Here is a 70999-nt window from a genome sequence, read left to right as displayed (position 1 = left end):
AAGCCCTTGCCAGGATGGCACTGGCAGCTCTGTGTGCTCCTTATAGTTTTATAGCATTGCCTGAAAGACTGCACATAGTCCAAGTCCACTTTGCCTGGTGCCAATAGAACAGCAAACTGGAATTCTTTACTTCCAGATTTCTGTTGTGGCTTCTTTTCTTCAGTAGCTGTTCATCTAACGTGAAGTGTTAAGGTTATCATAGCAGAATTTGCCAGTTTTGGGAGAATGAGGAAAATAAACAGCGCCAGGTCAAATCCAAATAGGGAACAGGAACAGGGGAGAAGGGTGTTTAGGGGGTTCCTAAGCTGCCCCTGTACCCTGTTGCAGCAATGAGAGCACAATCAGCAGCACCCACTTCTTTGCTTTTCAGGGCAGCAGCTCTTTGTGCTACTGCTTTGAATGCTCTTAGGCAAACTGAGAGGGTGATACCCTACCCTTGCTCCCCTCTTCTGCTGTAACTGCTTTCTGAGCTGGGGTTTGCGTGCAGCACCAGGGGGCTCACCAAATCTAATTGTATCTTCTTTTCTCTCCCTTCCCATGTGCACCAATGCAAGCTTCTTGAAGGTGAGTTGATGTTTTCCAGTAGGTAATGGACTTTTATCTAAAATGTGATCATTAGTTTTGTTGTACTTTCCCAAAAAAGTCAAGCAGCAGGGATTGAAACTGCTTTTAGCAAAAAGCAAGGGGCAGGGCTAAAGCCTCTGGCCAGTGTCTTAGAGAACGGATGCAATGTGTGTGTGGTGGCCTCTGTCAGTCACAGTGGGAAATGCCTGCAATAAAAGTAGCAGAATACTTACGCAGAAGGAACTTTAATTTGGTAACACTTTCTGCAGTTTTGATTGATTAGTGATTGATTAGTGTTACATGGACCCTGGAGTTGCAGAGGTCATCTCTGCCTGCGGTTTCTGAGAGTTAAAAAACATTTCTTGACCCTTTTGCTGTTACAGAGCAGGCCCTTTAAAAATGGCTCTCCCTGTGACTTGGTCAATATGTTGTCCACAAAAATTTGATTTGTTACTGGGGTGTGACAGGTAAATAATCCTACACTTGAGAGAGACATTGGTTATTTATTTCAGTGTTTCACCAGTCTGGGTGCTCAGTGGTATTTCACAAATCGGACACACGCACTCTCAAAATAATTTCTGTTATTTATAGATTTTATCAAACAAAGAAATTAGCATTACAAGTGACATGGTTATCTCCTTAGCTCGTATTCTGTCTTCTTTTGGGTAATGATTGCTTATTTCTCACTTTAATTAGTCCACTTGGTCCATTGCTCAGTTTCCCTCTTCTTTTGGGCTGGGGAGTTTCTTGAGTTGCTGCTCCATGAGTTGTGGGTTGCAATCTCCCCCTGCAGGAATTATTGTCTACCAGTCAGAGCTGCTTTCAGGAGTGCTGGGTTTCTTAGTCTCTTCCTGGTCTTGGGAGTTATGCCAGATGTTCTTTTGGCTCCTCAATTCTGCATTTTTTGTGTCCACTCTCAGTGGGCATCCTTCTCCCCAAGCTTTGTTAACCCTTCCCCAAATCTGAGATCCTTCAAGCATGTCAATCCCGGAACCTTTACAAGGCAATTCTACCAAGAAGGAATTTGTTTTTCTTCCCCACTTAGAAGCATGTTTGTTAGTTGCTGTCTATTTAATGGAATAAATCTCCCTTCCAGGTGATTTGGTTTGAAAGTATAGAATGATCAAATATAGCAATACAAAGTGCATCCTTCCTTAAGAAATCTTTCACATAGTCTACATTTTGCATAACATATAACTCCATTTTCAAATTATCTTAATTCAGGAGGATGATGATGGCAATTTTTAAAGGGGATACTGCTCCGAGTAATTTTATAGTATCCAGGGACTTTCCTTGAGAATCTCTTGGGTCATCTTTTTTAGCTGTGTGGAGGCTGAACAGAGCAAATATTTTATGTTGTTTTGTAGCAGAGTAGTCACAATGTATGGAAGGGTCCAGTCCTAGTATTTGGGAAAGTTTTTGAAATTGTTTTTAACCCAGCTGAATAGTGTCCATTTAAAATAGGAACCATTGCTGACTACTTATATCATTTGTTTCAAAGGTAGCTCTGGGGAGAGAGAGAATAATAGATCTAACTTCTGAAAATTAAATTACAGTGCATGGAGAGGAAAGGAGAAATGTTACACTGAGCAGCCAGGAACAGGTGGATGGCTCTGGTAATGGAACAGGAGCTGATGATGCACCTGTGGCTGACTCAGGCCCTGCAGAACAGGGAGCAGAGGAGGAGGACTCTCAAAGTTCAGAGTATGTATGCCTCATGCCCCACCACACACAGAATTCTGTGCCTTTCTGTCTTTTCTGTGCAGGACTTAGTAATACTGCTATGCCTGATTTATCTTTGATGCCTTCCCTACTCTACTTATTTCCCTCCTTCTCCCATGTTGCAGGATGATCACATGATACCATTTGAATTTTGGGAGAAAAAAGCAGCCCAAAGCAGATGTACATCTTTGCGTAGAGCCTTAGAGAAGAGTGTGGGAGTATGGCAAGGAATGGGGATTTGTCACAGGCCATAGCTCAGTATTGCATTTGCTTTTTCTGACAAGCTGTAGTAGTGATGTTCGGTATGGAAATGCTTCCATTGTAATTACTGGGGCTCGGCATCACGGGGCCAGCAGGCAGCAGCTGGGCGAATTCCAACAAAAATTCCCTGCTGGAAAGGTGCTAGGTGGTTGCCTTTCTCCTGGAGCTGGATCCCTTCTTCCCAAGGTAGACTTGCACACAGGCAGTTGTGGAGGTCCTGCTTTTATGGCCAGTGCTGGATGTCACAAGCCCTGATTTGCTTGCTTCTGTGATGGAAATCTTGCAGTTCAAGTTGGGTGCCTGTGCAGTAAAATTCCCATTCTGCAGAGGAACAGGAAAGTCCTGCTGTAGGAGCACTCCATCAGGATAAGAAAGACACAGTTCATCAGACTGATTAATTTTAACCAAGTGTCTTTGTCACTAGGGACAACAAAGAACATTAGAATTATGATATAAGGTTTTCAAAGTGTCTTTTTGGGGTGGGGGAAAGACACAGGTTTTAATAAAGCTGGTGTGCTTTGAGCCTTTTGGAAAGGCAATGTAGGAGACTACCTGAGTATGGAACTTTTAGGTGTCAGGCCTTAACTATGCCACCTAAAGGGCTTCTACGATTCTAAACCATAATGCATTTTACCAATGAATTTGTAGATGCTTAAGTTTTGGTTGTTAAGTCTGTAGGTGACGAAATCCCAACCCCTGGTTAATATAAAACAGGAATACTTTTTCCCTCCAGTCTCAAGCTTCTCAGTTACTGAATGTAGCTGCTCTGTTTAGTTAAGGCTGAAATAGCTCAGTGCTGCAGCATTTAAAATTGACCAAAGGCTCCTTCCTAGGGCTAGATCTTGCCAGAACTGTGTTACTCTGCAGTTTAAAATTGGGTCCTGGAATGAATATTCTGGGGTGAATAATTCCCAGAGGACAGCTGATGCTGTAGTTACAAAGCTGTTACTGATGACCTGCTGGAAGTCAAAGTTGCCATACACAAACTGGCCTGTGCTAGAGACTGCTGCTACTTCAAAGCCCAGAGCAGGGTGACTGACTGCACCTTTCTCCTAGGGAAAGCCAGGACACCCTTTCCCTCAGGGCAGGGGAAACCCCAAATCCTCATTAAATGCACAGCAAACAGAGTCTTAAAGACAGCAGGGTTCTTCAAAGGAAATGTGTCATGGCTAGTCAGCGCAGTTGTATGAATATGTGAGATTTTATATATCAATAACCACTGAAGCGTGGTTATATTAACAGCTGCGTGTTCTTTCTAGTTCTGTTTCCTCTAGTGCTGAGCAAGGAGTTGTTATCAGGTGTCCGCTTTGCATGGAATTTTACTCAGAGGTAAGGATCCACCTGTTGTTGTCCTTTCTGCTTTGTGGGAGGTGAAAGCCAGAATGGGGGAGCTGCACAAGTCACTTGGATGATGTGGGATGCTGTGGGCAGCTGGCTGGAAGCACAGCCCTTGCTGTGAAGCTCCACAAGTCACTTCTTGGTGAATGTAGAGGCAGAAGCCCTTGCCAAGATGGCACTGGCAGATGTGTGGGTCCCTCATAATCCTAATTCTAGGTGCTCTAAATAGAGCCTGGTGCCAGTTGAGCAGCAAAATCAAATTCTTTCCTCCCAATACATGTTGTGGTTTTCTTTCCTCCAGATTGTGCAGCACGGACGACAGCTTGTGGCAACCCTATGTGGCCATGTCTTCTGCAGCAGATGCCTCCCTATTGCCCTTGGGGTTGCTCACATATGCCCAACCTGCGAGGTGAAACTCAATGCAGCAGTATATTTTCCCATTTATTTATGAGTGCTTCTGAGGACAGACTGAGATGGATCTTGGCCAATAGACAGTGTAGAGACTTGTTTCTTTATGTATATAGTTCTTCCTGTATAAACTTTCATTTCTGCTGAATTCAATTATAAATGAAGTTTTGATTGATTTAAATATAGCCTGTCTGCTCTTCTGTGCTGGACTGTACTGATTGTAGTTCTTGTGGCCGGTGTGTGTTGTACAGGGAAAAAGAAGCACAGCCTGCTTGGGGTGAGAGGGATTCAATTTCTCAGGCCAGACTCTGGTGGATGCTGTGGTGAAAATGTTATGACTTCATTGCTCAGAAGATGAAAAGAGTAGCAGGTTGTGCACGCAGCCAAAGAAAGCAATGTTCTTTGACAATGACTGGTATATTAACAAACTGCTGCATTTAGTGCTGTGAGGTTTCATTAGAATTAGAATCTGGAGGCTTCTGAAGGAATGTGTTTTTGAATGTCTGCAGTTGGTTACCACCTTTGAGCTGTTGGCAGTACAACTGTGTTGTAGCTTCCTTCAATCACAGCAGTATAATCCTATGTTACACTGAAGAGAAATGCAACTGTCCAGAGATTTAAAAAGTGGACATAAGAGAGGAAAGACAATTACTTCTGTTATACACAAGTAATAAAGAGGCACAGGCAGATCTCAGGTAAACAGTGGGAGAGTAAATTCATTGTGCCATGAAACAGAAAACTCAGATGACCAAACTGAACTGAGGTCCTCTGTGTGTTAAAAGTTGGTTGTCTGTGTGGACATGAATCCTTAGTTTTGGTTTTTCATTTTTGTCTTTATCGTATTATTTATCTGCTTCCTCAGTCATATTTCAAGATGTCCTAATATTGCCATATTTAGGTAGAGGTAGTAATAGACAAGGTTCAATGTACCCTCTAATTTTTATGTGGCTTGGTCTTAATGAAAAAAATGAAAACATTAGTATTAGCCTGATAAAGTGACTTTTTGATTTTTGTTTTTAATGAAGACTACTTGAGTTGTCAAGAAGACTACTTGAGTTGTCAAAATTAAACTCAAAGGTAATTTTTCAACAGACACAAATAAAATTATTTAATTACAAGATGGCCATAAATTTTAGACCGATGTTTTTTGTTTCTCATTTTTTGGTAGACTTTTAGCTACTTGGTAGATGCAATGACAGTACGTAGAAATGTCTTACTAAATTATCTAAATGTCTTTCTAAAAGCTATATTCCTAGGTGACATGCAATGCCACGTATTCTCATTAAAAGGAGCACTTAAGGAAATGATTTATGGTCAAGTAAATTTAAGTAATGAAATGGCACTCAGCTGATATTATAATAGGTTTAAACAGATGTTAGTATGGTTCAACACTATCGGCTGAGGCAATTTTCTTTAAAAATGTTGGTATAGGGTTAGGAATTAAAGCATTCTCTGTGTGTATATATATATATATATATAATTTTTTAGAAAGTATTGATCTAGGGAAGCACTGATTAGCAAAAAGTAACTGAAGAGTTAAAGCATTGGTTTCAGTTGTGGTGCATAGCTGTCAGCATAAGGAAAAGCACATTTTCAGCTCATTTCATCATTGGTCTGTAGGCATAGGAGAAGTGGGGCTTTTTGAGCTTTGAAGGCCAGACCAGAAAGACAGCATATTTGCATTGTTCATTTCTCATAATCGGTGCTTTCAGATAAATACAAGGTGCTTAAATATTCGTCTATTAAATGTATATTTGGAATTGCTTTAGTGTCTTTGCATTTTTATATAAAGTATTAAATCTCCTTTTGGATTTTTCAAAAAATGGAAAAGTCATCCCTACCCATTCTTCAACACCCAGCATGTTGTCAAATACCCAAAAGGATGAATTGTAATAACAGAGAAACTTTTTTAAGAAATGAGCTTCCTCATGCAGAGCAGGAGCTGAACATATCCTTGTGCTCTCCAGAGCCCTGGATCAATTCCCACCATTCTCCCCACAGCCCAGAGCACCCAACGGGACCAGGGGCGGAGGAGCAGCCCTGAACCTGGCAGGGCTGAGATGGGTTCCCTGCTGCTCTCAGGAGCCACAGCCCTTCCTTCTGAACACAGGTCCCGTGGCAGAGTGGCTAGAAGGAAAAGTGAATACTGATTCTGCTCCTTCTGCTCTGTTCACCTTCCGGAGCAGAGCAGGGCCTAAGGAGAAAGGTGCTGTCCCTGGTGTTACGAACAAAAAAAATAAAGTTTAAACTTTTGGAGAATGTTGTTAACAAGGTATGTATAAAAGGGATGTTGTTGATACAAGTAACAAGTTATAATTGGATCTGTAGTTAACAGGGCGAGGTGCAGGGTTGGGTGTTGTGGGCGCAAAGCAAGGTGATTAGTTGTATTAAAACTCAATACTGCTGTGTATAGCTAAAAGGGGACTGGACCCAGGGAGGAGATGCCAATCTTTGTGGAGGGGGGCAGAGAAGCTTCCAGAAGTATTGCACCGTGGAACACGGCCACAGCTCGGATCAGGACTGGAGGAGAGGCCAACCAATAGGAGGCGAGAATCTCAAAATGATTGGCCAAGACTGCACCAACTTATGGGCCAATCAGCAACAGGAAAAGAGACCTATCACAGCACGGATCCTGAGCGGCCAATCAGGAGAGGAGAGAGACTTTAAAAGGCCTGGGGGGTGTGACGCCCGGGTCTTTCATGGGAGCAGGTGTGCTTGGAAATGCTCCTAGGTATACAGTTACTAAGTAGTTGAAACAGTCTCTGGACTAGCTGGAAGCTTTGGCTTCCAGTTGTTCTGTCTATAATAAACAGGCTTACTTTTTTTTAATTAAATGGCCTTCTTTTTTTGTCAAAGTTTTAAGCCTGTCCATAACAACTGGGGCCTCGCCCGGGAAAGCCACACCCAGAGGCGGGTCCGGCGTAGGACTTGGATTTGGGAGGTGCACCCAGCTGATTTCAGCTGCCCGGATTACTGAGGACTAGGTCGGATGCACAGAGGGGCTGCTGGCTTGATCCCGAGGAACGGCTGGAAGCCTCAACAACTTAGAATCGCCTTCCAGGCAGCAGGAGAGGTCCTCGCAGCACTTGGGTGAGCGGCACTTGGGTGAGTGTGCGAGGGGGACGGAGGGTACGGAAGGGTACGGCCCGAATGGAGGGAGTGTGTGTGAGTGAGACGGGGCCGGCAGGCCAGACCCCCGGAGCGATAGTGGAAGGAAGCGAGAGGGCAGAGGACTGAGTGTGGTACCCTCGGGGCTCAGCCATCCCCAAGACCACCGGGCTGGGCTGGATTGAGGGATTCGGTCCCAAGAGCACCCAGGGAACGCCTCGGAGTGAGGGGATACCCCTAACAGGGCCACGGAGGGCTGAGTGCCCAGAGCTTCCCAGGGGTGGGTCTGGGAAGACCGTCCAAAGGCATTAAAGGTGACTCCCGTGGGTTCCCAGAAACCCAGTGCCTGGAAAGGTCCTTCCTACGTGGAAGGAGGACCTCAGCGTCGGTGGTAGTAAATACTCCTACCTGGAGACCGACGACAGGGAGCCACCGTTGAGAGGAGTGTCCTCCTTTTTGGTGGGGGGGATCGGAGTCCCGGCTGAGGGGGGTAGGACCCCAATTCTCGGCAGGGCCGGGCGCTCGGGGCGGGGAACGCACCTGGTCCTGCGCGGGGTGGGCTGGGCAGGTGGACGCACTTGGTTTCGGCTGGCGAGGGGAGTTAGGGGGATCCTCCTGGCCTGGTGACTCGAGGTGAGAGTGGCCGGCTCGGGGCGGCCGTTCAGCTCATCGGGAGCTGGAGACGGAGCTGGGATCTCGTCCCAGCGCGGCGAGCCAGGGTCAGGGAGAGTAGAACCTGCCTCCCATAGGGAATTTATTGTTTCCTTTGGCATGGTACTTCAGTTACATAGTTTTTACTTTTGAGTCCAGGACTACCTAGTACACCTAATTGTTGGTATAATTGCTTTCTAGGTGCTGATTATTTGGGGATACAAATGGTTATTGTTTAACTGTTTCCCACTGAGTTCATTGTGTGTGTGTAGAAGGTCGGAGCACCGGTATAGTGAGGTTCTGGGGAGAGGTGGTAGCCAAGAGTCCCCAGACCACTTACCGGACAGGGAGAATGAACTTAAAAGCATTTAGTTAGAGAGAGAGTATTTCTGTTTAGTGTACTGTTAGTTTGAAGGTAGAAGCATTAAAAATTATAAGTTGCTAAATTTTTATGTTTGAGTTCAAGACTACTTGAACGCATTTAATTGGTACAAATTTCCAATTTTTGGCATAAGTAGAAAGTTCAGTCTTCATTTTGGAGTGAGTGGTGCTGCGGGCTCCGAGGTGCCATTTGGGGGCGAGGCAGTGGTGGCTCAGAGGAGCCACTTTGTGGCGGGGCTGGGCCCTCCTGGAAGGGGCAGTGGTGACAGGCAGGCATTGATTGATGCAGAAGGAGGCGGCCGAGGGGGCCTAAGGTGGACAGAGGGCTTGGGGGCCTTCTTGTTAGTTGTGCTCAAGTTTGTGATCCTGATCACCAAGCTATAAGAAACATAATCTATTTCTATGTGTGACTTACTTGTGATTGGAATCTTGTGGTCAGTTATAGTGAGTTCTTTTATTCTTTTTGTTTCTATAGATTGTTTTATTGGATTATTCCATTACTTTTGTTCATTGTGTTCATTTCAATTATGAGAATTGTAATTTGGTATTTTGGATCATTACTAGTAATATTTAGATTGATCTTTTTATTGTAATCTATTCACATTGTTTTATTTCGTTGTTTCTGTTAGATTCATTTTGTACTTTAATAGTATAGTTTTATTTTGATTTTACATTTTAATTGTTTTCTTTCCGTTTATGAGTTCTTTTATTCAATTGTTTTACTAGACAAAATTTGTCCATCTTAATTATTTAATTCCAATAATTCCATTTAATTATTTTATTTAAATTTGACAGTTGTGACTTCAGTTATTCTAATTCAATTATTCAGTTTCTATTCTACTAATTATTTTATCCTATTTCAATTATCTGATTTTTAACTATTCTCATTTAAATCTAAACTAGGTTAAAGTTGCTATTTCAATTCCAGTTGTTTTATTTTATTTGTTTTATTCTGAATGGTTTATTTCAATTGTTTTATTTAAATTGATTAATTATTTTATTCAATTGTTCATATATTTAAAAAAATAAAAGTAAAAAGTATTCCAAAAATTTTATTTTAATTGTTTTTTTCTGACTATTTTTTTAATTGTTTTGTTTCAATTCATTAATTATAATTTGATTGTTTATAAATAAAAAAATTATATATTCTAATTGTTTTATTTCAAATATATAGTTTAAAGGATTAGATAAAATAAAGGTGATACAATATTGCATGGAAATATGGCCAAAAGAAGCTCTCCAAGAAGGATCAGTTTACTGGCCTTGGTATGGTTCAAAGGACAGGTGGCTGTGTTTAGCTTCAAACAAATGTGTGAATTGGAGGGAGAGTGTGAGTGAGGAAGAAAATAAGTATGCAAGTTGCTGGTTAGAAAGTAATAGCCTGGAGGAAAAAGCTAAAGTGTACAAAGTGTCAAAGGACATTAAGGGCGTTAAAGACGCAAGGGAAGAACCCACAAGAAAGTGGGATCCTTTGGATTATCTTCCACCCTCTTCACCTCCTGTTCCTCCAATACCTCCTCCCGTCCAACCTGCTCCTTCAATACCTCCTCCCGTCCAACCTGCTCCTTCAATACCTCCTCCCGTCCAACCTGCTCCTTCAATACCTCCTCCCGTCCAACCTGCTCTTTCAATACCTCCTCCTGTCCAACCTGCTCCTTCAATACCTCCTCCTGTCCAACCTACCCCTTCAGCCTCTCAGACTCCTCCCCATATTCTCTCCACACCATCAATAGGAAGTACATTAACAACCCCAAGTCAGGTGGCTATAACCCCTGACTCCAGGATTAATGTTTCGTCACACCCTCCAAACCTCCTCAGATCCAGTGCTAATCAACCTCCTTTACACAGTGTTGTCTTAACACCTCCAAGACACATAAATGAAACAAAGATTGAAGGGAGAGAGGGATCAGTAGTGAATAGTGATTGGCAGAATAGTGTGCAAGGAAATAGAGTTCAAGGTTGTAATTGTGGTAAAGCTGAAACAGCAAGTCCAATAGCCCACCATTAGAACTTGGTTTAAAATGAAAGAGTGTTGCTCAGGAGCCAAAAGGGCAGAAAGTCTGTGTTCCCCTAAGGGAAGTTCCCATGGGAGGAGCCAATGAGGGAATAGGATTTGTGAATGCCCCATTGACAGCTTCAGAGGTCAGAAATTTTAAGAAAGAAATAAAGACCTTGGTAGAGGATCCCCTTGGAATTGCAGACCAGCTAGATCAATTCTAGGCCCTAATATCTATACCTGTGAAGAATTAAATGCAATAATTGGGATTTTATTTTCTCCTGAGGAGATGCAGCTAATACAAATTGCAGGAATAAAAGTGTGGGAGAAAGAAAATAGAACGGGCAACCCTGCAGATGTTCCCCCAGGGGAGGTTAAAATGCCCCTAACACCAGCGGATTGGGACCCAAATAATGAAGCAGGGAGGAAAAGTATGAGAGAGTATAGATCTTTGAACATAAAAGGAATCAGGAACGCAGTTCTGAGAGCAAACAATGTAAAGCTAGCATTTGATAGCCATCAGGAAAAGGATGAAGCTCTAAGGGCGTGTTTAGCCTGGTTAAAAAGAAATTTTCAACTTTATTCCAGTGTGGATCCAGAAAGCCAGGAGGTAAAGGCACTCATTTGTTGTGGTCGCTGCCATGTCCCTGAGGGCTGGTGGGACAGGGCTGGAACCTTCCTTAGCCCCAAGATGGGTGTCTGTGAGCTCAGCCTGCTCATGAAGGGTGAGGGTCCCGATGCTGAAAGCACTGTCGACATTGGTTATAGCATGAGCTGCTCTGGATTACAATTGGAAAGGCATTGTTTGGGCAATGTTTTGGCTGAAAGCTGGAGAAGATGTGCTCCTCTCCTGGGAATGCATCTCCCTGTGCTTTGTTTCCTGTCAAGAGAATTCTTCCAAGGGCTCTACACAATCAGTCTCTGTGCCAGCCATCTGCACTGCAGGGCTGCCTGTCCTGTTGATGTTGTTGCTGTTGTTGTAACTAGCTGACTGCCTCCAGACACTGGGGCTGCCTTTTGTATCTCCTGGAAGCTGGGATCTCTGCTTTAAAGTGAGCATCTTGCATTTTGTTTCCCTCAGGGAAAATGGTGAACGTGGAAAATCCCAAGATGAAATACACTGAAATGGAATATATTGGCAAGGGGTGAGTCCAGCCACACTTACTTCTACACAACCATGGGCCAGGGGTTCTTCTGCTATATCACTGGTATATCAGGAGTTCCACTGGAATATCTATCCAGTGTGAAGTCAGGTCAGCTGCAAACATGTTCAGACACTGGAGATTGTCCCATCTCTTCAGTGCTCCTCAGAACTTGTGAGGGTGCTCAGAAGGCATTGTCAGAGACACCTCCATGCTGCCAAAGTCTGCCTACATCAAGGAGCAGGACCTGGAAGATCTCCTTCTCTCTCAAGTGTGGGACAGCTCTGTGTTAATTTCTTCAGTATTTTTGTATGTCTCAAAACCACACTGCCACACTAATGAATAAAGAAGAATCTTGCTTGCCTGAAAGGGCAACCTAGCCCCTCTCAAAGCTGTGAGATAACAGTTACCAGGAACATTTCTTTCACATGGTCTGTGGAAGGAAATACTCCATGCTCAGAATAGGAACCACAGAGTTTAGAAACTAAAACCTAAGATGAAAGAATAAATTCCCTTTAGGAGCTGAGTCAGTAAACCCCAGCGCTTCTGCAACCAGCCCAGGCACTGCCCATGCACTTGAGAGGAAAATGCATCATCTGTCTTCTGGCAGAGCCCTCCTGCATCCTGCAGGTTTTAGGCATTTACAGCAGAGATCTCCTGTGTGGGCCGGCTTTCACTCTAAGAAATAAACAGCTTCTCCTTTCTCTGCTTCTGTTTTGTTTCTAGGCATTTTGGATCTGTGGTTAGAGCACTCAACCAAGCCACAGGAGGAGAGGTAAATGCCAACATCCCCCACAGACTCTGCTGCACTCAAGGGCTTTCCCCTCTGGTGTGAGCAGCTGTGGCCGGAGCTTTGGGTCGAGCTGTGCTGAAGAGGCACAAGAAACACAGACTGGTACCAGCCTGAAAAATACATTGGAGACAGTCTTTGTCCTTTTCAGCTGCCAGAAGGAAATCACGCAGGGCAGCAGTTCATTTCAGAGAAGGATGTGCTCACTTTCTCTCAATTGCTAAAACAAAGGTGGTGCCTTAGAGCATCTCACTGCTCTTTGGGGCTACAGCTTCAGAGTCCTGAATTCTCACTTCTGGTTGCCAGCAAATACATCTGAAAGTTACTGGTAGTTCTTTAGCCACCTGCAGTGCTGCACTTGGGAACTGCACATAGGGAGAGATCTGCAAGGCATCCCTAGAAACTCGAAGCCCTGCCCATAGCCCAAGATGTAGCCACAGAGTATTAAGGCATGGATTACTTCTTCTGAATCCCATACAAAGCAGCAGGGAGTGGGCTCAGAGGTTTGTGGGTGATAGTTGAGACACCAGTGTCACCAAGTGTTCACAGCAAAACCTCAGTGGCCACATGTCCTGTAACTGGCCCCCAAGGGAGTGGAGAAATGGGCTATTGCAATGTCATTTCCTAATTACTGCAATGCCTAATCACAAGGCAGTTTGGCACAGCTCAACTGTGTCATTGCAAAATCACTTGCTCCATGTGCCTTGTGGTCTCATGACACCAACTTCTCAAGTTACTGATTTTCAGTGTCATTTTAGGTGACCATAAAGAAAATAAGCCTTAAGGGACGGCAGAGGAAGCAACTAACTGTTAATGAAATCACAATCATGAAGAAGCATAGGAGTCCCAGTGTTGTGAATTATTTAGACAGGTGAGTGGTCATGGTCCTATCCTGTGAATATGCATGTACATACTGCAAACATGAGAGGTTAAAAATCCACTTTGGACACTTCTAGAAAGTAGAGCTGTTAATTATAATGTATTAATATTTCTCTACTCATCTGCAATGGATGAGAAGAGAGTGCATCTTGTCTGCATGAGTCTTCCCTGACACACGTAGTTTGAAAATTATTCAAACCTTGGATCAGCTGTATTTTATATGTTAATACCTTTTAAGTTCACTGCCTCCACATTTTTTTGCATTGATTTTTTAAAGTTTCTTCAATGCTGAATGATGAACCATCCTAAAGTGGATTTCCTTTGGATTGTTGCCCCACTTTTCTGTTGCTATGCATGCCAGGAAGATAGGTGCTTATTTCCAGAAACACCACGCGTGACAGGCTTTTGATCTGGGCTCTTACTAAACCACACTTTTCACTTGCTGGCCATCTAAGACATCTCCTTTTTCACAGCTGTGCCTTTCTCCCTGAGACTGCACAGATTGCAAACAAAGCACAGCCAGGAGGGAATGTCTATTCCTTTTATTTTGTCCTTGTCACAAAGGGCCTTGGAAACAAGAAGCCCGGAAGCAAAAAATCAACCTAGCCATGCATGTTTATCTTCACGCCCTTGTTTCTTTCCTTCAGCCACCTTCTGGGTGAGGAACTCTGGCTGGTCATGGAGTACATGGATGGAGGCGCTCTGAGCGATGTCATCAGGAAGACCTTCCTGACTGAAATCGAGATAGCAGTCATCAGTCGGGAGGTCAGCAAGCCCACCTGTGCTTCTAAGGGTTTGGGTAGGATTATCTGGGAAACAGGGGCTCAGAACAGGAGAGGTTTCATGTGCCAAACTTTGCTTCTGCGTTGCTGGTATGCTATGGGCATGTAAAAGCATCTCCAGTGAAATGCCTGGAGTGCCCCTGCACTCACTCTACTCAGTTCTTGTACTCTTATCTCCTGCTGTTGTATTCTCACTCTGCCTCTTGTATCTGCTGTTCTCCATCTTGCCTCCCTAAATTTTTGCCTGTCTTCACTGCATTCCTCACTTGTAGAAGCAAGGTGCTGGTAGCAGGATTTGAAATGAACAGCAAAGGAAAAAAGAGAGACTCATTTCTCTCAGTCCTCAGCTAAAAAGGATACTAGTGCAGCTAAAATGCTCTTTGCTTCTGAGCACATCCACTGCAGCAGCAGTCATCCTGGCTGGTTTGCAGGGGACAGTCTACAACAGCAGGTGCTGTTGCTCTTTCAAAAGGTGACATGCCTTTCCTTAGAAAGGTCCTGCTCTGCAAGTGTTGGAGCAGCAGCTCTTCCTCTCAATGGCACTGTGTTCTGCCATTACTCGCCATTCTCCTGGGGAATGGGAACCTTTTAGAGTCTCTGTTTCTTTTCTGGTGTGATGAAATCCCTGTGTTTTGCCCTCCTGGTTCTGTTGACTCTCTCAGTGCTTGCAAGGATTGGCTTTTCTTCACTCAAACCAAGTGATCCACAGAGATGTGAAGAGCGACAACATCCTTCTCAGAACCGACGGCTCTGTCAAGCTGGGTCAGTATATTCCTGGTCAGGTGCAGCGTTCAGGGATGTGGGGTGAGGGGCTGCTTTGAGTGGCTGCCAGCTCCCCAGGAATGGTGCTGGTGGCAGTGCAGGGACCCCCCGCTCTGAGCTGATGACATGGTTGCAAGGTGCACAGAGGTATGACAAGGAACAAGCAGTCAAAAGGGGTGTTGCTCTGTGTGTGTCCATTGCAGAGGGAGGGAGCAACAAGTCTAAAGCTTCCATAGAACAAAAGCCACTGCTGAAGGCAGTGTACAAAATGTGGGGATTTGGCTAAAATCCTGAGGAAACAGAGCAGGGACAGTTGTCCAGGAGATTCAACAGCACATTCTCAAAGTTCTACTGGGCAATTCTTTTGCTTGGTTTCCTAATTGCACAGAATTCAAATAAAAGCAGTATTTTGCTTTCCCCTTAGCTGATTTTGGCATCTCTGTTGAGCTCAGCCCTGGGAAGAATAGACCGTCCTCGGTAGCCGGGACTCCTTGGTGGATGGCACCTGAAGTGGTGATGGGTCAACCATATGGCCCCAAAGTGGACATATGGTCTTTTGGAATTGTGGGAATCGAAATGATAGAACGGAAAGTTCCCTACTGGAGCCGAAGTCCTGCCACGGTAAGGGGCAAATACTCACTGATCCCGCTTGTCTTTCTCACCTGCCCTGTGTTCTGCATGCCATTGGACAAAATCCCATTGCCATCTGCTGGAACTACTGCCACCAAGGTCCCGTCCTTAAAATGTCCCTGCAACACATCAGCATCTGCTGTAGTTGTGGTTGCATCAGTGTGGAACTCAAGCTATACCACATGCAAACAAACCCCATGCTCAGGCAATATTTTCCTTTGGGTTGTAAGTGGTTCCAGTTCTTTGGTCTGTGTAGATGGCCACAATAAAAGGAAACAAGCATCTTAGAATTGGTGCTGTCCTTCCAGAAATTAAGGAAAGAAAGCCAAACCTAACAGAGCTTCTAAAAGAGTGGTTTTAGTGAGGAACTGCATCCCCTGTGCAGTTTCTGCCCACTGAGAAACATGCCTGGAACATGGACATGAGGCTGCAAGGGCCACAGAGTCTCTTCTCCTTCTTGTGCAGTGTTGCTGAAACACTTAGTGACTGTGTTTCTCTCATAGCCCAAGCCACCTTCTCCACATCACCAAGCCGGAGCCTGGTGAGAGGGAGAGCCTGCAAAAACCTCCTGTTTGTTTCCTGGCATTTTCTGGGATAGGCCTTCCATTCATGCATTGACTTGTGTAGCTAAATGAGCAGAGGGTGTCCACAGGGATGGCACCTCTCCACCTTCGGAGCAGGAAAAGTTTTTCTGTTGCTGCATAAGGGAAGCTGAAATTTTCAGACTGCTGACAGAAAGAGATGCAGGTGGCTCCTGTGTGTCCAAGCAGGCATTTTCATCCCCATACATTTGTGCATGCACCTTAATGTGTCTGTGTGGAATATGAGATTATAAATATTTGTTTCCTTACCTGGGGATTAACTGATGGATTTCCTTTCTTTTTGTTCAATTACCATTGTTTTCAATAACAGACAAAAAACCTGATGAATCTTGTTGTATGGCAACCGGGCTGAAGGGACCCACAAGCACTGCAGAGATGCCTTTCATGTCCTAATCCTTGGAATTAGTTAGTATTACAAAGTCACCCTTCCAAAAAGGCTGCCAAACTGGTGTGAATCTTCAGAGAAGCAAATGTGCTTTTGCTGATGTAGTTCCCAACTAACTAGGTCAATCAATGAAATTGGCTGCCAAGGCAAGATCTGCGGGATGATGGCAAAGCTGTGGCTGCATCAGAGTTTGGTTTTTTGTTGGTAAAGGAAAGTCATCTCTGGGTCTCTGCCAGGGCAGAAACTGCCACTGAAGAAGAGAGGTTAAACAATGGGTTCTGGGAGGGCAGTTACAGATGGGAAAGAAGCAGGTGGAGCCTTGTGTTTCCTGTTTCTCCAGACTAAATTCCTGATAGCAACAGCAGGGACGCCACAGCTGCGGCAGCCCAAGCTCCTCTCGGCTTGGCTGCGTGACTTCCTGAGCTGCTGCCTGCAGAGAGACGAGGAGCGGCGCTGGTCTGCCAACGAGCTGCTGCAGGTAAAATGCCAAGGGGCTGAGGTGAAACAGTGTGCGAGGGATGGGCTCCTCCTCCACCAAGGTCCGAGGCCTCAGATGAGCCCCCTTCCTCCTCACCTCCACTCTTGGTGCTCTTCAAATGAAAATGCTGACGAGTGCTAGACTGGGCTGGGCTGGCAGGGCTCTGTAATGTCCTGTTTTACCTAACAGCAAAAGAATTGACGTAGAGCATTGTAGAGAGACATGAAATGGTGGTGGAGGAAGCCACGGCTGCCAGTCCTGGCAGAGCACTCTGGAGAGATTTGGCTGTGGGCAGGAGGGGCTGTGAGGGACTCACTGTGAGCCTCTGAGGGGTCCTGGTTTGTGCCCCCCACCCCACCCTTAGAGGTTTCTGGCACACAAACAGGGAGAGCTGAGAGGGACTTGTCCCAGCCCCATCTGCTGCCTGGCACGCTCAGGCAGAGGGGAACTGGCCCAGGCTGACTGCCAGGTTGTGTGGCAGAGAGGGAACTGCAGGACCCAGCGCCACTCGGCTGGCCCTGCTGGGAAGGAAGGTGCCATGCAGCACAGGAGGGGCAGGGCATGGAAAGGCAGACACTGCTCTGTGTGCCTGTGGAAACTAGCACAAGACAGGGACCTATGGGAGTCATTGGAGCTTCTTGAAAGGAAGAAACTCCAGGGACAGAAAGCACCATTTCTAGAGCACTGGCAGGGCAAAAACCCCAGCAAGATGGAGAAACCAGAATAAATGGATGAGTGGGATTCTGGGCCGGGTTTGCCTGTGATGGCAAGATCCTGCACATGAGAATTGAGCAGCTGATGGTCCCATTGTTTTACTTTTCAGGTCTTTCTAGGAACCAGAGGAATCGTGATTGAGTATTTGAAGCACTAAACTTGGAAGGAGATGGTTCACTGTTCTTTGTTTGTTTTTTTTTTTTTTCCTCTTGGCCAGCATCCATTTGTAACATCAGCCAAGCCAGTGTCCATCCTGGCACCACTCATCACTGTCCTGAAGAGGATGCAGGAGGGAAGAATGTATAACCAAGACAAGGTGTCATCTCCACAACCAGTTTTGAGTAGGATTGTAGAATAGTTTTGTAGAAGAGTCTTGTAGAATAGGATTGTAGAGGATTGTGGTGTAGGGGTGTTAAAGAGTTTTGTAGAATAGGATTCTGGAGTAGTATTGTAGAGTAGGATTGTTGAAGAGTTTTGTAGAATAGTATTGTAGAGTAGGATTTTAGAGTAGGATTGTTAAAGAGTTTTGTATAATATGATTGTATGGGCAGACTGTGGAGTAGCATTGTAAAGTAGGATTGTTGAAGAGTTTTGTAGAATAGTATTGTAGAGTAGGGTTGTTGAAAAGCTTTGTAGAATAGGATTGTAGAGTAGGATTGTGGAGTAGGAATTTTGAGTTTTGTAGAATATGATTGTATGGGCAGACTGTGGAGTAGCATTGTAAAGTAGGATTGTTGAAGAGTTTTGTAGAATAGTATTGTAGAGTAGGGTTGTTGAAAAGTTTTGTAGAATAGGATTGTAGAGTAGGATTGTGGAGTAGGAATTTTGAGTTTTGTAGAATATGATTGTATGGGCAGATTGTGGAGTAGCATTGTAAAGTAGGATTGTTGAAGAGTTTTGTAGAATAGTATTGTAGAGTAGGATTTTAGAGTAGGATTGTTAAAGAGTTTTGTATAATATGATTGTATGGGCGGACTGTGGAGTAGCATTGTAAAGTAGGATTGTTGAAGAGTTTTGTAGAATAGTATTGTAGAGTAGGGTTGTTGAAGAGTTTTGTAGAATAGGATTGTAGAGTAGGATTGTGGAGTAGGAATTTTGAGTTTTGTAGAATATGATTGTATGGGCAGATTGTGGAGTAGCATTGTAAAGTAGGATTGTTGAAGAGTTTTGTAGAATAGGATTGTAGAGTAGGATTGTAGAGTAGAAATATTGAGTTTTGTAGAATATGATTGTATGGGAGAATTGTGGAGTAGCATTGTAACATAGGATTATTTAAGAGTTCTGTTGAATAGAATTGTAGAGACAGCTTGTAGAGTAGGATTGTTGAAGAGTTTTGTAGATTACGATTGTAGAGTATGATTGTGGAGTAGGAATGTTGAGTTTTGTAGAATAGGATTGTAGAGGAGGGTTGTGGAGTGGCATTGTAAAGTATAGTTGTTGAAGAGTTTCGTAGAATAGCATTGTAGAGTAGGGTTGTTGAAGAGTTGTAGAATAGCATTGTAGAGTAGGATTATGGAGTAGGATTGTTGATGAGTTTCCTAGAATGGATTATAGAGGAGGATTTTCAATAAACAAAGTTTCTGAAACATCAGCCCATTTTGAAGATTACCCTCCTTCTGACTCCTTCAGGGGCTCTGTCCTCACCAGGCTTGTGGGAATTGTTCCAGCAGCTCTGGGTGCCAGGCAAAGCTCCCTCTGCTGCAGCTCTGTCCACAGGCTCCTCTCCTGAACACTCAGGGGCAACAATAACACTCCCCTTGAAACAGAAACAGAAAGAAAGAAACCCTTCTCAGCAGTTACACAGAACACCTGGTCCAAAAACTCTGTGGCTCACACTCTTAATCCCTTGCTCCTAACAAGAAGTCTGGGCACCAAAGCCCTTCAATAGTCAAAAAGATTTGACTCCTCAAACACAGTCCAAAAACTGTCAAAGCTGACAGTGTTGGACATGGGTGTGACACTGAACACATGGGATGGTGTAGTAGATAGGGACAGGCGAACGGAAGATTTCGGGATGTGACGGAAAGAAAGACCCCCATCCCCCTCTCACCCTGCAACATGTTATCCATTACCCCAAAGAATGTAACCACACCTAACCAAGTAGTTTTCCACTCCTGACTAACCCTAGAGACCCTGCCAACCCCCCCTGACGTAGCAGAGTCCCCCAAGACTATTTAAACCCATGAGATAAGATAATAAATGCTTTTCGACCGTCCACCACATTGGTGTCCTGCGTATGTCGTTAGCCCGAGTGGCCCAGGGGAGACTGGGCTGCCGTGCTGTTCCTTGCAACCAGGTCGCCGTTGTCTCCCATGAAGGCAACAGATGGCTTCTAAGGAAGGAGTCCTGCCAGCTCCTGGCACAGGGATGTGCTCCTCCCTCCACAGCCCTGAGCACAGCAGTCTCATCCAGGCTACAGCTTGGCAGGGACTGCATGGGAACATACATCTCTTCCCACAGAGATGCCCAAGAGCAAGGCGACTGAGCTCTGCAACATGGACAGCAAGACGGGCCAGTTTGCCCAGCTGAGGATTTCCCAGATGGAAACTGGACTGCAGGCACCAGGTTACTGAGAGGACAGGAAAGCTGCAGCTCCAGCCCAGCCCCACCCATGGCTCTGGGAGCACCTACAGGTACAGCAGAGCTCTCACAGCAGCAGCAGCTGCAGCCCATCCCTGCTTTGCCTTGGCCTTCCCACCCAAAAGAGGCAGAGCCCACATCTCCACATCTGCTTCTGGAACAGAGGCACCTCTCGCATGCCCCTCCCTGCACAGGACACTTTGCCTTCAGTGGCAATTCTCCAGGCACTCTTCTCTTCTTTCCCATCAAACAAAGCCTCTTAGAACCTACAGAGCTTCCACTTCCTTACCACAAAGGCCCCTGCAGAAGGGATTCTCCCCAGGAAAATGAGCACGCAAACCTGGCCAACACCTCTCATCCTCACTTAAGGGCTATCCCCCTTTTCATTCCCTCTTCTTTAGGAAATCTTCTTTTACCAAGCAAATCCTGCCCTGTCCATTCACAGCTGAACTGAAGAAGCCTTTGCTTCTCAGCCGTGCAACAGCATTCAAACGCTCTCAGTCCAGCCTCTTTCATCCCTGTCCAATGCAGGTTCCTGAACAGAAGGAGACTTCTCAGGCAGGGATCTTCTGCTCTCCCAAATCATTTTCTCAGCAGCAAGGCCCAGATCTACTGGTGGTGATTCCCCTTCCCCAGGTGCATTCTGTGCTGAGCTGGATGCCCTCAGCGCTGCACAACCAGCACTGCCGGGTGGAGTGCTGGGGGCTGAAGCGTCTGCTGTGCCTGCAAGAATCCAAACACTTTGGTTAGGCTCCTGAATGGGGCTTTGGGATGCAGAGCTCTAATCCTGCCTTGGCTCAAACATCACAGGAAACACATAGAAAACTCTATTCCAGAAATGTATTCAAATTCTGAAGCGATTTGGAATTTGGATTTCTTCTTCTTAAAAAGTATTTATTTTAATTGATATGTACATACATTCAAGTATGGGCTGTAAAATTGATCTACACACACACTAATGAAGCCAGGCTGTGGCACTGCCTCCCCTGAGATCCAGCTGCTCATTTCTTCCTCATGGTCGTTATTTCCCAGTGTTTGACCTGGTGTCTCCTCTCAAAAGGACTCTATTGCTCCCAGCGTGTACAGCTTTTGCCTGCTTTTCCTAGGAATCCTAAATGTGCTGAACAATCTTTCAGGCTGTTTCCACAATGGATCCTAAGGAGATCAGTAAAGAACAGCCCTTTGGCAGCTGCTTTGGCTACTGAAGGCATTTTCTGCTGAGATGGTGATGACTCTTCATTTCAGTTTATGATGGCTCATGACTGTCCAACCTGGGCCCTCAGCCCTCAAGATCTGCTAAGCTTTTGATTGAGCAATGGGCTGTAATCACTTTGTTGAAGATTTTGTTTTTAGGAATATCCCAGGAAGTAAAGAAGGAACAAGACAGAGCTGGAAAAAGGCACCTGGGTGTGTTGGATTTGGCACAGCTTGGTTTTTGGTAGCAGGGGAGGGCCATGTGGGTAGCTTCTCTGGAAGGCTGCTAGAAGCTTCCACCATGTCCGACCGAGCTGGTCTGGGATGGCTCTGAAGAGGGACATGCTGCTGGGCAAATTAGAGAGGTTGTAACATCTCTGTGATGACATGTTGAAGAACAAAAGCAAAACAGCCCATGTGTGGTTCTTTCCCAGGGGTGGCGAGGCACTGCTGCCAGGGGCCATCCAGGTGCAGCACGTGGCGATGAGCTGCCACGGCTGCTGCCATCCTGGCACGACCTGTGGTGAGCCTTCTCTGCCTGGCTGCTCCTGGCCAGCCGCACTGTGGACAGAAGGGCAGGGGGGCGATGGCAGCAGCTTCTCCTTCCCAGCATCCACATAAAGAGAGGTGTTCAATAGTGCCAGCCCTGAAGTGGCCACCACTGCCCCCATGGTGGTGGCAGGGCCACGTGGCTGGGAGCAGAAATGTAATGAGCGGTTCCCCGGAGCAGAGCCTAGATGAGATCAACATTTTGGTGCTGTGACATCCTGCAAGAAACTTTGAATTAGTCAAACTTTTTGGCAATGGTACCCCATAGGAGCAGTTTTTCTTCTAGTCAGAGAAGAGGAAGAAGTGAGGACATGTGAGGGAAAACAACATGGCAATGCCAAAGTCAATAGAAAAATAAGGATCTGAATAAGGGGAGAGAATCCACTGGGCCATAACTCTGTGGGATGTGTCTTGAGTTTTTGGAAGTCGCAGTCTCTCTTTTATCCTAAACTCACAATTTCATCTTGCCCTCTTTGTTTCCTCATTCGCTGAGTTAGTGAGAAAGTACAGATTCCCAATTCGCCTACTCCATTTAACACATATTCTCCCTCATCAAGCATTGTATGGTCATTAAAATTATCTTTAATCCCACCCTGGTCTGAGAGCGTGGTCCTGCATCAAGATCAGCTGCCTGAGCTGTCCATTCTGCCTTTAGCTTCTCCGGGGTGGTAGTGTGTTTTTCTTCCATAAGTTGGTTCTGTTATCCCTGTGCAGATGGTTTGTCCTTGAAGCCTATCCTCTCACCTCCCTTGTCCATCTCCCCAAAGATGCTCTTTGTTCCAGTACCTTCCATGTCCATCACTGTAACTCTGCCCTCCTCCTTTGTCTGTCAGTATAATCCCGTCTTTACTTCCAGATCCTTCCCTGTCAATCTTGTATCCCCCTAAGACCTAACTGGTTCATTCAAACTGTACTCTTCCCCTGTTATTCCCTATGGGTTTGAGCATTGTAATCCCTACCTTCTGCTCCTCCCCAGGTTCCTTGAAATTTGAGAAAGTCTGTAACCTCCCCTTGTACCCTCCCCTGTATATAAATTGGTGCACACCTTTGTTCTGTGTCTTTCCTTCCCTGACCCTTCTCCTGGAATAAACCTCCCTGAGAAACCATTGGAAGACCCCTCCCTGTTCTTTGTCCCGACCCTTTTGCAGATACAGCTCGTGCTCTGGGGGAGCAGCCTCACTGCTGCAGCTTTCTAGCAGCCCTGCTATACTGCCACCAGGCCAATCCAGGCAAGGGGCGGCCACTCTCGGCGTGGTCAGGGAAGGGGCTAGCTAGAAGTTGACCCAGCACTCCTGTCACTCCTGCCCTACAGGGAGAAAGCGTGTGTGGGAAATAACCATTTATTCCCTTTTCCTTCAGTAAAGATTTGTGAGAGCCCTGCTAGAGTTGCCAGTGGGTTGGCCTCTTGCAGGGCTGGGGAGAGTCCTAGGGGCTGAGTCCCTTCTCTTAATGGGGTGCAAGGGTGCCCATGGCAATCGGTTGTAGCCCAGGAGAGGGGTGGAGGGGCTGAAGCTGCTGCCCTGGGCAGAGGGATCTGCCACTGTCACCACCTCCTGCCATGGCTCCTCCTGGGGCCAGTCCCACTCCACGGAGACTGGCACAGGTGGGGGGCAGCTGGGACCCCCAGGGAAAGCAGCCTCCGATGTACCAGCTTCCTCCTCCACATGACAGACTTCGGGGCCATGGACAGGAGCCCCCATCCAGGAGCTGCTGCTCTGGGAGCTGCTGGAGGTGGTGGAGCTGGCACTGGCCACAGGGCTGTTGTTGTCGTCCCTGAAGGCACCAGAGCACAGCAGCCTCTGGGCCTCCTCGCTGCACTGGCCCACCATGATGCTGATGGTGCCATGCACCAGTGGAGCCGTGTGCTGCTCGAGGACAGGCTGCAGCCCCTGCACCAACACCTCGGCGTTCAGCCCCTTGAGGCACAGGTCGTGCAGGATGGAGCTCTCTGCGGCCTCAACCAGCCACCACCAGAGCCGGAATATCCCCTCCAGCCTCCGGCGCAGCCAGCGCTGCAGGGGCTCCAGCAGCTGCGGCTGTCCACGGAAAAGTCGGGCCCACACCTCGGGCAGGAGGCCACCCGGGAACTCCGGCCCTGAGGGGCCCTGCTCAGCTGGGGACAGTGTCCCCTGTGGCACAGCTGCACAGGACACCACAGGGCCATGGGGCTGTTCTCATCCAGGCAGCCGGGAGCTCTCCCTGCCCGGCCGGTGGCCACTGGCAGCTGCTCCGGGGCAGTCCCGGCTGTGTCCTGATGCTCGTCTGCGTGCTCAGAAAGCCTGACGGTCTCTATGGGTGTCCTGCAGAGTGGGCACGAGGGATTCCTGTGTGCCCACCGCTGGATGCAGCCCAGGCAGAAGCGGTGGTGACAAAGCAGTGCACAAGTCACATCCTCTCCGTGCCTGGCACCAAGGTCTGCCAGGAACAGGCTGTGCCCAGCACCAGAGAGGCCTGGCTTGATCCTCTCGGCCGTGGCCTCTCGCTCAGTAGAGTTCAGGCTGCAGCCAGAGTGGCCCTGCGAATGCCTGAATGGAAGCAGTGAGAGACACAATGTCTGTTGGAATCGTGCTCTTCCCAGCCTTCATTCTGGATTAATTGCTGAATACTATGGATGCCTTGAGGGCACTGAAGGGCTGCAGTTCAGTTCAGTTCAACAGTGATGTGGGAAATGGATTTGTAGAGACAAAGCTCAAGTTCTGGACCATGGCAAGTGAGGACCTGAGAGAGATTGTTTTACAAAGACAGAACAAGACAGAACTGATCAAAAGGCCTTTTCTTTGATGTCTCAAAAATAAATAGAAGTGAAGTAAGGGAAGTGGAAGTGGAAAAGACAGAAAAGTAAGAAATGATGCGTCAGCGGATGATAGGAGAGGTTACAGAAAGGGGGCAGTGGCAATCACCCGGATCAGCAGCCAAAGGTCTGGGGAACTATCAACGTAGGAGTGTATCCAGTAGTGTGCAGTAAAGCAAGAAATGCCCATTTTCACTGCAGTTAATTTATTAAACAAATATCTCTCAATATAATTTGACATCAGCCTTACTTCCCTAAATCTGTATAAATACATAACTTACTTCATGGGATCATTAATGATCACAGCAGCAAACAGCTGTCTGGTTACAAATGTACCATAATGCTTAAACCCCTGCATACTGGAATTCCTTTTTTGTTTGGGTTGTTTGGGGGTTTTGTTTGTTTGTTTGTTTTGGGTTTTTTATGGGTTTTCTGCTTCTTTTTGTTTTTTGTTTTTTGTTTTTTTTTTTATTATTATTCAAGGAACTGAAAAGATAAATATATCTTGTGCTCTTTCATTAACTTGATCTTGAAGAATTGGCTTACCAGTGATCCTTGCATCATATTTCAACAGCTAGCAAGTCTTACACCACTTAAAATATTTTAAAAATCCCAAACAAACAAAAACCAGAAAGACTAATTATTTTACAGTCAAGCCTGACACAGTCTAACACAGTGCATAATACTACTGTTTCACTAACATCCTTTGCAGTTCTTTTTCTCTTAGAACTGGCATATTTTGTGGAACATAAGAGTGTTTACAAGAGAGAAAATGTTCTGCAAACTGAAAAGAAGTCAGCAAAAGTGACTCTAGGGAAGGTAAAATAAGAATGCCTAATTGTATTTAAACATGCAGATGTATTTTTTGCGTAAAACTGTGCTGCCTCTTAATTCTTCTTATAAAAAATACATGGGCATTTGACGTATGTTAATACAAAAAATAATTCTTATTCCAGGGGTTATTTGTTTTGAGTAAACATTAGCCAGAAGGTATCTCTGAGGCCAATCATGAAAGCAGAATTTTTAAATATTTACAGGTTGTTATTTCAAATACGAAAATCCACAGCTAGTAATTTTTACTAGGAGAATACCTATAAAGAATACAATCTCCATGTCTAAGAGCTTGGTCAAGCACAATTCTTTGCTCATTCATATGCTGAGTGCAGACTGTGACTCAGTATTCAGCAGGGCTGCAGCAGGCAGTGCATGCCTGACCACACTCTCCTATTTTTTCACCCTTCTAATAGCATTGGAGAGTCAAAAAAGCAATGAAAAGAGAAGGGCATGTATTAAGGAATTTGTTATGCAGGATGCACTCAGGCTTCACACCATTTAGCCATACAGATGAGCCCTAACCCAACAGTTACCTCTGTGCACTGCTGTATTTACAGGATTGCAAACTGAGAGCAGAATTGAGCCGAGGAATCTTTTTTCAGAATCATGGGGCTTTTTGTCTGTAGGAAGGCAAGCTGATGCTGTTAAGAGGTAGAAACTGTTAAGAGATCTGGGTGCTTAAGTAAAGATGTGACTCTTTCAAATTAGTTATGAACTCTCATTTTTCCTTGTTGATACCAAGGATGATAAGAGGAATGCTCATCTTATTCAGCTGGCGTGTTTAATTTTCCATAACTGTGATGTGCTTTGAGGTGGCAGTACTGAATGTCACAGGAACAGCTATGAGGAACTAGCATTTTGTACTTTGATTGAAGATACATAGTCAGATACCTGAACTGAAAAACTGAAAAAAAAATTAAAGTAACCTTAGAACAGATCAATTGTTCCGCTCCAGTGTAATCTCTCAGTGCAGAATTATGCTGAAGTTAGCTTTGTAAAAGCCTTGCTGGAGGTCGCTTAAGAGCTACTTTTCAGCTAGCTACATCAGACAGTGAGTGTTTATTTTCTATTTATTTAATTGCCCATTTCAACTGAGGAGTAGTAGCTTATTCTTCTTCCAAGTACTCTCCTTCTGACCTAATGATGTTTCCGAAGCAGCAGCCTTCAGTACCGAGGCCTGTGTCAGGCCCAAGTGGATTTGGTTAAGTTTCTAGCTCGTGTCTTCAGCGTGGAGTCCAAGGACAGCAGGAAAAGCAGGGCAAGCAACACTTTACCGAGTGAGGAGGCTGAGGCCCGAGATGACCCTCGCCACAGCTCCGTTTCACGCCATGCCATGAAAGCAGGTAATTCATGACGGGACAGGGAGCAGGGCCGCGTTCTGCCCGCAGCCACACGCGCAGCGCGCTCCTCGGGCAGCCGTGCCCCCCGAGCGGCGGCACAAGCGCCAATTTCCTCCCGCCGGGGCCGGCTCGGCTGCGGGCGGCTCCAGCCGGCCCCGCCCCGCCCCGGCGGCGCCCTCGGGCCGAGCGGCTGCGGCCCCGGGTCCGGGCGGTGTCGGGGCCGTGCGGGGCCGCGCGGGGCCGTGTCGGGGCCATGTCGCGACACGGGCGGGTCCCGCGGCGGCAGCCCGGCGGGGCTGCGGGGGACGGGGCTGCCGCCGCCGCGGTGCGCGCCCGGGCCGAGCCCCTCGGGGCCGCCGGCGTGGACGAGGTGGTGGCAATAGCGGCGCAGCTGGCCCTGGAGCGGTTCCGGAGCGGGGACGAGGCGGGTGCGCGGCACGGCCCGGCCCGGGGGCAGCTGCGGGTGTGGGGAGGGCGCTGGCAGCGGGTCAGGGAGGGGATCCTGCCCCTCTGCCCGGCCCTGGTGAGGCACGGCTGGGGTGCTGTGTCCATCTCTGGGCTCCCCAGCACGGAGACAGGGAGCTGATAGAGCGGGTCCGGCAGAGACCACTGAGATGGAGGTCTCTCATCAGGAGAGCTGTGGGAGTTGGTCCTGTTTGGCCCAGAGGAGACTGAGAGGGGATCTCACTAATGCATATGAATATCTCCGAGATGAGTCCCAGGAAGGCGGTGCAGGCTTTTTGGTGACAGGACAAGGAGCAATGGCCATAAATTCAAAGAGAAGAAGTTCCACCTGAACATGAGGGAGAGCTTCTTTCCTTTGAGTGGCAGAGCACTGAAACTGCTGCCCAGGGAAAGCATTGAATTTCCCCCTCTGGAAACATCCCAAACCCTAGATGTGTTCCTCTGTCACCTGCTCCAGGTGACCCTGCAGGGGGGTTGCACTGGGTGGTCTCCCTTCCAATCCTAACAATTCTGTGTTCTGTAACGTTGAGTTGTCAAGATTACTGCCTGTTGCATTGTTACTGTCTTTTCATTATTATTTATCATTCTAGAGATGGAATTTCCTTCTAGTTTCACTAGTACTGAAAGAGCATTTGTTCACCGGCTCTGTCAGTCTCTTGGACTGGTATCTAAAAGCAAAGGGTGAGTCGGGGTACAGTTTTCAGTTCTTTGGTGCAGATGATAGAATTTCAAGACTAATGATAACCTGATTGATGTTTTCAACATCCTCAACTTGCTGCAAGGAATAGTATTAGAGAAAAAAGTGTAAAAGTAGCTACAGATATGAGCATCTTTGTTCATTGCTGTATGCATGCTTGGAAAAGCTTGTGACATGCATTTTGGGACAGCATGATTTTATACTCTGTGGATTTAATGGCTCCATTAAAAAAGGTTCTCACTGTGATTTCTGTTTTTTTTCCAAAGATTTTGCTTAGCATCTCATACCCTGACAGATAAAAGTTAACCTAGAGTAGGTTCCTTTTTCCTAAAATAAGTTTTCCCTCCCCCTGACAGAAAAGGAGCCAATCGATACCTGACTGTAAGGAAGAAGGATGTGTCAGAGGCACACGCAGTCATGACTTGTGACTTGGCTCTCTGTACGAAACACGCCGTTCGGAGCCTAATTCAGCGCTTTCCCGTCACAAATAAGGAACGCGCGGAGCTCCTGCCAAGGACAGAGCGAGGAAGTGCCTGTGCTGTTGAATCTGGTACGTTCAGCATGTGTTCTGATTTGGACTTGTCCATCGACACCACTCGAAACCACCTGCAACCCAGTGACAAAACAAACCTCTTCCTGCTCTGTCCCCTCTGGTGTCCTAACAGACACCTTCAAACAAATGCATTAATTTTCCTTACTTTTAAGGTCTTTTATAACTGGTGCTGTGAGGAATTTGGGAAGTCATATCATGCACATTGAGATGTCCACCTTGTGTTGTGTTAATTTAGAATCTTTGAGCCAGTTCCAGCCAAATCTTTTTGGAAGCACATTTTGAAATGTGGCTTCACAGAAGTAACTATGAGGTGGGGTTGAAGAGTCAGTGTTACTGTGATGCCATAAGAATGCCTATATTAGAAAATGAGGTTGTCTGTTCTGCTTATAGAAATTAATGTGCTTGATAAATCAAAAATTTCAGTTTTTACTTCTTCATCTCTACAAAATAGATTTGGTCCTTAAGAGACTACTGTCCAGACTTCTTGATTTCTTGAATATGGAAGAGTTCACGGAAAGACAAACTTTGGTCGAAATGTTGGTTTTTTTTTTAAAAGCAAGGTTTTCATCTAGATTATTGCTTTAGCAGCTACAAGTGGAAGAGTTGCACTGTGTTTCTGTGTGCAGAGATGGGTGTAGTGAACAGAAAACATTTGTACCAGTATGCCTTGTTTAATTGCATGGTTTTGATACGTGGTGTCTCTTCTTGATGTGCTTTCTTTGCTGTTATTTCCAATTGTTTTAGTTGTTTAATAGGATTGTTATATGAACCAGAGGGAAGCTGTAATAAAAGTGCTGAAATGCAATGTCTTAGGAATGTAAGGGATAAGTTAATGAACAGTCTAATATTTGCCTTTCTCTGCATCTCAAGAATGTATTTTTAGTTCTCCTGATCTCTTAGTCTGTTTGTCTTGGTACAACAGAGCTTGAAATTTAGAATATGAATCTGTTAATGGCATTACATATGTATAACTGAGTTTACAGCAAACTTTTCATTCTGCCAGAGAATAATTCTCAAGGAATTACAGAGTAGCACTTGCAATGATGGATGTGAAGTAGCTCCCTCAGAAGATGTGCCTGTTTTTTGGCTACTTATGCACTGCTTTCTAACACATCGCACTGCTGCGTGGGGGCCAGGGCTCTTGATACAGCATGCTTGCATTGGTATGATTTCAGGCAAACGTGTGGAATAGCTTAAAGGTTTAACTCTGTCAGTGTGTATTTCTAGGGGGAACTGCAGGTGTGAAATGTGGGCGCAGATACAAAGGCCACCAAAATACGCCAGGCTGATATTCTCTGGTTTAGTTTGTTTCTCCTTTTGCTCTTTGTAGGCTTTTTTGACTTGGAGCAATGCTCTGGAAGAGTCTGGTTTTCTTCAAAATACCTATGAAAGTAATAACTGTTTTGAAAAATATCTATTGCAAGCACTGCAGGACATGCTATAAATATGACATCTAAATGTGTGATGGGTTTGTCACTTTACCCACAGGGATGCATAAAAAGCCAGCAATGTTAATTTTTAAGTACAATTTTTGAGCAGTGTTTTTGTGACCTTCCTCTGTGTCTGCATAAATGACCTTTTAACTTGTCTTCACAGAAAAGAAAGAAGTAAACAAGACAAGTGGTCGACTTAATGATGGTATCCCCCAGGTCCCAGGGAAAAGAGGGGAATCAGAGTTTGATTCCTTCAGGCAGTCACTACCAGTTCTTGAAAAACAGGAAGAAATTGTCCAAACCATAAAGGACAATAAAATTGTTTTGATTATAGGAGAGACTGGATCAGGAAAAACGACGCAGGTATGTTGCTTCAATGAAATAAAAACTATAACAGTATTTATTCTAAACTAATGCCAGTTGTGTAACATTTGTGATATGGGGTACTTTGATGCTGTTTCAAGGCTTTCCTTTTCCTGTGTGATTGAAAATGTTGTTCCAATTTATTTTGTTGCTTTTGAAACACTAAGCCTCTAGATAGGTACTAGAAGCAAAAATGATTCCTTACAATTTTCTGGTAGATACCATTTTTTCATTAAAATAATACAAAATATTGAAGGGAAAGTAGCTGTGATGTTTGTATAACCCTTTTTCTTCTAAGGCTAGTTCTGTTCTTAGTATCCAGAGTAATCTATTTTTTGTGTTAAAATGTGAGATTATCTGCAGGGCTTTGGTTTTTTTTTTTAGATTTCTCTGAAGCAGGAGGGAGGCACTGTAAGGTTTTTCTTTAAAAAAAACCTAAATAGGTTATAATTAGAAATTTACTTTCTGCTGATTCAGATATGCTTGCTATGATAATTGTAATGAAAAGTCTTTTGCAATGTGCAATATTGATATGCAGTTAATGGTTTCCCTGTGCTAACAAAGCTGTGACTTTCTCAAATAGCAAATTTGAACCACTTCTTTACAGATCCCTCAATTTATCCTTGATGACTGCTACAAGAATGGAACTCCCTGTCGTGTGTTTTGTACTCAGCCAAGACGTTTAGCAGCTGTTGCAGTGGCTGAAAGAGTGGCAGCAGAAAGAAGAGAGAAGATTGGCCAGACAATTGGTTACCAGATCCGGTTAGAGAGCAGGTACCAATGGTACTTCTAAGTGTCGGTTGATCTTGTGTTGGTCTTGTGAATCTTGTGTACATTGAAACTGCAGTATGTTTGTGCTGCAGCCTCACAGATGGGATACGTTACTGCAGGTAAGGAATACGTAAGAGTGAAAAGGATGGCTTTCTTCCTGTGTTTTGCAGTTTGATGTAGAAGGCTGTCTTACAGAACTGAATCTCAGGTATTTTCTGTTGATTTCTTCTGCATGGAAATCCTTGTCTGATTTTCAGATCAAGTCTACACTTTCTTCTTTTTTTCCCCGTTCTCTCTGCTTTTAACATGTGTGGATTCAAAAGGTCTGCAAGCTTTGAAGGTAGGTGTGAAAACCAGTATGCTGTAACAAATGTTATGTAGTGAGAGTTGATAGGAGCCATAAAAGGGAAAACAGAAAAATTGGAATGTGACTGATGAAGCTGAGCATTATTTATCAGTCTAGCCTGGATTAAATGTATTCTTCTTCAGCTGCTGTGTTTAAAACATGAAGTGATGTAAAAGTAGAGGTTTCAGTATCACTTGATGAATTTGTCTGTAAAGCAGAGCATGAATGGATTGTTTGGGGTTTTTACATCTTTGCACCGTGTAGCGAAATGACATTTCAGGGAAAGGCCAGCAGTTGAGATATGAGTGACCAGAAGATGGCTAAAGGTTGTGTTGCTTGAGTGAACAAAGATAACACATAGCTGGTGAAAATGAATGCACTTGAACAATGAAGCCACAATAAGAATTCAAATATGTGTATGAAAGCTCACAAGGATATTAAGAGATTAGAAGAGCTGGTGAAGATGTGTCACAAATAAGCCGAATGATTAATATATGGAAGTACTATGCTGGCAGAAGAAGAGCAAAGTCAGGTGAAAATGGTAGAATTACTGGGAGCAGTGCAGAAAATCCAGCTTGAGAAAAATCAATACAATTACTCCAGGGAAACACTGAAAGGGGGAGATAACAATATTTTGAGCTGTGGACAAAAGAAATTTGGAGTGGAGATGTTGAGAGGTGTTTCTAGTAAGACAGAAACATAATTTTTAAGGTTTTCTCAACTGTCTTCCAGAGAAAAGCTGTAGAGTACAGTACAGAGGAACTTTTCAGCTCTTTTAGGATGGCAGTAGCAGAGGGAGTAGTGAGAATTGCTGTTTTTATTGGGACAGCTAACTGTGCCCCAGGTATGGAATTGTAACATTTCAGTATTTTCACCTCCTGAAAAACCAGAGGATCAAGCAGATGCCTCTGTGATTTAGTCAGCTGTAATGAGTTGTGTCTTCAAGGCAAGGCTTTGGGAGCTGTGGGGAGGCTTCTGTGAGGACGTGCCAGAAGCCTCTCCCGTGTGTGACAGAGCCGGTGCCAGCCAAGACAGACCTGCCTCTGGCCAAGGCTGAGCCTATCTGTGATGGTGATAGTGCCTCTGGGACAGTGGGGAATGGGGGAGGAAAACCTGCACAACAGAGGCAGCAGTTCATGAAGAGTGGTGAAAGCATGTGAGAGAAGCAGCTCTGCACACAGGAAGGTCAGTGCAGGAGGGGAGGAGATTCTCCAGGTGCCAGAGCAGCCCATGGTGCAGCCCATGGTGAGGCAGCTGTGGCCCAGCAGGCCGTGGAGGTCTGTGGTGCAGCAGGGATCCTCCTGTGAAGGATTCTGTGTTGGAGCAGGTAGATGCTTGAAGGAGACTGTGATCCTCTGGGAAGTCTGTGCTGAAACAGGCTCCTGGCAGAAGCTGCGGCCCCAGGGAGGGAGCCGCACAGAAGCAGGTTTGCTGTCAGGATTGTGACCCTGTGGGGTCCCACACTGGAGCAAACTGTTCCTGAAGCACTGCACCCTGTGGAAAAGGACCTGTGCTGCAGCAGTTCCTGGAGAACTGCAGCCCATGGGAAGGACCCATATTGGAGAAGCTCGTGGAGAGCCCACTTTCCCGTGGGAGAGAACCACATTCTCCTTATCTTTCTCTGGGGCCTGGTAGTCTTTTTGTTATGTTTCCTCTCCCTTGCCCGTGGAGAGGACAGATAGAGTGGCTTGGGTAGGCACTTGGCGTCCAGACAGGCTCATCCCACCACGTGTAGACAAGTACAAAGGCTATATCCAAGCACAGGCTGAGGAATTGGAACCTGGTTTTCCACATGGAATTTTCTAGTAAAATGAATGACGTGCAGGGTTTCTTCACAGTTTTCTTTTATTTCCTTAGTTATTAATATTGAATCTTATTCTTTCAATTAATACGTTGTCCAGAGTTTTGAGGCGCAAGCACTACAAATTGTTAGGAAATGTCTGGGAAAAGGCATAGTTTAAAAACAAGTGGTGTGCATGAATCTTTTGAGGAGAGAACTGTAATTTCTCTTCTGGTCAGCAGCTGCTTTAATTTTTGATCCATGGAAAGCTTTAAATGGTGCAAACCCCTGAGTTGTCTCTGTGATGTGATCCATAGGGTTTCTCCAAAGACGCTGGTAACATTCTGCACTAATGACATGCTCCTTGGCACGCTGATGGCAGGAGACAGCACTCTCTCCACCGTGACCCATGTTATTGTGGTGAGCATCCTGTGGTCTTTCATGTGGGGTGGAGCAATATGTATTGCTTTGGAAAATGAGGTCCTCATTTGTTTTACTGAAATTTGCTGAGCACTTTAGGTGTTTTTGTTTGGTAGAATCTGAATCAACTTCAAAGACTTTCTGAGTCCTCAGAGTAGAATGCATGTTTCGTGCAGTTTGGTGTTTTTCTGTGTGTTTGCGTTTTTCCTGTAAAAATATCTTATTTTCATGCCAATGGTTAAGTGTGGAATCAGGAGGAGTGGAGAGGGACAGAAGTGTAAATATTTCTGAACTTCCATGGTCAGCAGAAAATCCTTAGGGAGGCTTACCTTGATGTGGTTCAATGTGATTGTGTCAGATTTTCTCTTACCATTTGTTTTAGCAATACAGGTTTTCAGTCCATTTGTTTGCCCAGAGTTTTCTAGATAATGTGGAGTCTAATTGCTAGCAAACTATTCAGATTGTTCATTTGTGATTATGTCAATATTCCTATGATGGAACTGAATAAGTAAAGGGAACTAGAATGTTTTTGGCAAGACTTAAGTACTGAAGATGAAAAGGTAAGTTTAGGTGCCTGCCTGTTTATCAGAGTTAAAAAAGCATGAGAATGATTTATACATTCTTGATGTCAGCCTACAAACTTTGTATTTTGAGTCCTTGTTTCCTTCATTCATAATATAAATCAAAACAGAAGAATGAAAAAGATGATTAATCAGTTATGTACCTTAACTTATAGGCTTTGTGTATGACTTGTCTAAGCAATTTGTCTGTTTTTCTGATTATGTGGTGTCATACATTTTTTTAAATGCTTATCAGTGGTGAAGTGAGAATTTATTAAAATAAGATTTGTACTTTGTGGTGTTTTCTTGAAATTTGGCTTCAAATACAAAACCAGAGAGGTTTCAGATACTCACTTTAGCCTCTAAAGTTAAGGTGCTTACAGCTTCAGCATTGCAATGCACTCAGCGCTGACAAAAACTTTTTGAGGCATTTTTGTTTCTTTATGGATAGTTTTTTTAAAAAAAACCTATTACTTAAACTAGACTCACACATATTAAGGCCTCTGTAATGTGCCACCAAAACATGTATTTTTTTTTAGAGAAGTTTGTTTTTGTCAGAAGTTGTGAATCTGTGATGGTTTTTTATCTCTTTTTTTCCCTTTTTGTTACAGGATGAAGTACATGAGAGGGATAGGTTCAGTGACTTCTTGCTAATAAAACTGAGAGATGTGCTGCAAAACCAGAATAATTTAAAACTAATTCTCTCTAGTGCTCCTCTAGATGCAAATCTCTTTATTAGGTATTTTGGAAGCTGCCCAGTAATACATAGTAAGTCTTGATCTTAACTCTTAAGTCTGAGTATACCTGCCCTGAGACTCACAGATCTTACTAAACTGTAGCAAATTATTCTGAGTAAAGGCACATGATTAATACACTGAGAATTCCAGGAATCCTTGTTCTTTCTGTATGCAGGTTTCTTGTTTCTTGACTGTTTGCACCTCATTCAAAGTGAAGTGTTTGAGTCACTGGGAGTTCTGTAAATGCAGGTACATCCTGCCCCCCTCCACTCTTAATTGAAGAAGTAGGAAGAGGTTATTGAAGTTCTGTCTTCATGCTGATACAGGACTTAGGAGCTACATGAGTGTGATATATATCAGTGCATTCCAGTAGGATCTTACTCTTCAGGCTTTGTGAAGGTTGTCACTGGTTACTGGATAAAACACAGATAACTGTACCAGTTCAGTTCAGAAATACAGGCTTAGGCAGATTGGGTTTCACATGAAAAAAGAATCACATGATTCTCTGATTTAAGGAAAATTAGTAGTTGTTCATCTAGGTAAATATTCAGAAAAGACATCCAGTTTTGCTTAGTTTGTTTGCAGACTCAGTTACCTGCAGTTAGACTACATTCAAATGCAAAGAAAAGTTACCATTATTTGCTGGTTTAATTTCATTTGACTGATCTTTAGTAAAGCCAAAATGTAAATGCGTGGGAGATTGCGGGTTTTTGTGGGTTTGCGGTTTTTGCCCCACCCTCCTGGCTTGCAGGTTTTCTGCATGGGTGACCTCCTCTGGCACCTTGCAATCCTCTTACTTTTTCAACAGTAATGTCCAACTTTAATGTGTTTTGAAAAGTAGCTTTTAAGAGAAATGCTTTATCTGACAATCAGGTAGACTCTCTGCATGTCAGCCTTTTTAAAAAAAATCTCAATGGTTTTAGGAAATGGGATTGCTTACTGGTTTATTTTAGCAAATGTTTGTGAGGAGGAAACCTTTTTTTCCTTCCTTTTTTTGCAGATGGAATTGTTTAGTTCTCAGTTTTGAATTTCTGCCCAGTTGAATAAGGTTTGCAGCTTGTTGGAGACAGGAATCTGGAAATTACACGTGATTTCATGTTCTTTGTATTTTTTTTGCAAGGGAGTGCCTCAGTTATGATTGTTGTATGACTTTCCAGTTTAGTCTTTTTGCAGCTTCCTGTTCTTTCAGATCGGTCAATTTGTGTTGGAAAATCTGCTGGCAATCTCTCCCAATCTCTCCAATTTACCACAGTGTTTGTGCTGGTTATGTAACAGGCCAATAACAATTCAAAAGATATTTTTTTCCCGTTTTTTGTTGTTGTTGTTGTTTTGGGGTTTTTTTTTTTGGTTTTTTTTTGGTTAATTTAAGAATTAAAAGAAGTGGCTTTGTCTGTTAATTTAATATACAAGGTTTGAGTCTCCTTCAGCAATACGGCTGACAAAATCCTGACCACAGAAACCACATTTTGTGGCTGTGGATCGCTGTAGTACACAGAGTTTGTGATCAGTGTTGGAAGGCTTCCTCTGTGACCAGCTTCTAAAAGTATGTGAATTGTGGATTGTTCTTTCTGAAGGAAAATCCTGAGTGTTCCTGAGTCAGGTTAAGGAACAAGAAATCAAAATGTAGAGATTTTAATCTTCATGCAAAAAGCATCCTGCAATGTCGACAGATAAGGTCTAGAAAACAGTCCTGTTGAAAAAGAGATCAGGATAAATTATCAGAAGGTAAAGGCCGCTGGGATGTCTCATCTGTCAAGAAGTATTCAGTAAAGAAAGCTCAGCTTTGCTGAATTAGTAGAGGACATGGAGATAAGGCTGCCTTCTCACATGATTCTCATGAAAAGAAAGGAGTTCAGTACAAAGATTTACTGTCTCTGTGTGGAACCTTGCAAAAAGCTGTATTAATTGCTTATTATTTAATTACATTTTTAATCCAGATGGGAGACTTACATGGCAAGTTCTTGTTTGTAAGCCTAAACAAAAACAGCTGTTTTCTTTTTCTCGTTTAAAAAAAAATTGTAGTTAATAATTGTCAATCTTACGAACATCTGCTGGAACACTTCATAAAATTGAAGAGGTTGAGGAGAAACAAGGTGGCATTTGATTTTGGAAATGTTTTGTTTTGTACAGTTTCGAGAAAAATAAACTCCAGTGAAGGTAGTTTTTTAAAAAATTAATTCTGTAAGTGAAGCTGGTGAATATATGATCTTTTACGGATTTTTTCTATTTTAGTCCAAGGGAGACCTTTTGAAGTTAAAGAGATGTTTCTGGAGGACATTTTACGAAGCACTGGGTATACAAACAAAGAGATGGTGAAGTACAAAGAAAAGAAGCAGCAAGGTCAGTGGACTTGTTAATTCTAAGGGTTGGCAATGAGAATCATTGATTGAACAAACAATTAACAGGATTATTTTCTGTTGAAATTCCAGAGTCAGGAGATTAAATGAGTGTGATTTAGATGACAGCAAGTATCTTTAAGCTGTCAATATTTACATTATGGAAATAGTTTATGCAATTAAAGAAAAAAGATCACTTTGATTCAGTGGTTGCATTCTGTTTTCACTCAGTTGATGAATGTCATCTTTTTTCTAATTATTATGCTGTAGAGTTATATATAACTGGGGGCTCTGCCCACATGAATGCTAAAGAAGCATAGGATGCTCTGTACCTTTGGGTGCAAATTAAAGTGCAGCTATTAAAGCAGGCATGATTTTGTACATCTTGCACTAAATGGACAAGGTATTCCCTTCAGTAACATTTTTCACTGCTTTCTTCAGGCATGGATGTATTTTTTTAAGTGTTAACACTCTTGAGCTAAACATCATTGGTTTTAAGTTGATTAAGTAGATACTGCTTCAGAAGTTTTCCTGGCAACTGAAAGTAATGATCCCAGTGATTATTTAAAGGAAAAGTAAAAAATGCAAACCCCAAAGCTATAACATTCAATATCCAGTCCTAACTGGGTATTGATCACAGTGCTCATCTCTGATCACTGGGGTCAGAAAAGTTCAGTTAGGACACTGGTGTTTTCTGATGTTTCTTCCAGTGGTGTAGAAAAGTAAGTTGTTACATGCAGGGACTGTATCACTTGTCTTCAGAATTCCATTTGTGGAAAAAGATCTGGCCTGAGATTGTGTGGAAGGTGATTACTTAAGGAAGATACTTTGAATGCAGTAGTTTGGAATAATGGAGGTTTGGGGGGTTAAACACCAAAGTGTTGGGTTTTACCTCGTTTTTATAGCCCTGGTGCAGTGCACTTTGGGTACCCTTAAACATGTCATTTCTGTTGGACTGGTAGTAGCATTCTAGACTAAAAAAAGATGTTGAATGGGTAAAACTTGGTAAAACCTGCTGTGACTAACTTTTTTAGTAGAAAACAATGGATAATAAATATGACTCTAAAACTTTCTTGGGGAATACTTTGCATTCTAGAAGAGAAACAGAAGAACACTCTTGCTGAGTGGTGTTCAGCTCAAGATAACACTAACAAAGGGACATCTCGGAGACAAAAATCGGTTCCAAGGACAAATGAGGAGTACAAACGGTTGGATGATGGCGGTGACACAGTATTTAATCAACTGGTAAGTTTTTTCTTTAGTCGGAAGAGATGTTACAGGTGTTTATATTTGTGTTGTATTACTAGCCATTTAAAATCTGTTTTCTAAAGTTCTGTTGAATCTTTCAGGACATTAACGTATTTTAAAGATTACTTGATGAGGATGAACGGCTCTAGCTGAAGTGTGCTCTTCAGTTCGGGTGGTTGCACACAGCTTTTCCTCAGATCAAATGGCTCGACTGCCATTGTGTTCGTACTTGCGTATGACAAAATCAATGCATGAACTGATACCTGAGTGCTGGGTTTCTGTGGCTGCTGGGAAAAATAACCATTGCAATTCTTTGTGGGTAATGTATGAGAATAAAGACAACTCTTGGAAAAGATTAAGCTTTCAATATTGTTTTTTATCTTCAGACTGAAAAAGATGTGAATTGCCTTGAACCGTGGATAGTAAAAGAAATGGATTCCTGTCTTTCTGACATCTGGTTGCATAAAGATATTGATTCGTTTGCTCAGCTGTTAAATCTTATTTTAACTGAAAATGTCAGTGGTAAGTTTCATGTGTTATTACATAAGAAAAAAGCAACCTCAGATGTACTTAGATTTTTATGGCTACTTTTATCTCCAGTTTCAAATGGTGTTACCTTTGCATTCTGATGCTGACTGAAAAATGATAGGGCTAGCAGAAATAATGAGTTGTTTAGTTAGTTATTGTTTTGAAGTATTGACAGAAGTGTGTTTCTAAAACAGTGTAGAATTCATATGAACTAACTTCAGAGATAAAGTGAGGAAACAAATTCTCTTTGGGCTGGAATTTGAAAGCAGTATTTGTACTATATTTAGATGAAAAAATAACATTTCTACTGGGTTTGCTGGATTTTTTTTTTTTTTTTATTTCTCAGTTGATTATAGGCACAGTGAAACTGGTGCGACTGCTCTGATGATTTCTTCAGGGGGAGGCTTTTTGAGTCAAGTAGAACAGTTGATCAGCATGGGAGCAAGTATCCACTGCAAATCATCTAATGGCTGGTAAAAACAGAGAAACCAAAAGATAGATTTATTTGTCAATATAGGAGAGAGGAAGAAAATTCTTTAACATCTAAATTAATTTGCTAGCTTATCACACTGCTGTAAGAACTATAGATTTTGACAGCCTCAACAATTTCTAACTCCTGATAATCACATTGTTTTCTGTAAATTCTAAATTGAATTCTTAATTACATGGTCTTGATTGTGAGCTATAAATTTTGTTTCAGTAGGTCTTGTTTAGGATACTGGTTAGTAGAACAACTGTAATCTACTGAACTGAACCAAAATATTTGGCAATTCCTATTTTCATGGAGTTACACATATCAGAAGATCTTTCTGTTATGTTTCTAAATATATTGTAGCATGTAAAAATATTTGTGGATCTGTAGAAACTCAGGTTTTGTGGTCATGGAGTATGTCTTCATATAAACAGGGAAGTACAGTAAATAATTGTAGTATGGAATGATAAGAATTAGGATTCCAGGGGTCTGATATTTGGTACTAACATTTGAATAACTTGGGGAAGAAATGCAATTTAAAGTTAAAAGGGTGAACTGCATAGTGAGGACAGCTTCTGAAAGACATGAAATAGCCAGATGTTATGCCTGGGGTGTGACTTTTTGAGATGACTTCAAGGATACTGCAAACAGGCAGGTCTGATCTCTGCACCATTTTTAAAGGAATGGCACCTTCTTCCTCCTCACTTCCTTGAGCATGTTTGCTCCTGTGTAAAACTGACATTCTGTTGTGGTAAAGAACTGTAGTCACCTAAAAGTCAGCTGTTAACACCTATTCAAGCACTTTCAAATGGGAAGTTGCAGATCCAGCAATAACAGTACTGATGTCAATACAGAAATGGGTACAAAAGTCTGATGTCAATTGCCTCTCCTGATGTGCTCTTCATATGCATCTTTTGAAGTGAAAAGTCTAATAAAAATACTTGTGCAACTATTTCAGGATGGCTGTGGACTGGGCTAGGCACTTTGGACAGACAGAGGTTGTTCATCTGTTGGAATCCTACAGGTAAGCTGTAACTGTTTTGCAGAATGAGTTGTATATGATATACATAGAGTTGTGATGGGAAATTTGAGATTTGTGTTCTTCTAATCAGAACAGGTTTTAGCTTTTCATGCTCTAAAATCTGGACTTAATAGCAATACCTTTTTTTAAGAATAGGAGTATTTCAAAAAATAAACAGCAAAAAAGTTTGTACTCAATAGCATATTGTTTATGCTTGCACAACTTGCTAATTCTATACTATGTACCATTTTCTTTTCACATGCTTATTTTGGAAACAAATCTGTAATGTGTTTTTATCTATATTTTTTATATGCAATAGGCATATTAAAGAAAATTTGCAGAAGTAATGTGTACACTAGGCCATTCAAGAATGATTTTCTGATTAACTTACAGTTGTCATACTTGTGGTAGTGTTTTGTAAAGATTATCTCTACTATAATTTCTCTTAGTGTAGTTTCTGCTAGTGGGAAATTTTTGGAGAAGACATATCTCTCAAATATTTTTACTTGAACAGATAAACGAGAAGTATCTTTATACTTTCCTTTGCTTATGGTTGTGTTTCAATGAAGTTGAAGAAAACTAAAGTTAACACTAATAAATAAAGTGGCATCCTTCATTGGGTTAACATTGGAATCAGTAAACAGTAATAGTATGGTGATTCCCTTCTGCAACACTTAAACATCAGAATTCAAGACCAACAGTCTTGAATTGAGTTGGTCTCAATCTAAGTTTGATTTGATGGCTCAATGCAAACCCGAAGGGGCAGCCTTGATTCTGGTGTATTTTCCTGTTACAGCGCTTCATTTGGATTTGGAAACATGGATGAAAGTTCCAGTTCCCTGGTCCAAAAAAGTGCTAGTGACCTTAGTGCAGAGGACAGAGAGCTACTGACAGCTTACCATCACAGTTTTGATGATGAAAAAGTGGATCTGGATCTGATAATGCACTTACTTCACAGCATCTGTCATAGTTCTGATGCAGGTAGGTAAATACCTAACCAGTGGTTGTGGATTTGACTTCTGATAATCATGCTCTTTTTTCAGCAATCCACAGATGTTAAAACCTTCTGAGTGCTATTCGACATGTATTTGAATTTTCTGTTTAACTTTGCAAACCCACTTCCTTTTTTAGGAGCAATTTTAATATTTCTTCCTGGGTATGATGAGATAGTGAGCCTGAGGGACCGCATTGTTTTGGATGACAAGAGATTTTCTGATAATGCTCACAGGTAAAACCTTTAGTTACTGTGGCTTTTCATTGCTTCTTTTAAGGATCCTTAAAATGTTCCTTTTGTCTTGCATTAGATACCAAGTTTTCGTGCTTCATTCAAGTATGCAGACTTTGGACCAGAAGAAAGTGCTTGAAAGTCCACCTTTTGGCATCCGCAAAATTGCAAGTATTAGAGGACTTTTTCCAATGCCACAATGACCTATTTTGCCATTGCTTTTGCAGTTATTATAGTTTTGGTGGTTTTGGGTTTTTTCTTTGCAGATTCTTTCTACTAATATTGCAGAAACCAGCATAACAGTCAATGATGTGGTGTTTGTCATTGACTCAGGAAAGGTGAAAGAGGTAGGACTGCCTTAAATTTTCCTAGTGTGATTCTAAAACACACAGTGTATAAATTTTGGAGAACTTTTTTTTTTTTTTTATTACTTTACAGTAAAGTGAGAAAAAGCTTTTACTAGCTGAGAGCTAGTGCCTGTCAGGCAACAGTCCTTTCTGAAAGGCTTCAACATGAATTTGTTTTAAGACAAATACTGTAAGCTATCCGTCTAAAAAACCTTGAAAATCTTGAATTTCAAAACTTGTGGAGCATTAAGATACTAGAAAGGAGATACCCTCATTAATTCACTTGAAATTGAGAAGGTACCTTTGTCTCAGAAGCTGCTGTATATATTACTATTTCATACTTTTTAGAAAACTCCTGTTGGTAATCTAACTAGTAACTTGTATTTCATGTACCCTATTGAGTTTTCAGTTTGTATTCCTTTCTTTGTTTTTCTAGAAGTCTTTTGATGCACTGAGTTGTGCTACAGTGCTAAAAATGGGGTGGATTTCAAAAGCCAGTGCTATCCAGAGAAAAGGCAGGTAATAAATGCCTCATAGTGGTTCCCATTTTGCAGATATGCACAGTCCTTTATGTTTAGAATAAACCACACAACATAGTAATTGTTTCTGGCCTATTCCGGTGTTGTGTTGCATAGAGGCCAACACTGGTTCTCTGCAGACGAGTAGGCGTCAGCATGTATTTCCTTGGAATAATCTCCCAAGTTGTAGAAAAGTGATGCTCAGGCATTTCCCAAAGGTCTGGGTTGTTTTCCCCCCATTAATTTGTTCTCCTTCCTCTTTCTCCCACGTAGCACCCGCAGTCACAATGTTTTCACATCATGTCTATGGGCAGAGGACTGCCTATTTCACTTTCTCCAAGCTATCCATGACTTAACAGGCCATGATTATATTCTTCCCAGCACTGTGGGGGAGGGCTCAGAAGTTTATGTAGCAACAAATGCCTGTTTAATCAATCATATTGGCATTAAGCTGCATGTATGCACATAGATGTATATGACTGAGAGAATTTGCTCATTCCTCCCTCATTCACTCACAAGTTACTTCATCTTTATTCTACCTTTTACTCCAAGGATAACTTCTGTTTAGGGGATGTGAGGGGAAGCAAGAAAGTTTGCAACTGGTTCCTTACAACAAAGGATGATTGAGATTTGGACTGGTCTTAGGTTAGCAAAAAACCCACAGCACTTTACATTAGAAAAGCCTTGTTTTTCTTTCTCCAGATTTCTCAGTGTTGGGTTAAAATTACAGTAAAAAATTGCCACACTCTCAAAAATAATTAATGATTAGGAAATTCTCATGTTGCATGTGACCTAACAACACTTTCTTCATGGTAGTGCCTCTCTGAGTTTCTGTGTCTGTTTGTTGGCTTTTGGTTTTGTTTTTAGAAAGAAATCCTCATTTTCACAACTTCCCATATTTTATTTTCAAGGGCTGGGCGCTGTCAGCCTGGGGTCTGCTTTCATCTCTTCAGCAGGCTCCGATTTCAGAATATGTTGGAATTTCAATCTCCAGAACTTCTAAGACTGCCGCTTCAGGTGCATGTTCAGTTAGAAACTATAACTTTAAAAAATACAATGTCCTCAAACCATACTACTAATTGCAACAAATCATGTGTTTGGCGGCTGCTTCCAAATCTTGGTAATCTTTTTTTGTACTGCCTTTTACCTTGCAGGAGATCTGTTTGTACACAAAAATTCTGGCTCCAATTAATTGTCCAATTGTAGACTTTCTTATGAAAGCTCCTGATCCTCCGCCTGCTGTAACTGTGAGAAATGCTGTGCATATGCTTAAGGTCAGAAAAGGAATAAGTTTAGATGGTAATTGTGTTTGATCCCAAATTTGTGGTGTAGCAGTTTACTGACTTCAGTTTGTACTGAAGCTGTTTTTAATTACTTAAGGATGTTTTGAAGTTTTGCTTGTTGTCTGTTTTCATTTTGTGTGTGGGGATGTGTTTTTCCATGTCAAGGGAAGAGAGTGCTTCAAAGTCTTGTCTCTGTTAATAGTCTGACTTGCTTCTTCAGTGTTTGGAAACAAGTCTAGTTAAAGTCCATTATTCACATCCTTTTTGCTTTCACTGTAAATTGATTTTGTCCACTGTACCCATCCTCCTCTCCTTTATTTGTTTGTTTGTTTGTTTATGAACAGACCATAGATGCCCTGGACCCTTGGGAAGATCTCACTGAGCTTGGTTATCAGCTGACTGAATTACCTGTAGAGCCACACCTCGGTAAAATGGTGTTGTATGCTGTAGTTCTGAAGTGCCTGGATCCTGTTCTGACCATTGCCTGTGCTCTTGCCTGCCAAGACCCTTTTGTGCTGCCCACGCTGGCCTCCCAAAAGCGTGCAGCCGTGCTGTGCAGGAAGCGTTTTGCTGCCGGGACATTCAGTGACCACATGGCCCTGCTCAGGGCTTTCCAGGTAGTCTTTCATTTCAGAGAGTACTAATCACAGCACATCACCCAAGCAAAATGCAGATGTACCAGTTGGATGTAGAGTGGCGGACTGTGATTAAGTCCTCAGAGAAGACTTTCTTTTTGCCTAGTGCCTTTCCTGTGTATTGGACTCATAAATTTGTGAGGGAACCCTTTTTGTAGTATGTTTTGTTTCAAACCCTAGAAAATTTTGAATGTTTCAACAATGTGCCTCTTTGCATCCTACTACACTGAACTTTGAATCATGATCTTAATGTAATGATCTTTATTTATTGTTTTAATTTGACATAATCATCACTAGAGTGAGCACATAAAGAGAATCTAATTGTTGAACAGAAAAAATAATCTGGTTTGATACATTAACTTTTAGAGTGGGTTTTGCATTCATTTTATTGACATAAATGTAATCTTTAAAAAAACACCTGCAGTTTTTAGTTTAAGTCCTTCAAATTAATAGGCAAATGTAAAAACATTTTCAGGCATGGCAGAAGGCACGCAGTGACGGCTGGGAGAGAGCCTTCTGTGAAAAGAACTTCCTGTCCCGAGCCACAATGGAAATCATTGCAGGAATGAGAACACAGGTGCTTGGCCAGCTTAGAGCCTCAGGTAGAGAAGTTGGAAACAATTTTAACGTTGTTTTAAAGTCAAGCATATAGAAATTGTAACAAAAATCATGTTCACTGGTGTAATTTTCCTTAATTTGAAATACACTGTCATGCACACATTCATGCAGGGTATGGTGCAGATGAGGAATTGTGGCTGATCAAACTGAAAGCACCTTCATCTCCACATGCCACTGCGTTTCATGTTTTAATGAATTATTCCCATAGGAAATGTCTTTATATTGTAGAAAATAGTGGTATTCTGTGTCAGTATGAAACCCCTTATCAGGAAGGATTTCAGTGTAATGGTTTCTTCTTGGTGCTGTTAAGGTTGGCAGTGGTGAAAAATGCAACAAAGAAGTCATTTATTTCACCTTTTGTTTCTGACTCCTTTTGAGAGCCAAACACAAGGTAACATGGCACTGTTTTGTCTCTTTCATTTGTCAGGTTTTGTGAGAGCCAGAGGAGGAGCTGATATTAGAGATGTTAATACTAACTCTGAGAACTGGGCTGTAATTAAAGGTGCCTTAGTGGCTGGGATGTATCCCAATCTTGTGCATGTAGACAGAGACAGCCTGGTGTTGACGGAACCAAAGGAGAAGAAAGTGCGATTTCATCCTACCTCTGTTCTTGGTCAGTCTCAATATAAAAAGGTAAAGACACTTTGAATTCATAGTTCAAAAAAAAGGGCACTAAAATCTGTCACGTGTTTTAGAAATGTCTTTTCCTGTTTGTCAGTACTTCAAAAGCAGTATAGGCATTTAACACTACAGCTTTAGAAAATACTGTTCTACCCAGCTGATAGAATTGGAGTTGATTCATTTTTCTGTCGTTTCAGTTAGTCCTTTCTCTAGATGGAAAAGGCAAAAAGGCAAAAAAACTGCCCTGCTATAAAATTGTTTTAAAGATATAATGATCCCTATTCTTAAAAGCAAGTTTTTCTCTGAAACTCATTTTTAACATTTCTTTTTAAAACAACATATTTTGTTTTACCATGGTAGGATAATTGATTAATCTGGTTGAATTCTCACACTTTTTTATGTGCATGTGCGGCTTTCGGGGGGTTCTCGCTGCTGTCCCCCCTCCCTCCCCGGCCCCCCGGGACCCTCCGGCTAGCTGTCCCCTCTCGGGGCCGGGGTTTTCCGCGGTCCCGCTGCCCTGGGCTCACCAGGCAGGGCTGGGTTAGCACGGTCCGAGCGGCAGCGTTGCCTCAGTCGCCGCTAGGATTCGAGATAAAGAGACCAAGAGAGACCAATGGTATGCTTGTCCAGAGAGGTTGTATTGCCTGAACGGTTGCAGGGACCAAAAGCCCCGGGCTATTGCCCAGATACAGTTTTATACAGCAGAATTAAGAGTTAAGGTCTAAACAATAGAGACAGTTTTCATCTTAGGCACATCAGAACCGCCCCAGGGGCCAGGTCCAATGGGAACTGCTCAGGGGTGGGGAGAAAGGGGGTTTAGAGAGGAATGCTGAAGCAGGACTTTCCTGAAACAATGGACCATACATAAATGTATCTTTTCCCTCAGTTTCTCATTTCCAGGGCCTTCCTAAAACAATGGGGCATACATAAATGTATCTTTTTCCTCTGTTTACCATTCCCAAGGCCTTTCTAAAACCTTCCTCCACACTACCATGCCAGCATGATAGCAACATGCATGTATATTTTTATATGTATATAATTGTACATGTATTTAATTCTCAAAATACAGAATCATAGAATGGTTTGTGTTGGAAGGGACCTTAAAGCTTATCTCATTCCAGCCCCTGCCATGGGCAGGGACACCTTCCACTAGTCCAGGTTGCTCAGAGCTCCACCCAGCCTGGCCTTGGGCACTGCCAGGTTGAGGCACCCACAGTGTCTCCGGATAAAATGAGAAATACGTTCAAATTTACATTAATTACAGGTAGAGGGTACAATAGCCTGGTTTTACCTGCTCTTCCACAGATTGCCCCAGCAAATGGACAAGCTGCAGCCATCCAGGCCCTCCCCACAGACTGGCTTATATATGATGAAATGACGAGAGCTCACAAGACAGCAAACATCAGGTGCTGCTCTGTTGTGACACCTGTCACCGTGGCCCTCTTCTGTGGACCAGCCAGACTGCAAAGTAATGCCTTGCAGGCATCTTCATCCTTTCAAGGTACACTGGAGTCTGGATTTGGGATGTTTCCATTGGTATACATCAGCGTGTGACATGCAGAGCTTATTTTTCAGTAATATTTAATACATATATTGGCTGATTCTGGAAACAGCGCTGTTATAATTCCTGTAGCTATTCAGGAAGAGTTTGTTGGTTCTGTAACAAATCTCTCCATTTTGGGATTCCTTACCTATTCAAGTCCATAAATTACACAGTCGTAGGGTCTCAGAAACTGCAGTATAGTTTGTAAGGAAAGAATGCAGCCACAATATCTAATGAGAACTGTAGTATTGGTACTGAGAAGTGTAGTATGCATGTTCTCTTTCTGCAGACTACTTTATTTGAATCATTGAACCAGATTATTCAAACAGAATAATTTAGAAACAATCAGTATGGCAAACAAGTCATGTTGCTTCTAGCTAACACATACATTTTCAAGATATGTTCTACTGATAATTTTTAATTTCAGTTAACTGTACTATTAACTGTAAGTAATAGAGAATATATTTACATTTCCTTCTTTTTTTCTCATTTAAATTGAGTCCTGTTGGAATGGAAGCAAAAATAACTGCTTCTAGTTGTCATAGTTTGAATCAAACTAAAAGTCCAACTTATTTCTAAAGCTTTCCTGTCTTGCTTTTAAACTGTGAACCTTAGAGTAGTACTCATGCTGACTGAATTGCACTTAAGAAAAATAAAGAATCCTAATTAATAGCCATACATATTTTTTTTTCTTACTGGGTCTTTAAATCTGCTGTTTTACTAGGAAATAGAGGCATGTGTGATTTTGCCAACAGCTTTAGGCAAAAGTTGTATAGTGGCCTGTGAAAACTGGTGAAGGTACATGAGTTGGGTCACATCATATCAATCCACGTTTTTACATAGTAGGACCTTCAGCAGGTCTGGCTACTTGATTGCTGCTATCTGGAGCAAAGACTTTGCAGTGTATTTGCAGAAAAGAAGAGGTAGTTTTACAAATGTTTACATTTAAAGTCAATTTTAGAAGGAAAAATATTGCTGGTAATATAGTAGTATGCGGGTTTTTGTATAGAAATAATAGTAGAAAAAATATGGAAATTCTGATGAACCTTTTGTCTTTAATTCAGGGGGAGGGGTATCTAATGATAGCAGCGACAGTGAGATGGAGGACAGGACGTCTGCTGATCTGGCACTGCTGAAGCTGGATGAATGGCTCCATCTTAAACTGGACCCTGAAGTAAGAAATTACTCCTGGGTTTGCTTCATGTAGAGGAATTGTAAAAAGATGTGAAAAGGTTTTTGTAACATTTGAGTAGCCAAGAATTTTCTCCAAGAATGTCATGGTCCATTTAGGTCTCTCGAACTAGGTACTCTGTGATTTAACCTTTACTTCACAAGCTCATTAAGAATTAAACGGCTTCAATCCCCTTTGGCACAGAGTTGTCTGTTGCATGAATTTGTGTATTCAAAATCCAAGTTGCAGTGTTTGATCACCTGTCACCCATACCTTTCTCTTCTTTTACCTGTCAGCAGAAAGAAAGAGAATAGTCACCTAAGTCAACAGTGAGAGTGCTCATCCCTCTTCCTCCATATTGGTGTGGGTGTCCTGTCTCTCACAAAAGGGAGCAGGAAAGCCTCAGCAATCCAGATGCTGTTGGGTCTGTTTCAAAAACTTTCTGGGTAATATGATGTTTTATATCTGAGCTTGGCAGTTTTGTCCCTTTCCACAAGTCAGCAGATTCTGAAGAGACTGGCAGACAAAAAATGATGACTGCAAGGGACAGCAAGCTGCAGGTGACAGTGACAGCATAAGGGCCCTTCTGCTCCTTCTGGCCTCCTGTCCTGCCTGCATGGTGCTCCATCAGGCCATAGCACAAGCTGGGATAAGCTAAAATCTGGACAGGAGCTGAGAGAACAGTCACATTGGCATATTGTGTTCTTCTTTCTCTGAGAGGATAACCAAAATCAGATCAAAAAAGGAGCACTTGAAGCTGAAGTTGCTGAGAGAAAGTTGCTGTCAGATTTTGGAAGGATACATTTCAAATCCTCTTTGAAATAGAAGTCTTTATGTCATTGAGGAGCTGTGGCTGCAGTTTATGGGTCATGAAACACACAACTTTACCAACTCTAATAATAATACTCTCTCTCCTAGTCATGTCCAGAAGAGTGATTTTTAAAAATTTATCGTAATGGAAGCGTTTCTGGTAGCAGAATTAGACAATAGTCTTCTGAATTTAGTCATCACACTTGACCAGGTGTCGATGTAAGAAAAATATCACTTAGAGCTCTTTTCCATCAACTATACTGAAGAGTGCATGAGTAGAGACTGATTTGAGAGGAAGGGCATAAAGCATGAAAGGATTGAGTTTTCTTGAAAGATAAGAAGGAAAAAAAAAGTCTGTGGAATTACAATACAAAGCTAAGTTTAGTACAGAGCTAAATGAAATGTTTCCAAAATGACCTTGTACCCAAGGAAAAGAAAGCAAATTAACATCATAGTTTAAATATGGATTATTCCCCTTCCCCAAGACCTTAGTCTTGCCTTCAATTCTGGGCTCTGTTTATATTGGAATGCCAGGTGTTGCTTGATAGGGAAAAGACAGGGTTCTCTTACCTGTGTGATCTAATTTTCATCAGTATTTAACAGAATTGGAATTCATTGCAGGCTGCTGGTATGCTGCTGCAGCTCAGGCAGAAGTGGCACAGCTTGTTTCTGCGTCGTATGCGAGCTCCTTCTAAGCTGTGGTCTCAGGTTGATGAAACAACTGTAAGAGCAATTACAGCTGTTCTGAGTGCTGAAGAACAGTCTGCAGGTCTGCAGCAGCCTTCAGGAATTGGCCAGAGACCAAGGCCTGTGACTTGTGAAGAACTTCCTTTGGCATCTACATGGAAGTCAACCAGCAGCAGAAAAAGCTCAACAGAAACAGAATTGTCTGACTCCTCTCATGCTGAAAAGTAAGATGCTGAGGTCTTCTGCTTACTGTAGGTTGCAGTTTATGTATACAAGTATCACTTAAGTTTCTGCTAGTAATAGGTGAAAACAGTGGAAGTACATTTGGAAGGTGTTATACTGTTGTATGCTGCATTGTAATCCCAAAGAGAAGTATTTCATACCTGGGGCTGCTGTTTGAGAGAGCAGTCAGGAATATTGTCCATGAATTGTGATGTTTGAGAAGTAGCAGAAGAAGTTTAACAGTAGCATTAAAAAGCAATGAATGGTCAGTATGAGTTTTTAGTTAGGTTTAATAGATGTTGTAGTTGCTGTAATACATGGGGTCATGCTGTAGGTGGACAGGTCGATGTAAATTGTTCAGTGACTGCTTGTGAAACTCAAGGTATGTCCTTTGTAGGGTTTCAGTGAAATCTTCTTCTCCTGCACTCCACCAGCCAAAGAAGTACAAAGAAAAAGACATTTTGCTCTCCGGACAATCCTCAGATGACAGATCAGCTCAGTCCTCAGTAAAACCTGCAGAAAGCAGTAGCTATTCCAGCCCCTGTGCTACTCCTTCTTCTCCAGTGTCTGGAAAGGTAGAGTTCTCTAACATACTACCCTGCTCTTCCAAAATAATAGAATTTCTTGCTGATATCATTCTGCAGTTAGGTATTTTACTGATAAATTAGGAATCTAACGTAGCTTTTCATTTGTAACACTGCATAATACTTCCTTCTGGAATTTAAAAATCTAGACTAAATATCCTTGTTTCACTAGTTTAATACAGCAAAAATAATTTATGGACTGCTGAGGTAAAGCTATCCAAAGTAGAAAAAATGAGATTTAAAAAAAATCCCAAACTTGTTCTAATAAACGTGTAAGTTTTTTTCAACTAAATGAGTATATTATATACATACTTCTGAAGTTTTTGGATTCTGCCTTTTTCTGCATTCATAATAGATTTTCAGTATCAATACTGATTCTGTCTTACCTGCCTTACTATGACTGATTTTTGTGATGGTTATTTTAACAAAGCACACATTTTTAATGAGATTACTGTGACAGTTGTCCCTATATACTTGAATAGTAGACTGCAGTAACACAAAGGAGATCATTCAGAGGAAACTTCATGGACTCATTGGAGGATGTAGTAATTCCTCTTGAATCTTTCAGCTTTTAAATTAAGACAGCGTAAAAGGAAGAAAACATGTTTCCCGAATATAGAAATGCGAGTAGTGTGCTGTAGGCTACACTCTAGGATGATGAATTTTGGTGTCATCTCAAGGTCTGTCAGATTTTAACCAATTCTAATTAATCACTAGGCTTTTTAATCCTATTCTGCTTCCTGCCCCCTATTCTTGTTTCCTGCCCCTCATGGATGAATTACTGTGGAAGGGGCTAACAGCAGGCCTGTTAGCTAAAGGAGCAAAAAGAAGCTGAGAGGCAAGAAGCTGATCAAGAGCTCTCTCCAAGGCTGCTACCAAGGAGGCTGAGAGAAGAACTGGAGAAAGATAAGGAGAGAACTGCAGCTGGATAAAGCATTTTCAGAAAGTTAACTAAAGTCACTGTTACTGTTCACCAGTGGTGTTATGTTGATTTTTTTGTGGCCAACAGTTGGGGTAGAAGAAGTATAAACAATTAGAAAGTTTATAAAAGGTCATGTTCGATAATAAAGAGTTGCCATCTGAGACCGCCTGTGGTCTGTGCTTTGTGTGGCGACCGCCTCACGATGCAGTGTATATACCAGTGACAGCTGGTGCCCACCGCGTGGAGCAGCAGCCTGAGCAGCGTGGTCGGTCTGGAGCCACGCGGGGTCCCAGCGACTGGCAGCCCTGACCCGCTGGGGAGTGGCGGGGGAGGCGGCGCTGGTGCAGCTGAGAGTGGCGGGTGGAAGCCACAGGCAAGTCCAGACCTGATTTTCTCCTATCAACACACCTGGAAGCAGGTGAGGCAACAACTAGTGATAATGGGAGATAAATCTAAAGAGGAAGAGACTGTTTTGGCTACATAGAAAGCTTTGTTAAGAAATAAGGGAATTACTACTTCAGACTATGCCCTTTGTAGTATATTGCTGTGGGCTAGATCATAGGATTTTGCTACTGATCCTGACACAGCATTAAAGGTTGGAAAAAAACAGTGTTAAAGGTTGGAAAAAAAGTCAGGAACAAGCTGTGGGAAGTCACCTGAGCGGGAGATAAAACTATTGTCAATCTAGTTGTTACTTGGAGATCGCCTTTTGAGGCATTAAAGGAATGGAAAACAGCGGGAACAAGCAGAGTACAAGGTGGATGAAGATTTGGGGTTGATAAAGTAGTCTGATGGGAGGGATGAGTCAGATGGGGCCTCTGATGGGGAACTTGTTGCATACATCCTTGAAGAAAGTGCAGGTGCCCATGGAAGTTACCAGGCAGGCTACCAAAGCTTCCAGGAAAGTTGCCAGAGCTTCTGGGCTGGATGCTGAAGCTTTTGGGAAAGCTGCTAAGGCTTCTGGGCAGACTGACAGAGTATCTCCTTCTCAGACTCCTAAGCCTCTTTATCTCACCTGCACAGCAGCTTTCAGCGGTGCCTCTATACACTGCACCACTGCGCCAGTTAGCGGAAATGTCTTTGGCAGAGAGACAAACCCAGCTGTCTGCCCCCCTGCTCCCCTCTGACGCTGTTGAGGCAGGATGGGAATGAACAGACTTTGTTCAGAAGGCTGAGACTATAACTGATTTATTTCAAAATACATCACTCTTTTATACAGAGCTTTGTGCAGACCAACTCTATTGGTCCTGAAGTGAAAACATGTCACCCTATTGGTGTGCAGTGGATGACGTACAGTAGTAAAACCTAATTATAAACAATGTGAACAAGAGAGATAAAGAACTTACATTCTTTCTCAACACTTTCTCAAGCTTCTACCTGGTTAGAAATTTATGGTTTTTCTTTGAATCTAAGACCTACACCCCTCCACTCTAGCCCAGCCATTTGCCCCCCGCCCCCCTCTGAGCTGCATGAACAGTTGCAAGGTCGTATCCTCCACTGCTGGACAGTGACAGCAAATCAAGTGAAGAGTCACCCGCAGTAACGCCTGAGTTGGGGCAGGGAACTGTTGGCAGTTCAGCTTCTAAGAGATCTAGCCCTACTGCCCCATGGACTTTGCCTCTGTGTCAAGTAACTGTGCTTCCATGACAGCCTCAGAAGTTTTGGGAATTTCTTAGGAAGAAAGCAGCTGAATAAAAAAATTGGGACCTAATAGAAAGATTTGGTGCCCCAAAAGTACCTCAGGAGGAGAGTGTTAAGGCAAATGTTGCCTGTGATAATCCTATGGCTTTTCCAGTTTTTAATGCAGTTCCTGGAATAGGGCAGGATGACAGTCATCATGTCTTTGCCTGGAAGGTTGTGCAAGATCTCCAATTGAAAGTGGCTCAGTTTGGTATTAATTCCTCAGAGGTAATGCAATTAATACATGTAATTAATGCAGTATGCTTGTACCTTATGACATCATGCATCTTGCTACAGTTTTATTCCAACCAGTACAGTATGGTGTGTTTCAAGAAACTCGGAGGTGAGTGGCTGAGCTCACAGCTTTAACAAATATGCAGCTGCCTCAACACGACTCGTCATGCTGTGGGTGTTGATGCCTTATTGGGCACTGGGCCTTTTGCTAACCCAGATTTGCAGGCAAGGTGGGATCCTTCAATTTTGACACAAGCTCGGCAAATAGGCATGAGTGCTTTAATTAAAACAATGGAAATGGCAGCTCCAAAACAGAGATATGTTACTATACAACAAGGGATGAGAGAACCATTTTTGCAGTTTGTGGAAAAGCTTGCTGCAGCTATTGAAAAACAGGTAGATAATGAACCTTTGTGACATAGATTGTGTATAGAATTGGTGAAAGAAAGTGCAGACCCAGACTGCAGAACGATTATTGACACCTTACCTGGGGAGCCCACATTGCCTGAAATGGTTACTGCTTGCTCAAAAGATGGTTCAGTAGAGCATAAAATGACAGCTCTTGCTGCAGTTCTAAGACCACCACCGAAATGCTGTAATTGTGGACAGCAAGGGCATGTAAGGGCACAGTGTAATACCCAGAAAATAACATCTAAGTCAAATGCAAGCAGCAATGTTATGTGCAATCATTGTGCTAAATTTGGGCACTGTGCACGAGTAAGTATCATGCAAATGGTCAGCTGTTGCAGGGAAATGGGAAGAAGAACACGAAGGGGTGTGTGGGGACACAAATAACCTGACGACCATTAACAGCAATTATGGGCCTTCCCAGCACTGTAAAGCTACCCATTTGCAAACAGTATTCAGGAGCAACAAGTGGGTCCACAGGGATTGATGTACCCACCACCGACACAGTAACTATTTTGACAAAAGAAATCTGCAAAGTGCCCCATGACACCTATGGCCCAATAGGACGTGGATTGAGTGCATTTCTGATAGGGATATCAAGTACTACACTTAAAGGTATTCATGTGCATTTAGGACTTATTGATGTTGATTATTTAGGACAGAGTCATGCTATGATATGAATTGATGAGTGCCCTATTACTATTCAGAAAGGAACTTGCATCACTCAGCTTGTAGCCTCTGTGAGTTTTGTTCCCAATACGGTAAGTACCTCAAGTGTTCCGGACTGAGAAAGTAACGGAGAACCATCCAGAAAAGACATGCATCCTCACAGCCAGTGGATATCATCCAGGGACCGTATCGGTAACAGGTTTGATTGACACTGGAGCAGATGCTACAATACTCTCGTGACTGCGTTGGCCTCAATCGTGACCTCTCACTCGTGCAAGTTTTGGACTGATGGGGTTGGGTGGTTCTACAACAGGTGGCTTGTCAGCCATTGTAATTCATGTGAAACATCCCGATGGCCAACAAGCTAACATCAGACCCTCAGAATTACTGGGATTTTTAATTACTATTATTACAGAATTGCTATGGATTTTTAATAGGAGCCACTGTGATGCAGGGTGGTGAATGTCCAGTTGTAGCCTTGACATGGTTAACAGATAAACCTGTCTGGGTTGATCAGTGGCCCCTTACTACTGAAACGCTTACTGCCCTGCAAGAATTAGTCACAGAACAATTGCAAGTGGGTCATATTGAAGAATCATTCGGCCCCTTGAATACCCCTTGTAATAAAAAAGAAATCAGGAAAATGGAGACTTTTACATGATTTACAGCACATAAATGCTGTAATGGCAACAATGGGAGCTTTACAACCAGGCTTTCCTACACTGACAAAACCTGGCTAAAAGATGCATTGAATCAGATATATATCACTAATACTTTCTGAAAGACTAAATATGGTCTGCAATAATTCTAAAGTTCATCAGCTGCTTACATTATTCTTAAAATGTAAAATTGTACTGCTCTCAAAAGTAAGAACCTTCCTCAAACTCCTAAGTAAAAGGTTGTTTGAAACGTATTCTTTCAAACAAGAAGTGTTTCTCAAATATTTTACAAAACCTAGTGAAAATATTATTTTCTTGCAAAATTTCACATTCCTGTACAGACCCAAGCCAATTGTGCTTAAGCAATCATAATTACTCATACTATTACTGTGTTCTTCTACGCTACAAAGTACATATTATTTAATGTCAGTAACTTCATTTTATAAGCTAAATTAATAGTTTAAGACTTTCCATTAGGAATCAAAGTGTATCTGACAGTATTTCGGAGATTAAAATGTGTGAAAATACCACAAATACATAAAATTGCAGTCCTATACAGCATGTGAACATAGTAAAATACAATGATCATGACAGTTACATTTTTCCATTCTAATCTTTTTCTGAAGCTTTGCATGTGTACCAGGTAACTGGGCTGGGCTTGGTGTATCGCTGTAGAGCCCCAGGAGCTCTGCTCCCACTCAGCTGAATGTTAGCACATGGGCACCAGCCCTGGGCAGGAGCCAGTACAGGGCCCCTCCTGCAGGAGAAAGGATCAGGCCCTGCTCTGTAACTTTCATTTTGGCCACTTCTGTGAACAGGTAAGAAAGGTCAAAATGAAACTTTTCCCAGCTATTTCCGTCTGCTTTATCTTTTTAGGTGCCAGAACTCTGGGTCACAGATGGCCTGGGTGTGTGCTGAGCAGTGCAGAACCCATGAAGTCCTTGGTTTCCCCACAAGTTGCCATGCCTTGTTCCCAGGTGTGCCCAGCTCTGACAGGAGCAAGAGTCTGCAGCGCCGTGCCCTGCTCAGCCAGGGCTGTCTGGCACAGAGCAGCAGCAGCGCCAGCACCTTTCAATCCACTCCTTCCTTATCTTCTCCTGGGACACAGAAGCCTCTGGAAATCAGCACCACCAGTCTTCTTCCCAGCTCGGAGCAGCTCCTACTGGCAGGCAGATGCTGCCAGTTTGACTGCTTTCAAAGGGGAATAAAGGCAGAGATGTACATGCTCAGGAGCCCTGGGCATATCCAATAAATGTGCAAACATGTGGGAGATTTGTCAGGAATTGTTTCAGCTGTTATGCCAACAGTGCCTTCTCTCCTGGTTCTGTGTGTTATAGATGAGTCATGTAACAGTTGGCTCTCACTGTTAAGAGGTAGATATTATGGGGATGTAAAAATGTATAGTGATGTTATTGTAATACATCCTCCCAGAGTCCTATTTCCCCTGCCCCTTGCAATAGCCTTGGTAGTCAGGGGTTTTGGGGAGGGCTGGCTTGTGACCAGGAGGTGTGGGTGGCGTAGCAACACCTGACCTCCAATAAGAATGTAAGAAAGGAATCTCCACCAGTGGATGGCAAAACTTTGACAAAACTTTGGAGGGGTTAAGGGTATAAAAGGCAGAGCATCCATTCTATAGATGTGCTGCTTGTAATGGTCAGAGACTCCCAGTGCTGCAAATTTTCCTTATTCAGTCCTTTGTTAAGATTTAATAAACATTTAAATTTTTTAAAAGTAAGCGTTGTTTCTCAGAAGTGCAATGCTTTGGGCCGTTTTCTTGGTCTGGTTTCCTTTGCTTGGGTCCCATCTGAGTGCTCAGTTGGGGTACAGGCTATAGGTGTTTGGTGCACTCCTGGAGTTACTCTTGGATTCCTTGAACAACAGGGTTTGGCCACAAAGTGAATTTGTGCTGCTTTGTGACAGAGAAGAACTTCCCCGGTTATTTTGCGTTTGCTGTACGGAAGGGTGGTTATTGCTCTGCATAAATTCACAGGCCAATATAGAGTGCTTGCACTGTGATGTCAGGGCATGGTTGCCATGTGGTCATGGTGACAGCAGAAGGTTGTCTTGGTGCACGGAAGGCCTCAGTGTCAGAGCAACCCTAGGGCTTGCTCAGTGCAGGAGCATCCTCCTGGTTGAGGCGCTTGTCAGTGAGAGCTGCCCACTGACAAGAGCCTTGTTTTTTCTAGTGTTGGACAAATCTGCACAGCAGTGCTACAATGATTGAGCAACTTGCTGCTGCAGCTTTCACAGCTTATGGCGTTGTTTATTCTGGCTATTACCTCACTAACCTGGCACGTAAGTAGAGGTTTTCCCTGGGTGTACCCGAACCTGGCTTCTGTATGTCTTCCTGCTCTTTGTTAGTGCCTGAGTTATTTTAAAACAGAAAGAACACTAGGGTGCCACTGGTTTGGTAAAGCTCCTGTCAAGGCATCCAGGTACAAGGGGATTTCTGCAGCCACAGGGGCAGCATTTGCAAGGGAACCTGCAGGGGTTCTTTTCCCTCCACGGGAGAGTCTGAGGCAGCAGAGTCTGTCTTTTCCTCAGTTTGCTGGGACATGCAAGACAGCTTTGAAAATGTAAACTGGAGACCTTCTTGGAAGGCCTTCTAACAACTGTGCAGTATTTCCCAGAATTCAGGGAAAGCTTCTTTCTTTCTACATTTTGTCATGAAAGGATTTGACTGTCTAACTTGAGCCTTGACTGAGTGTTAAATAGTGATTCCCTTTGCAAGGAAGAGCAAACTCCAAAGCAGTGAGTGTCTGCTCCTGGAACTTGGAGCTGCTGCTGTGTTGTGTCACAATAGAGCCTGCCCCATCATAGTGGAATTTTGGAAAAGCTTTTCTGGGCAACTGTTTCCAGCAAGTTAATGAGAAGTTGTGCATGCATCTGATTAAAAAAAACCCTAGGTACCAGAAGGAGAGGATTTTTAAAAGAGGTGTTATGTGTTTGGTAGAACAGGAGCATTGAGTGTTAGAGAACAATTTGCATTTTCTTCATCATGTTTGTGTTCATTTAATGGCTAAACAGGCCAAAGGGTAGGCATGCCCAAGAATATTATCTGGATCTCTTGCTGGTTGTATGAATGAAATGTGTCTGCTGAAGGGATGTTGTGAAAGGGAAAACTCTCTGTTCGTGGTGCTTGTTCTGTGGGTTTCACCAGCCCAGACAATTTTCTCACAGCATCTGGTTCATTTTCCCTTGCCTACTACAGGTCACCTGAAGCATGTATTCAGCGGTGCTGGTCCTAAGGTGAGTAAGAAAGGAACATTTCATGTTTGTGCTGTTTGGCAATTGCAGAGTAAGCTGTATGCTTAGCCAGAACCAGTAGGCTGTAGAGGGCCAGGCATGCAGGCTGAAAGAAAATCCATTTTCAGGCATTCCACAACAAATACAAAGGCATAGCTGGATATTTCCTAATTTCCAACTCAGAGCCTTGAAGACCTACAAACTCAGTTTTGCAGAGAGTTGAATAAGCCCATTTTAATGAAGTCACAGCAACTTAGATTCCTATCCTTATAAAACTTCATGATACTTCCTTAGAAGATGTGGTTGTAGAATTAGAAGGACAATTTAATGCGGTATTTGCAGTCAAACGGGCAATTTTGTGGCTGGGCAGCTGCGTGGGCCAAAGGAGCCCGGGGTGCTGGTCAAGAGCAGCTGAAGGTGGCCAGCGCCTGGCCAGGTAGCCAAGAAGGCCAAGGGCATCCTGGCCTGTGTCAGCAGCAGTGGGGCAGCAGGAGCAGGGCAGTGACCGTCCCCCTGGGCTGGGCAGCGCTGCGGCCAGAGCTGGGAGTGTGTGTCCACTTTCTGCCCGGTCGGTCTGCATCTCACAAAACAGGATGGGACCCGGACTGGTTGCAGACTTAGCATTTATTATGTCTGTATCCTCCAAGCAAAAAGCCAGAGACACAGAGAAATGTACATCCATGCAAATCTAGATCAAAGGCAAGATGGCAGTTGATGCAAAGCCTTTTTCTACATATTCTTTGAACCTATAACATAAAAGAAAAGGTGCAGAGTCATTATACCCTAACCAATAAGAAAAGGACCCATGTGGGTTTAACATTAACAGAAGGACTTCTATGAACCTCAAACGATATAGAGTAATTCATTATATAAGACTGAAACTTTTTCTATTTTTGCAAAGCATATATCGAGGACTTTTGACATCTCAAACTATCACTAAGTTCTTGTTCTTTCTTGCTCCTTATGATAAATAGAAATGAATTCACTTGGTTCTTATTTTCCTAGCTTCCCATGAGAAGGTTTTGAAATTTCCCAGCCTTTTTCAGCTTTATGTCTACTTTCTGGGGCCTTTTTGCACTTTCTAAAGTTTTTTACCTTTTATATATTCCTACAATTCCCCCTCTCTTTTTAAATAAACTATTTTTGACTTGTCACTTATTTATTACTTTGTGTTCCATAGCTTTACTACTGCATATATTTATTCATGTAGGAAAAAAGTTATAAACTTTTTACATGAAGGTACTTTTGTTTTTGTTTGTTTTAAGCTCTATAATTCTAAGTTAAACCATTCTTAATGTTGGGTAAAGTTAGGTTTAGTATCTGTATTAGGTTCTGATAAATTTTGACTTTTTTAAGGCCTCAATGTAAAGGTTAAATTTGTGAGTGACTTTAATTGTTTTTGCTGAGGTTTTGTGAATTGTCTATAATTTTTTAAAATTTTTTTCTTTTGGAAAATAAAAACTTTTTTGATGAGTTTGTAATTTGTTGTGAATAATGAAGTGTATGTGGTATTAATATTAATATTCTAATAACAAGATTTTACTGAACTTGTAAAGTTCTTTTGATTAAGGAGTTAAGCTCTACTTCCTGAATAAATTGTTTAACTATGTTTCTTTATTTTTAATTGTAGATTGTAGAGTTTTTAAGTTTTTGTATATTTTTGTGAATGGATTTAGAATGATTAGACAAATTTATGTAGCACATTCTTTTGAATTCTTTTCAACTCTGTTTATGTGTTAGAAAAGAAAATTAACTGTTGTTTGATTTTGGAATTTGTTGGACACTGCTGATGTCAGTCTGCGTGTTACTGAGCGCACTGGATGTGGTATTTGTTTGTTTAGTTAATATTTAATCTTGTCTATTTGTCTTAATGTTTTTTCTGAAGCAATTGTAGGTAAGAAGAAGCTTGTTGAAATATTTTGTGGTTTTTTTTGAAAGACTGAAATTACTGCTGTAATTTTTTGGGTATATATGAATAGATCTTTTGTCTTTTCTTGTCTTTTTTGAAACTGTTTTAGTACTAGGTGTTATTACAGTGAGTGTGCTAATGTTACATGGTTTGTCTTTAGGGTATGATAGAATGTTTTGCTATGTTTTATTTCTACAAATGAACTAATAACATTTTGGTAATTTCCGTGGATATTTGTTAACTTTAGATTTTTATCTACAGTGTATGAGTAATTGCACTAAAGCCTTAAATTTTTGTATTCATAGTAAGAGTGAATAGCACTGTATTTTGGAGAATTATTTTTTTTCTAATTGTTTCTTGAAAATGTGACACGGAAATTTATTGCTAAGGAACTACGGATCTTTAATTCTTGGGGTTCTGAACTTGTTTTGAGGAGTTGTTTGGTCTAGAGGCTTTAATCCCATGTGCGATTGTTTCTATTAGTAATTTCACTTAGCTTGTTGTTAAATCACTTTTTTGTTAAAAGATCATGTTATATAGGTATTGGCTAATTTTTAGTGGTACACTAACTAAACAGGTTGAAAAAGGCTTTTTTGGATTTGAGTGAGACATACATATGGTATCTGATCTTGTAGCTTTGGTTAATGTGACTTAGACATTTGGTTTTGGTGTTGTATAGGAAAATTTGCATGATAAAAAGTAAGCAAAGTTAGAAAATACAAAGTGAACTGATTTTCTTTCATATCTTTTTTGTTGAGTTACTCTTTGTTAAAAGAATTTTCGATAATATTTTAACTTTTAAACTGCATTTTTTGGAGAGTTTAGAATATTAATTTTTTAGAATCTAATGATAAGAAATCTTTCTTTTCATGTTTTTGTTAAAAGAGCTCTACGAAACAAGCTCTACACATGTATCATTATCATTAGATTGAAGTTTGCAGATTCTACAGGTGACATAGGAACGCTGGGCGTGCCTTGTAGTCTCTGTTTAGCTTACGTTTGTGTGATTGCTTTTTTACTTTTGGGTTTGTTAGTGTGTTTTGGTGTGTTGTATGGTTTGATGCTCTTTATTGGAATTCACTTTGCTTTTCTAGTACTTGGAGAAATACAAGTATACTCTTTGCTTTAAGTTATTAATTGGCGAGGACTTTTAATTTGTCTTCTTTCAGGTCTTTTAATTAAAACAAGAGAATTTTTTTTTAGTTTTGTTTGTGTGTTATTTGTAAAATGCTTAAGAATTGGTGGATCTGGTTCTGCAAAAGAACTGTTTAAAAAATTATAAACATATAAAGCTTGACTCAATTTTATCTGTAGTATTACTTCTGCTCCCCTCTTCTGTTGATCTAAATGTGTTTTAATATGTGATATGTCTTTTTAACAGTTGTTTGATTTGTGGGGGAGTGGGGAATACTACAGGTGTGATGAACATTTTAATTTATTAGGAATGTTGTTACTTTTTGAGATAGATATGTGGGGCTATTGTTTGTTTTCATTTCCTGGAGTACACTTAATGAAGTAAATGTTTGTAAAAAATGTTGATAGGTACGATTACTTGTTCTCTTGTGTGGATAGAGGTAAAAACTGTACTTGATAGTGAATCTACTGAAACATGAATATTTTTAAATCTCCCCAAAGAAGGGTATTTAGTGATGTTTGTTATAATTGTACTCTTTATAAACTTTGTGGATTAACAGTTCCTGTAGAAACAGGGGTTTGCACAAGGTGACAATCAGGGTAACTGTTAATAATAGCTTTAGCTTGGGATTTAGAGATACAAAACGTCTGTACAAGTACTTGTGTATATTGAGGAAAAAGGTATGACTCAATTTTGCATGCTGAAAAATGTTTGCTAATGTGTTTGAGATAACTATGGCCAGTTTTTTTGTTCTTGTATTTCTTTTTGCTAAACATCTTGGTAAAGATGAATGAGTTGTAATATGAGAAATAAAATATAGGTTAGTTCTGTGTTGTAAATTTTTATGAAGACATGAGAGCTAGCAATATAAATTATTATTACTAATATTTTTTAAAACGATATTTTTACCTACATTAGTAACAGAGGTAGAATCTGTAATTAAACTGAAAGGTTTTGAAAATAGCTGAAGAGCTTTAACAACAGCAGCTATTTTAACTACTTGAGGAGAACTTTCAACTATTTGGATATTTGATTTCTAATTTTTTGTAGTTTGATTTAACTATACAATTACTGATTTATGTGTTTTTCTTGACTTATTAGCAAAGAGCGTTGTATTACTTAAAGGCCCTTCACTTAGCAAGGGCTATTTTTTGAAACTCAATTTTGTTTGTAATAATTTGTGACTTGGATAATGAATAGCACAAACACTTGCAAAATTTAAGAATGCATTTTGTAAATCATCTGAATTTTGTAATGCCTAATCGAAATAATCTTTATTTAAAGGTAATTAGAGAACTGTAAAATCTTTACCTATTAAGGTTAATATTCTTGCTTTGGCCTTAATTACAATTTGTGCTACTATCTCTAGGGTTGTAGAAATTGTTTTTGGAGACTTGTAGGGAAGAAAAACTTATTATTCTACTATTAATAATGGATCTTTCTCAGATGGATCTCATGGAAAAATGAGGCTATAAAGTTGTAGCTTCTGTCTCAAAGCAGTCAGGAAGAAAGGTTTCTTGGGAGCATAATGATGGGCTTGTCTTCTTTGGAAAGTTTTTGTGACTTTTTATGGTGAGTTGAGCTTCAGGTGTTAAAATCTTGGGAGATTTAATGTCACAGTTTTCTCTCAGTAGATCAAAAAGTGGAGCAAGTTCATCGTTGGCAATTTTCAAAATAGGTTTCATCTAGTTCATTTCTCTTAAAAGTTGCTGTAAATCTTGCAAAGTGTTGATGTTGACTTGAAGGTGTATCTTTTGTAGTGAAATTGTTTGTTTTGCTATCTTCTATCTTAGATATTTTTAGAGTGGGATTTCTTGTATCTTAGATGTAGAAATTCTAGTTCAGTCTTTTGGATTTCAGTGACAGCACTGTCACGAGTTTGTTTCATCTTTGTCTGTGTCAGTGCTGCAATGAGGAGATCATCTATGTAGTGTAGAATTGTGGATTGTGGATGCTTCTGTCAAGTTGGGCACAGTACTTGTGTGACAAAATATTGTTAAATTGTTAGAGAAGTCTTCATCCCTTGTGGTAAAGATTTCTAGTGCTATCTTTGCATTGGCTTTCTTTGATTGATGACTGGAACTGAGAAGGCAAATCTTGGGGCATCTTCAGGATGAAGTGGTGGTATGTTGAAGAAACAGTCTTTTATAGCGATAATGACAAGAGGCCAGTTTCTAGGAATTATTGATAGAGAGGGACGTGCAGCAGCTGTCTTCCTTTCAGGACTTGTACTAGTAATTATGGATTCACTTTGTAAGCAAACAGTAGTTCTTCTGATCCTTGTGAGTGTTCTCATAGGTGATACTAAGTGTTAGCTACTGGGCTAAAACAGGAGAGAAATTACAGAGACATCTGCACCGTATCTGGTATGCCTGTAACATCAATTGTTCTACCACGATGAGTTAGGGCACAAGTCAGTTCTGGTTGGTTTAGAACATACTTCTAAGTATGTTCTACTTAGAAGACACCTAGCATTGGAGTAGAAATCACATCTGGAACACCTTGGTACACCGTTTGATTGGTTAACAAAGCATCTTGTTGAGATACATTTTGTTTGAGTATGTCTATAGGTAAAGCAATTGTAAAAGCAAGAGGCGTCTTAGGTTGAATTATTGTTGGGGCTTTGAGGAGAAGAGCTAAAACTATTAGCTCTTCATTGTAGTTTACTGAAATGATAACTGGAAAAATTAATAGTCCAAGACTTGTATTGTTGTCTTAACCTATAAGAATTTAAAATTCTTGTCTTTGTTGTGATTTCTTAATCACACCTGTAGGTATACATTCGTAACAGAAATTTTTTAAAAACCGTATTAATTTTGAGTTGGCCAAGTCCAGTTTTGTCCTTGGAGGTAATAAGAAGGAACATCTTGTGGTACTGGTGGTAAAGGTGTTTGGCTTTGAGGTCTCCTAGTTAAGGCTAAGGGGGCAAAATTCCCTGAATTCTGGGTTACTAATGCTTGTTTCACTGCGTGGTGGGTCACGCTTTGCTTGGAGTTTAACGGTAGGGGATTACTATCTATATCAAATTTAGAATGACAATTTTTTGCATAATGTTTCCCTTTTTGATATTGAGGACTAAGAGAAGGTATTCTTCAGATTTTATTATTGGATCAAGGTAAGTCTTTATCACATGACTAGTCTTCTCACATCTGAAGCACGACTTTTTAGTAGAATTTCATTGAACAGCAGCAAGAGTTTTTTCAAAAAGTTTTATTTGTTCTTCCATTGCTTTTTAAACTTTGTTTTTTAGTGAATCATGAGATTTAGTAATTTGCTCTCTAAAGGCACTAGCTTGTGCTGTAGCAAGATACCTTGGAGTGCTAATTTTACTGTAAGTTGAAAGCATTTGAGTAACAGTTGGAGGCTGTTTGGGTAATGTAGAAATAATTTTTTTGCAATCATCATTTGCATTTACAAATGCTAGGTTTTGGAGAATATAAGAATGAGCTGCTTTATCAGGGCGTTGTTATTCAACAGCTTGTGTTAACTTAATTAAAAATGTACGATATGATTCATTTGTTCTTTGTGTCATGGTCGAATATGCTTTAAGAGGAGTACCTGTTGATTTGACAGAAATGAAAGTTTTTCTTGCAGCTTGTTTAATATCTCTCAGCACTGACCTAGGAAAAAAGTTTCTGTGTCTGGTTTATCATATGGCAGTTTGCTAGACAATTTAGCTTCTGAAAATGTTTCATATGTACTACTAACATATTTTTCCCTTAAAACCTTAGTAAGTATTTTCTGCTGGAGTTTTCATAAATAACATAAATTGTGAATTAGTTAAAATCAGTCTTGCCACAATGCGATAATCAGTTGGCATGAGTTCATAAGAGTAAAAAAAATACTTTTTAACACATAATTAAAAATAAAGAGAGTTAATTCTGCTTTCTTTCAAAGTTTGATTTCACTCTTTGATGTTCTTGTCATGGTTTGACACTGGCACAATGCCAGTGCCCCCATGAAAATTCAATCTCTCAATTGAATGCTGTAATGCAATCGAGGACAGAGCAAAGCAAGCCAAAGCTTTTTAACAAGGAAAAAACTTTATCAAGCTACTACTATAAAAGGGAAAAAAAAGAGAGAAAAAAACCACACAAAGATCAAATTTAAAACCTTGCAAAGTATTCTTCCTCCCACCACCAACTCCAACAAACCACAGTGAGACACAATCTGGACCCCAATCAGGTTTCCACCCTGCAGACAATCGATACTCAGTCCATCAAGGGAGAACAGGAGTCTCCTCTGTGCCACAGACCCCCCCAAGAAACACACTGCCACATCCTGTGTTTCCATGTAACACATGGCACCGCCCGGAGAAAAAGTTTGCCATGGTGACCCTGCTCCTTTCCATGCACAGTGCTCTCACCACCAATGCCTGGATGGACCGACTGCTTTTAGGATTTTTTCTTTCAAGGATGCTTTCCAAGAGGGGGAAAACAACAGCTCAGTTTTTTCATTTTTTGGGACGACAGTTCCCCCCATTTTCCCCTGGGGCCGAGGGTCCAAGAACAGAGATCTTCTTCTCTTCTTCTTCTTTGAGGTCAGGGGACACCACCACAAACCCCCTAACTCTTCTCTGTTTGCTCCACTTCTGTCTTTTCCCAGCTGAAGCAGGTCTCTTGGCTCACTGGCATCCTCCTAAAATACAGTCTCTCTTGAAAGAGAAAAATCGGTTCAGTCTATGGCCAACAAGGAAAAGTCCAGCCAAAAAAAACACTCCTCACCTCCTCCCACCTAGAATTCCTCCTTCTAACATCCCAGGGTCCAAGCTGTCTCTCTTCCTCTCTTTCAAACCGAGGAGGAGTGAAATTTCACCAAGCTTTCATTTCTCAAGGAAGGGTTAAAAGTCCTGACTCCCAGGGCTGGCTCGATGCTCAGGCTCTGGCTCCCACAGGCAGCTGGGCACCTTGCGGCCCCTCGCTCTTCTCCTTTCCTGCGGCGTACTGCTGATGCTGATAAAACCACCGCTGTCTCTTCACTCTCTCTCTCTCTCTCTCTCGACTCTGGGGGGAAATGGAGACATCCCAGATTTCTCCACCCTTCTACCTGCAGTGGCCAGCCCAGTTCCAGTCCCTCCACCCCTGGGCCCACCTCAGTCAGGCCATGGGCCTCCCCCTCCCCACCCAGCCACGGCCGGGCAGGGGAGAGTCCTGCACTGCACGCTGACCGGAACCAAAGAGAGCCAGTTCTCCTGGGAATTCTGATTTTAACCCCTCTGTGTTCTCAGAGGCGTGTCCACCTTCAATTGGTCAATATCCAAATTGACCTCTGCCTTCCGAGAAAATTCTTTTTCCATGTCAAAAAACAAGAGTTATAATGTGAGAGTGATTAATACATAGGCCTACTATTATCCCTCCCATAAGAGACTGGCATGGATAAAATTTGTTCGTTTAAAAACTTAAAACCTCTTTTTTTTTCCAAAAGATATAACCCTATTTTTTTCTAATCAGATGTTGCTACATCATGTTCTGAACTAGGCAGATTAATGTTGTAGCAACTGAGCTCTGAGAGAAATCTGTCTTGGTTTCTAGACACAGTTCTGGGCTTTCTGCTGAAAGAAGTCTCAGCTTGGTTCCTTACTAAATTCTTACTATAGCAACTCGCAGTCTCAGCTTTATAAATTTTAATTTTCCTTAATGATTTAGATCCCGATTTTATGGTCCTGATTGTGCTTATTAATTTCAAATTTCCCAACATTTCCCAAAATTATGTCTACATTCTAAAGTCATCTTACACTTTAGAAAGATTTTTATCTTTTTATTAACGTAAACACTTGTGAGCCCATCTGAAGCAGAAAGCCCTGGAGGGGCTGGAGCGTGTGCAGAGAAGGACACAAGAGCTGGGGAATGCTGTGGAGCACAAGGCCAAGGAGGAGGTGCTGAGGAAGCTTTAGGGTGGAAAACGGGAGCCTCTAGAGGGACAATCAGGCAAACTTCCATGGTTCCATAGGTGACAGTGCTCACCACCAGGGCTGTTCCCCTGCCAAACATGCCCTCACTGCATCCCAGTGCTTTAGACCCTGGTGTCAGAGACACTCCCTGCTTGTTGCTGGTTGCATTTTTGTTTTGCTGGTTTAGTAGAGGAAAAGTCCTGTTGATTTTCTCATTTTCCAACAAGCAAATATGCTTCTGCACAACATTTCCTGCCCTTTTCCAGCACTGGATGAGATTCAGATCCAGTTGTAGGCTTCCATGTCTGCAGCAGCAATAGCAAAGGTGCAGCTGTCTCTTTCTTTCTTTTCCATTGCAGAGCTTTCAAAAGCTAAAACTCTGCATTGCAGAGACAATGTTGCTTGCTGATGGCAGCCAGGGAGGAATATCAGCTTCATATCCATATGCAGTTCTGTTGAATTGGCCTGGTTTAATTTGATCTGTGTGGCTTAGAATCCTTTTACTATCCTTTTACTCTGGAATTTTATGAATTCTCCTTGGAAGATACGGTCGTAGATGTGAGAAGGAAGGAGGTTATACGTGATAGGTAATAGCTTGTCGCACACGCTTCTCTCTTGTCCCAGAGCACAAAACCAGCATCGGTGTCTGCCCCAGCTCCCTCTGCTCCTGGAGAAGATGAAGAGGAGCAAATTGAGCAGAATGACCGCGAGTCTCCATCAGTGGTCAGAGCAGAGCCTGAATCTTCTGAGCCAGTAAGTGCCAGTTGTGGGTGGTGCTGTCTTTAGTGCAAGGCAGAGCTGCAAGTTTCGCTTTTGCATTTCAGAGATTTCAAGATTCAAAAGATCAGAAAAACAAGTAGATCATTGCTACCTCATAGTAGGCAGGGTGGAATATTTACATCAGAGCAATTTGCATTACAGATGGATCTGCCAATTTTAATACCATGAGACCACCATAGAATCCCATTGCAATCAAAGTTTCTTAATATTCCTTGGAAGATTTAGTGTTATATGGGAGAAGAAAGATTCTTATAAATGAGAGGTAATGGCTCATCCCTCATGGTTCTCTCTTGCTACAGCTGAGAGAGGCAACAGCAGTGTCTGCCCCGGCTCCCTCTGCTCCTGGAGAAGAAGCCAAAGAGGAGCAAATTGAGCAGCATGACCGCGAGGCTCTATCAGTGGTCACAGCAGAGCCTGACACTTCTGTAAGTGCCAGTTGTGGGTGGTGCTGTCTATCGTGCAACACAGAGCAGCAAGATTTCCTTTTGTTTTCAGAGCTTTCAAGAATTAAAAAGTCAGTTACAAAGAGATCATTGCTCCATGATAGTAGGGAGGGTGGAATATTTATTTCAGAGGAATTTGCATTACAGGTGGATTAGCCAATTTTAATGCCATAAGAGCGCATTGGAATCCCATTGCAATTAAAGTTTCCCAATTTTCCTTGGAAGAAATGGTGGTAGATGTGAGAATATAGAAGGTTATAAATTATAGGTAACGGCCCGTCCCTAATAATTCTTTCTTGTCACAGATGACAGAGGAAAGAGCAGTGTCTGCCCCAGCTCCCTCTCCTCCTGGAGAAGAAGCCAAAGAGGAGCAAATTGAGGAGTATGACTGCAAGGCTCCATCAGTGGTCACAGCAGAGCCTGAATTTTCTGAGCCAGTAAGTGCCAGTTGTGGGTGGTGCTGTCTTTAGTGCAAGGCAGAGCTGCAAGTTTCTGACCAGCCAGCTCTTGCTGCTGCTTGGCTGAGGATGCTGAGTGCTGGAGTCCTGCCAGGACCCGGCGATTTCCTGCAGGCAGTGACCACCAGCCAGAAATTGGCCTTGGACCTGTCATGTTGAGGCACCAAAGCCTGTTTGCCTCAGGGTGACCATCTGTCTGCTCGGCTCAGTGAAGCTCTGTCTCTTGGTTTTTGAAGTGCTGTTGCCAAGTGCACATGAGGTGGTGCTGGAGCTTCATTTGTTTGCTTTGTTTGCTTTCTCTTTGTGGAAACACGTGTTTGGCTGGTGAAATTGCTCTTCAGATTTCTTGAGAATTTATTCAGTTCTACAAAGTGTGTGGCCCAGCTGTCTTGTGACTTTTAATAAGATGGAAGGAGACGAGTGTGTTGTCCATGAATCTGTGGGGAACAAGACCTGTGGCCACAGAAACAAAGTGTGTAGATGTGAAGCCCTGTTGTGAGGCAAAAAGCTCAAGGAGCAAGGTTCTGTAGATGCATTTTTAGGGTTACAGTGCAGCTTTGGAAATGGCATTGGAGCCTGGAGGCGGGGGTGAAGCTGCAAGTCCTTGACTGGTGTCTTGTTGCTGAGAAGAGGCAGGACATCTTGGAACCGGGGATGCTGTATTTGAAGTCAAAGGGGCAACTTTGTGGTGGGGGAGCTGCGTGGGCCCAAAGGATGAAGGCGTGCCGGTCAAGAGCAGTGGAACAAGAGCCAGGGTGTGGCCACATAGCCAAGAAGGCCAAGGGCATCCTGGCCTGTGTCAGCAGTAGTGGGGCAGCAGGAGCAGGGCAGTGGCCGTCCCCCTGGGCTGGGCAGTGCTGCGGCCAGAGCTGGGAGTGTGTGTCCACTTGTTGGCCCCTCTGAAGCTGAAAGTCCTTGAGGGGCTGGAGCGTGTGCAGAGAAGGACACGAGAGCTAGGGAGGGGTTTCAGCCTGGACAACGGGAGCCTCCTGAGGGACCTTCAGGCACACTTCCATAGATCCATATGTGACAGTGCTCACCACCAGGGCTGTTTCCCTGCCAAACATGCCCTCACTGCCTCCAAGTGCTTTAGCCACCTGAGGAGGGAACACTTTGGCTTGTTGGCTTGCTAGGAGGTGAAGCCCTGCCCATTTTCTCTCTTTTACAACAAGCACAGATGCTTCTGCACAAACGTTCCTGCCCTTTTCACGCACTGGATGGCATTCTGATCCAGTTTGACTTTTCCATATCTGCCGCAGCAATAGCAATGGCCTTGCTGGCTATTTCCTCTTTTTCCATTTCAGGGCAATAAATAAAAGAGCTCAAAGCTCCATTGTTGTGCAGGGGCACCATTGCTTGCTGATGGCAGCCGGGGAGGACTATCAAATTCATAGAGTGCATCAAATAGAGTTCTGTTGAGTTGGCCCATTTTCATCTGGTTGGAGTGACTTAGAATCCCATTGCTAACAAAGTTGAGGATTTCTCCTTTGAAAAGGTGGTTGTGGATCTGAGGAGAAACGAGGTCATAAATGAGAGGTAACGGCCTGTCCCTCATGCTTCTCTCTTGCCGCAGATGGCAGAAGGAACAGCGGTCTCTGCCCCGGCTCCCTCTGCTCCTGGAGAAGGAGCCAAAAAGGAGCAAAAGGAGCAAGATGACCACAAGCCTGCAGCTGTGGCCGATCGATCCAAGA

At 42.5% G+C, this 70999-nt stretch overlaps 2 protein-coding genes and 1 long non-coding RNA gene across 4 annotated transcripts in view; all 3 read left to right on the top strand.

Moving 5' to 3' along the window:
* Positions 1-6456, top strand: part of LOC146763650 (uncharacterized) — a 9782-nt gene extending 3326 nt beyond the window's left edge. The window contains exons 3-5 of one of the 2 annotated variants that reach the window (XM_085566505.1): positions 2121-2268; positions 3807-3876; positions 4187-6456. In XM_085566505.1, coding sequence (XP_085422631.1) covers positions 2121-2268; positions 3807-3876; positions 4187-4336 — 368 coding nt within the window. In that variant the 3' untranslated portion in view covers positions 4337-6456. The remainder of the gene's footprint in view (positions 1-2120; positions 2269-3806; positions 3877-4186) is intronic. The other variant, XM_085566504.1, reaches the window with a different exon arrangement.
* A 19207-nt stretch (positions 6457-25663) lies between these two features.
* Positions 25664-28593, top strand: LOC146763649 (uncharacterized). Its single transcript, XR_014951640.1, has 2 exons — positions 25664-28027; positions 28400-28593. It is a non-coding gene; the product is annotated as an uncharacterized LOC146763649 (long non-coding RNA).
* A 14936-nt stretch (positions 28594-43529) lies between these two features.
* On the top strand, positions 43530-52376 carry LOC144248238 (3'-5' RNA helicase YTHDC2-like). The gene is made up of 2 exons (XM_085567841.1): positions 43530-50293; positions 50689-52376. The coding sequence occupies exons 1-2, from the start codon at positions 50013-50015 to the stop codon at positions 50957-50959; spliced, it is 552 nt and encodes a 183-aa protein (XP_085423967.1). The 5' UTR covers positions 43530-50012; the 3' UTR covers positions 50960-52376.
* The last annotated feature ends 18623 nt before the right edge of the window (positions 52377-70999 follow it).

The sequence above is a fragment of the Lonchura striata genome, chromosome Z (genome assembly GCF_050655825.1).
Source record: "Lonchura striata isolate lonStrDom1 chromosome Z, ASM5065582v1, whole genome shotgun sequence".
NCBI classification, from domain to species: domain Eukaryota; kingdom Metazoa; phylum Chordata; class Aves; order Passeriformes; family Estrildidae; genus Lonchura; species Lonchura striata.
Note: the sequence above shows the minus strand (reverse complement) of the source record. Positions and strands in the feature narration are given on the sequence as shown.

Bases quoted from the DNA above. Each gene is read 5' to 3' on its own strand.
- LOC144248238 (XM_085567841.1), top strand. From the start codon at position 50,013: ATGCTGCTGCAGCTCAGGCAGAAGTGGCACAGCTTGTTTCTGCGTCGT. The intron at 50,294-50,688 runs GTAAGATGCTGA...TGTCCTTTGTAG, and splicing joins GACTCCTCTCATGCTGAAAA to GGTTTCAGTGAAATCTTCTT.